The sequence below is a fragment of the Scyliorhinus canicula genome, chromosome 7 (assembly GCF_902713615.1).
Source record: "Scyliorhinus canicula chromosome 7, sScyCan1.1, whole genome shotgun sequence".
Taxonomy (NCBI): Eukaryota; Metazoa; Chordata; class Chondrichthyes; order Carcharhiniformes; family Scyliorhinidae; genus Scyliorhinus; species Scyliorhinus canicula.
In genome coordinates, this window is record NC_052152.1 from 170,436,810 (window position 1) to 170,508,898 (window position 72,089).

General features: G+C 46.0%; 1 protein-coding gene across 2 annotated transcripts; it reads left to right on the forward strand.

Moving 5' to 3' along the window:
* Positions 1–4,182: 4,182 nt before the first annotated feature.
* On the forward strand, positions 4,183–41,930 carry si:dkey-7k24.5 (somatomedin-B and thrombospondin type-1 domain-containing protein). 2 transcript variants are annotated; one of them, XM_038803259.1, is made up of 5 exons: positions 4,183–5,223; positions 9,413–9,607; positions 17,004–17,082; positions 28,943–29,119; positions 41,237–41,930. In XM_038803259.1, exons 1-5 carry the CDS (start codon positions 5,001–5,003, stop codon positions 41,355–41,357), a joined length of 795 nt encoding a protein of 264 aa, XP_038659187.1. In that variant the 5' UTR covers positions 4,183–5,000; the 3' UTR covers positions 41,358–41,930. The 2 variants fall into 2 exon arrangements, with proteins under 2 accessions (XP_038659187.1, XP_038659188.1); XM_038803260.1 differs by having other exon boundaries at positions 4,208–5,223; positions 41,240–41,930.
* Positions 41,931–72,089: the final 30,159 nt, after the last annotated feature.

Consider the following 72,089-nt stretch of genomic DNA (forward strand, 5'->3'; position numbering starts at 1 on the left):
GGATGTGGCCCTTGAGGCTAAAGGGATCAAGGGGTATGGAGAGACAGTGGGAGTGGGATTCTGAACTTGCATGATCAGCCGTGAAATATTGAATGGTGGTGCAGACTCAAAGGGCCGAATGGCCCACTCCTGCACCTATTTTCTATGTTTCTATAAAAGCCAAGAGATAATTATGGTCAAAATAAAATCTGAATAGCGTCTTAGACTATTGTATGTCGTATCGGGCTCTGTAATAAAAAGGATATTGAAGCTTTAGAAATTATATAACACTAATTTGTTAGAATGCTGCTTCGTGTGAGCGAACACAAACATGAAGACTGACTGAAAAATGACTTTTATGTTTTAGAACACAGACTGTGGGGGTGATATGACAGTGTTTAAACTTAGGAAAGAGTGGTATGAGGCAGATAGAAATAAATTGCTTCCAATAGTTGAACAGTTAAGGACAAGGGGCCATGGTTTAAATGAAAGAAAATTAGGCAGCACGGTGGCGCAGAGGGTAGCTCTGCTGCCTCACAGAGCCGAGGACCCTGGTTCAATCCTGGCCCTGGGTCACTGTCCATGGGGAGTTTGCACATTCTCCCTGTGTCTGCATGGGTCTCACCCCCACAACCTTACTATGTGTAGGATAGGTGGATTGGTCATGCTAAATTGCCCCTTAATTGGAAAAAAATGTTTTAAAAAAATAAGTTCAATGAAAGAAAATTAGAACAAGAGAAAGTTGTGAAGCTATGAAATTGAATTTCAGGTAAATGGTTGAGGCAAAAACTGTGGCAACCTGAAAGATTAGGTTGGATTAGGTGAATGAAGTAGTATGGGAACAGGGTGCATAAGTGTAATTAGAATTATTGGCTTCCACAAGGTAAGCACCTAAACAGGCAGGTCAGGTCACATTATCTGTCGCCTTGTTGGGTTTTTTATGTATTCCACTTGGCACTGTTCAATATGAAGAAGAAACTCTCAATTATCATGTATTAAAACTATCAAATTAAATGTTTTTTTAAAAAATGTCTGCATGTTGATTTGCATCCATCAGGCCTATATTTTATTCTATTCCTTTTTAGGATTATGGGTGTCACTGGCCAGGGCAGCTTTTATTGTTGTGCATCCCTCATTGACCTTGGAAAGGCAATGAATACTAGGCCACTTCAGAGGGCAGTTAAGAAGCAAATGTATTGATGTGTTTCTGGGGTCTTATGTAAGCCAGACCATGTACGAATAGCTAAAGGACATCAGTTAACTAGACGGTGTTTAATGACAATCCAGTAGTGTTGTGGTCATCATTACTGACTTCAGCTTGTTATCCCCTCTAGATTTTACTTACTTCATAGATTTTAAATTTCCCAGCTGCTACATTGAAAAGTGAAGTCATGTCTCTGGATAATTAATCAATGTTTTTGAATTATGACTGGTAGCATAGTGGTTGCTAGACCCACAATCTGGACTGAACCCTCTGATAGCATGAGCTCAAATCCCTCCAGTGCAGCGAGTGGAATTTAAATCCAATTAATTAATAGTTCTGGAATAAAAGCTACTACCGGTAATTTAGCTGCTGAATGATGACCTGAATCTGTGTCATGGAAATGGTGAATCAACTATTATTCCAGCACGGAAGTTGTGGAAATCTATTATTTACACTGAACAATCATTTTCTGGGTCCCTTGAGTCATTCCACCAAGACCAAAGTTCATTATCAAAGCTCTGCCTCCCAATAAACTCCATGGCAATCACAAATTTCCTGGACTTATTCAATTTTTTTCACTGAAAAATAATGGTGCAGGTGTATATCCGTTCGGATGAAAGGTCAGTGACCTGAAACTTTAACGCTGTTTCTCTCCACTGATGCTACCTCACCTGATTTTATTACAACCTTTTTTGTTCTTATTTCAGATTTCCAGACCTACAGTATTTTGCTGCTGTAATGGTGCAGGTGACCTGGTATTGATGTGATTTATGACCCTCGCGTGACTCTCATCCTAAGAGAACAACAGCGGGTCCCCTAAAGCTGCAGAGCTCCATCTCTGGAATTTTAGAATAGAGGTAAACATGTATGAAATAATCGGGATTACGGAGACGTGCTGCAGGGTGACCAGGAATGGGAACTGAATATCCAGGGGTATTCTGCAGTCACCTGTTCTTGATTTGCATGAGCAATCTAGGTGGGGAGCAGAGGGAGGACCCATGTTACATGAAGCATCATTGTCAGAGACTACAGTGAACTTATTCCTATCTCCCTCAGAGGAGAACGTGAAGAGAGACACTGCTGAGGCAGCTCTGCATGTGCAGAATGTGCCTCATCATCCAGGAATTAACTGGTCCCAGTGTAAAATGCCACAGGAACACCTGAGGGCACAATCCACCTCCAACAAAGCCTTGTCAATGAGAACGAAAGTGGCAACAACCCTAATTTTCTACCGTTCTAGTTGCTTCCAACGAGGCACCGGAGACACTAAATAAGCTACATCCGACACCGAGGGGTGCCTTTCTCTGCCTTTATTGTACGTGGCTGATCTTGTCCCTGCTGTCTCACCGAAGAAGACCAAGAGGTCCTCATCCATCAAACTGGTGCTCCCTTTCTTCATCTCTTCCTGACTGTGACAAAGCTGTGGAAAAAATGAGACTGGGAATTATTTTTTTTCACAGCACTTTAACCCAAATTAACTTTTTCAAATAATTTTTATGTTGACCATGAGAACAGGAAACCCACTTGCCTCCCTGTACCAAACCTCACTAACTTAAAGCATCAGGTTGTAGCCTTACATATCAACAGGTCTGTGGATGAGGTGACCATTAACTATGCCACAAGCGAGGTACCAGATTCCTCATTACCCCCGCAGTGCCCCAGTCAATTGACTTTCCAGGAAATGTTGGATTAATGCCCTGAGATCGAGAGTGATTCCACATTGTGGTGATACGCATCACTATAAATACACAAGGGGTTAATGTGAATACACTAAGACTAAATAAACACTAGAGGGAGGACGAGAGACATCATGACACACAGACATTCAACCAATAGGTCAGTAAGATAGGACACGTCCAATGGGCAGTCAAGACACCCAGAGGTGACACTACCACAAGGGGGCTACCCACATAAAAGGACAGGGCACACATGCGCTTTCTCTTTCCATAGGCAACAATCAGAGATACAGGGGCAGATCAGGAAGCATCACACCCACCACATGGATTAGAGCAGACTGGTTAGTTAGATTGAGTGACTATAGTAAGATTAGCAGGAGAGCCAAACTCAAGTAGAATTGTTAACTGTTCAAAAAATGTGTTAAACCTATCTCCAAGTCTGAACCTTCCTTTGTCAGATCATACATCAAGGAAGCATCTTCTGCTGCATGAAGAAGCATAACACAACACACATGACCTATGTTATATGTTGGGCAATTCTGGAGGATTCTGGGCCATTCTGTCCTGTTGTGGCATAAAGTTTACTTGTCCCGGAGGAACAGTGTATCTTCTATCCGAGCCATTAATGAAAGGCAAAACGGTGACATAGAGATCATAACTGCAATTCTTGCATCATGTGGTAAAATAATGCAATAAGGAGCAAAGGTGAGTATTTACACACTTTTAAAGGGAGGCAAAACATCTTGGGGCTACCCTTTTCACCAAACTATTAAATATTTCAGCAGTTTCCACAGCATTCCCGCACCATCCTGACTTGTTTGTGCCTTCATTGTGGAGGCGTCAAAATCTCGGACCTCCCTCACACACAGCACGCTGGAAATAGCTACAGTACCGGGCCTCCTCACCACCTTCACAAGGCCAATTGGGGATGAGTAATAAATGCTGGCTGATGTCGGTGATGCTCACACCCAGGAATGAATTTTTAATTTGAACAAGGGGTAAAATTCCAAACGAAATTACTTTCAAAAGGAATGTTTGTCTGCCGCCCGTGGTTTTGTTAACGAGACTTGCATTTGTCGAATGCAAAAGTTAAACCTTTAGACCATTTTTTGTGTCCTGCAATAAAATGCTTCTGCTGCAAAAGCTCACGGCGGCAGTTGCTAAAGTGACCCGCCTCACTTTCCCACGTGAACACAATGGTTTCTGTGCAAATGAGGGTGAAGGTTTCGTGGGCAAAACACGATATATAGTCGTGTGAAATCTGCCAACCAGCCAGGTCGGCTGAGACTGTGCCAAACTCCAAAGACTCTTTCGGATCTACATTGAGAAAGAGATGTTCTTATTGACACTTGTTGGGCACAAGTATCCCTGCATCCAGTCTCAGAAATGCAGTTTATCTCCTCATGCGTTCAGCATCATCCTGCAGTGGCCGGAGTTCTTCCACCGGGAGCGTTGGACGTTAAGAATGCACCTGAACTAGAGCAACAAAGTTGGATGAAATAGTGCCAAAATCACCAGACAGATCTCGCCCCAAATCGCTGTGGATTCCGGGTGGATTGACAGCGGGATCTGAAGCACCTCTGGCTCATTAAGGGAAATCTAATTCTCAATTTTAAAAAAAGGCAAAAATCCCCACGATTTTAGAGCCAAAGGTCAATGAATAATTGTGTATTTAGTGCCTAGATGGTGTGCAACATAAACACATAACACATGAAACTCGCGGATTGAATTTAATCGGGGCGTTTTGAGAATTTTTTATTTAAAAAGAGCGGCGCCGTTTATCGGAGGCCTGAATCTGGCTGGGAATTAAACGGGTGATGTTTCTGCCATTCACAATACGCCGAGCAGTGATTCTCCGGAAAGCGGCCGTGTTATTCAGATTGTGTCGGTTTCAGTCTGAAACACACCAGATTGATGTGACCAAAGTGGAGGCTAAAGGTCACCGAGACTGAAACTGACGAGCTCGGCGCTGGCCGATCTGATTGGGAATTGAAAGCGGCCGTGGAGTTGACAGTGGTCTCCGGGCTGCCGATTTATTGCCCAAGTTGGAGCGGGGGAAGGAGTCTGCTCCGCCGGGAGTGCAAAAAACCAACAGGAGTGTAGGAGGGAGGGAGATCCGCTGATGACTGGGAGCGATTGAAATGGGGCTGAGAGCCGTGCTTTGGGTGCTGGGCTGGGGGCTCCTGCTGCTGGCGGCGCCTGCTCAAGGTGGCTGTGTGGACCTGGGGAGCTGCTGCGAGGGCAGGGAGCCTGAGTGCCGCAGCACCGGCTGGCGGCCCGATCGCTCCTACGGAACCTGTTACTGCGACCAGGCTTGTCGACAGACCCTGGACTGCTGCCATGATTACACACTCGCCTGCCCAGGTAAGCCAACTGACTGAGCTCGATCGAGAGAAGAAAAACTTACCTCCGCCCCCCTCTACAATTTTGAAATCTATAATGCATTTTTCTGCCCAGGGCTGGGAGGTACACCTTCAACTAGTCTGAACATTTTCACAGGTCGGGACGGTTACAGTAAAGCTGGCCCGTGGATTGAGAAAAAAACCTGTAAAGTGTTTATGAAAAATAGCGCAGATAAGTGTGGGCAGCGCCTAACATTGAACCCCCAAATCAATGGGAATATTGACATTGACCCAGATTGGAAGGCCGGTGTTTAAAACATGTAGAACGATTTTCTCTCAGTCTGATAACAGCGTTTTCTGGGTCAGCCCGAGGGAGCAGAGCGGCGCGTTGTTAAATATATAATAAATATCCCAGGAAAGAAACAGGAAGCTCCCGGCAAATTGTACACACAACCCTCCTTATTCACCTAAAAGTGGAGCCGAGGTGTATAAGAGAAAATGATCGACAGGCAGCAAACTACAAATTGATCATTTACAACCCGACGGAATAAAGCAGGAACCTATCAATCTGATGAAATTCCCAATGGAATTTCGATGACTTTTTATTGGGACGAATTGTCGAAAAGCCTTCAGCAGTTGGCTGTTCCACAGTCGGACTATTTATTGTAAGAAGTCTTACAACACCAGGTTAAAGTCCAACAGGTTTGTTTCAAACACGAGCTTTCGGAGCACGGCTCCTTCTTCAGGCTCCTCCATTCACCTGAAGAAGGAGCCGTGCTCCGAAAGCTCGTGTTTGAAACAAACCTGTTGGACTTTAACCTGGTGTTGTAAGACTTCTTACTGTGCTCACCCCAGTCCAACGCCGGCATCTCCACATCAGGACTATTTATTGGGTTGGGGAGCGCGATCTGTGAGTTTTTCTGGTAAGTCACATGGGAACGGATGGCACCACATTGAAGAATCGTTACTCAGGCAAAAAAGAAAACAAATACTATGAAGTCATTGAAACTTATTTGGCAAGCTGTCTGACAGTAGCTGAGGGCAGATTTGACTGCTAGGTTAGTTACAATGTTGGTAAGATATGAGGGCGTAGGATAAAATATCAGCGGGATTTCAGTTAGGAGATAACCTGTTGGAGATATACACACATTGCAGGGCCTCACAGCTCCTTGGCTGATATTAGAGCTACCCACTTGCCTTTGTTTCGGAAAGAGGAAAACAGGAATGGACGGGAAGCTGAATATAAAAATACAGAGATCTTAAGGGATAAGAGGGACGAAGGAGTGAGGATGAGAATAGATCAATGGTTAGCAAAAATGGAATCCAAACTCGAAGAAAAAAGTAAGGATGTAAGGGTGAGGACCAGTTGGGACCAGACAGGGGGCAGGAGTACATGGTTGACGTACTAAGTGAGTATTGTGCATCTCTCCTCACTCCAGAGAAGGGAGTTCTGCCAATGTAAAAGTACAGGCAGGGGGCAGTAATTATATTCATAGAATCATACAGCACAAAAGATGTCCATTCGGCCCGTCTGCCTATCTTATCTCTTTCAAAAGCAGCCATGCTCAGACCCACATCCCTCATTAGTGTCTGTAACACTGCACCCAGTCCCTCATCCTCAAGCATTTGTCCAACTCTGTGTTCAAATTATTAACGGAATCAGCTTCCACCACCTTTTATGGTGGAGCGTTCCAGACCCTAACAACTCTCCGAGTGAAATAATTCTCATTTCTCCTTCAGTTTTTTTAAAACCGGTAATTTAGAATTTGTAACCTCCAGTTATTAATCCATTCACCAGAGGGAATTATTTTTTTCCCTCTCTGCTTTATCAAAATCTTTCATCTTGACAATGTTCCTTCGGTCACCGCTTATCTTCCTCTATCCCAGTGAAAATATTCTGAGCTTTTCCAAGCTCTCTTCACAACTGAAGCCCATCATCCCAGGTAATTTTTTGCGTCAATCTTTCTTACATTTCTTTGAAGCGTGGTGTTCAGGAGTGTTCACAATATTGTGGCTGAGGCCTGACCAGTGATTGATAAAGTTCTAACACTATCTCTGCTATTTTTCTCCATTCCACTATTTATAACTACGTTTAATCAACTTGCACTGCCACCTTTAAAGATTTGTTTGTTGGCTTGTCTACAAATTTAGGTATTAGATGAGATAAAATATATAGTGGAAGTACTTAAGAGGTTAGCAGTCTTAAACTACTTCACTGGAGTGTCAGTTTTTGTACTTGTGTCCTGGAGTGAGAGTAGGACCTGAACCCTCAATGTTCTGGCTCAGTGGTGAGGTAGCATAAAATTGGAAAACCACAAGAATTAGGAGTAGGAATAAGAAATTCAGCCCATCGAGTCTGCTTCAATAAGATCATGCCTGATTGAATTGTAGCCTAAATTCCACTTTCCTGTCAGTCCCTCATAACACTTAATTCCCTTACCATCAAGAAAATGTATTCAATTACCCAACCTGTACTGTTTTCTGTGGAAGGGAATTCCAAAGACCAATGGCTGCCCGAGAGAAGAAATTCCATCTCACCTCCATTTTAAGTGGGAGGCCCGGAACTTGTAAACTATGCCCCCTAGTTCTAAATTCCCCTATGAGGGAAACAGCCTCTCAACAACTACCCTGTCAAGCCACCTTAGAATCTTCAATTTTCATGTTTCAAAGGAAACATGTTTCACTTAATCATCTCTCATTCCTCTAAACTGCAATAGCTGTTGGTCCAACATGCTCAACCTTTCCTTATGAGACAAATCCTTTCAGCCCAGTGAACCTTCTCTAAATGCTTCCAATTCATGTGATATTCCTCTCTAGGTAAGGAGACAGAAATTGTACACAGTGCTCTAGATGTGGTCTCACCAATGCCCTGTACAGTTGTAGCAGAACTTCTCTACTTTTATAATCCAGCCCTCTTGCATTAGAAGGCAACATTCCATTTTCCTTCCTAACTATTTGCTATACCTGTTTGCTTTTTGCGATTCATGTAGAAGAACACCCAGATCATTCTGAATCGTAACTTTCTGCCCTCTCTCTCAATTTAAAAATTTTTCTATTCTTCCAACCATTATATTTTCCCACATTATACTCCACCTGCCAAATTTGTGCTGACAGATTTAATCTATCTATTTCCCTTACAGACTCTTTGGGTGGGATTTTTCGGATCCCCCCCCGGTGGCAGAGACGGCTTGCCATCGGCCACCAGTGGGATCTTTTGGTCCTGCTGATGTCTACGGTGCTTTATTTGTCTTGCCCGTCCCACCACTGGGGAACCCGCCGCAGGGGATCACCGTTGACAAGATTTTTTATCAATTACAACATAAAGACACCACACAGCTCCAGTAACCTATCTATATAACACTTACTGAATTCCCCCTTAGCTGTTCCAATTCAATACAAAATCCAATAAACCAAAAACCCTTAACAAGGGCATGGCCCAGCACACTGTATTCTCACTTGAATGGGACTGGTCCTTTTCCTAAAATCCTGATCCAGTTCCAACCAGCAGATTCAAACTCCTTCCGGAAAGCAACTATATCTTTAAAGTTACCAAGGCAGTTGGCCACACCTAATGCGCTTCTTACTGGAGCGACTTTTAAAATGAAAACAGAGAAAAACAGGGGAAACTCCTCTTTCTTCTTCTGCAGTTCAAAGCAGTCAAACTGAAACGGAAACCTAAAAAAACCCCTCTCACCTGACAGCCACAGCCCAATGTGCTACAAGTCACATGATAAAGACTAAACCTTTCTTAAAGGGTCACTCAGATGGCAGATCCCAATGGCAGAAAAGGCCAGAAAATCTCACCCTTTGTATCCACCTCACAACTTGTTTCCTACCTATCTTTTTATAAACCACTCTAAGATTCCCAATGTGAAATCTGAGCATTTCCAGCATATATGTTTTCAATCCCAATGTGGACGTTATGCAAAGAGTTGCTCTCAAATGATGGAATTTGAAATGTGTGTTTTTGTAAACCGTCACAATTGCCACTATCCATTTTTGGAAGCATGGCCTACTTTGGTGATGAAGTCAAATATTCTTGCTGCCTGTAAGTAAATGCCCAAATATGAATACAAAAACATGAACACAAATTCATTTTCAAGATGAAAATCATTGGGAAAATACGCTCTTGGGTTATTTTTAAGGTAGTCCTTGTGTTTCTTTTACACATCATATAATTTACCATTTTAATGTCTCTATTGGTTTATTAGCTATTTCTTGCAAAGTGACTGAATGGAGTTTCTGGAGCGGCTGCGCAGAACAATGCAAAAATACTTACCGTGTTCGTCAACGATACATCACACAAGAGCCACAGAATGGTGGTAAACCATGTCCTCCATTGGAAGAACGGGCAGGCTGTGTGGAATATCACCGTGACCGGGACAGCATGTGTAGACAGTCCTTGGGTACGTGTATTACATCTATTGGTAGGGCCTGTTTGCAGTACTGGTTGTCAATGAAGAATATTGACTCTGTATAAACACTTAGCTTTCAGCGATAGCTTAAATTTATTTGACTAAAGGGACCTAACCTTCTAGACTGAGGATAATTATGTTTGACTGAGCAAATCTTTGATAATTCTGTGATGTGATATTGAATTTATCCAAAAATAGTTAGTGTTGGTGTAAAATGTCTAATCAGCTATTTAATATGTTGAGATCTAAAAATTTTACAGGAAACAATTTCTACAGCAGAATTATTAGGCCAAAAGACAGGTTATTTTGGTAACAGTATTTTAAATGTTGAAGAAGATTAGCATATCATATTCAGTCATATATAAAAATACAGTCGGGGCCGGCATCGTGGTGCAGTGGTTAGCACTACTGCCTCATGGCGCTGAGGACACAGATTCAATCCCGGCCCTGGGTCACTGTCCATATATAGTTGCACATTCTCCCTGTGTCTGCGTGGGTCTCACCCCCACAACCCAAAGATGTGCAGGGTAAGTGGATTGGCTGCATATTGTCTATGGTTGTAAAGTATGATGGGAAGACACTGGGCGGGATTCTCTTGTCGCTGACGCCAAAATTGCATTCGGCAATCGGCCAGAGAATCCACGTTTCTGCCGAAATCAGGGGCAGCGCCGCTTTTGCGATGCTCCGCACCTTTGAGGAGTACGCCACACCCCGTCGGGACGGCCTCAGCACGTCACCTGAGGCCCTCCTCCTGATGCTCTGCCCCTGATTGTCCGGGTTCCCGATGGCGTGGATCACTCATGGTATTTTGTTTTGTGGACCTTGCGTGGTGGCTGTGTCCAGTGCTGCCACAGTCGGGGGGGGGGGGGGGGGGGGAGCCATGCCGTTGTCTGGGGGGGGCTTCTGCGAAGGCTGGGGGGGACTGTTTGGGGGGCGTGGTCTGGGGGTGGCGAGGGGGTTTATTGAGGGACATTATTTGGCAGGCCAGGTCTGTGCGCGGCCGGCACCATGTTGCATGGCGTGGCCGCCATAGGCCGCCGCTGTGCACATGCGCGGCCACGGATCTGGCCATTCTCCAGCCGTTTTTGGCATGGGAGCCAGGAGCTTTACCCAACGGGGCTGCAAGCCAATGATCCTGGAATCGGTGCAGCTATTGCGCCATTTTGTCTGGCGTAAAACGCCACTGATCCCATGCCTGCATCAGCACTTAGTCTGCAAATCGGAGAATCCAGCCCACTGACCTTACAATGGACTGATAACAATCTCCTATTACAATGCAACCTGACCTAACTCTGTAAAAATAATTTGTGATGAATTATGTTCATTAGTAGTTGGTGGTTTGTTAGCTTTGCTGCAGGCTGGTGGGTGAATAATGAATAAACCTCAGTTGAGGACAGGAGGCAAAATCAATTGTAGGATGTTTAATTTCAAGGCTGTAGTTAATTACCACTGGTCTAACTCTAGAAGTAATGATTGTTAACATGGGAGTTTACCCTCTGATCTTTCTTGTGCTGTATTATATGGATGCTTGGAACATTCTGATTTTTAAACTATCCAGTCCCTAGATGGATAGGGAATGAATAACTCCTGCAAATTGAACAAGATCAGAATATATAATGCTTCAGCTTTGATTTTGGGTGTGAATATACCGTAAGTAGCCATGTAAAAGTGGAAATTTGTGAGACCAATTTTTTTTTTGCCAGAAAGTTAAGGGTCAAACTTTACACAAGTAATATTTTTGTGGGGTTTGCAAAATGCTTGATTTGGGCCCACACTGCATCCTGTATATGATTGGCTATCTAGATGAGTGCATTGATTGTCCAGCTGTCCTGGCTTGTTGCTACGGCACGGGTGGGTGTATCTTTGTCAAGTCTGCTGTGTTGCAGTCTGACAAGTTGCACTGTTTAATTCTGAGTGCCAGTGCGGTAAAGTGAAATCGAAAGATTGTTCGCTTGCAGTTGTACCGCCTCAGGGAGTGCTATGATTTGGGCTGTTCACGATGGCAACATTAATGGGACATCAGTTCAAGGATCTCCTGGCGGATCAAGCAGATCAACAGCAGGATTTTCCTGAACAGTGTCTCTCACTGCTGCCTTTTCACAGTAAGTGTGTGAAGAGGTCTTGTTGGGGGGGGGGGGGGGGAGGGGGGGGGTGGTTGCTGGAGAGGAATGATAGACTTCGATCCTTGAGAAAACCAAGGTTGATTTTTGCATGAGGTATATTAAAGAGTATGGAATTTTAAGCTAAAAGTAATGGGTTGACCATCACATGAGTTCAACTTTAACACGTTGTGTGCATTTAGTAGCAATAAAGGATAGAGAAAACATCTATTTATACAGAACTTTTCATGTCTTTTACAACATTGCATTGTGTTGCATAACAAACAGATTTCTTTCAAGTATGGTCATTTTTGATATGTTAGAAATAGAGTGTTACAAATAGAACACCACCAAATTTCTACGCTCTCGACGGATTCAAGCCATATCTAGCACAAAGGAATATGGCTGTGGTTTTCAAAGGCTAATCATCTCAGCCCATAACATTGCTGCATGAGTTCCTAGGCCCAACCACCTTTAGTAGCTTCATCAACAACTTTCTGTTAATAATATGATCAAAAGTGGGGATGTTCGCTGATGATTGATAAGATTAAAAGAAAAAGGAGTCGGAGTGGGCCATTTGGCTCATTGAGTCAGCTCCACCTTTCAATAAGAGCATGGCTGATTTGATCGTAACCTTAATTCCACTTTCCTGCCTGCCTTGACTTGTAGATCCAAAATCAGTCTAACTAAACCTTGAATATATTCAATGACACTGCCTCCACTGCTCTCCATGAAGAAAATTGCAAAGTCTAATGAGCCCTGAGAGAAGAAATTCTTCCTGATCTTCATCTCAAATGGGAGATCTCTTATTTGTAAAATGTACCCCGCTGGTTCTAGATCCCCCATGATGGGAAACATCCTCTCAGCATTTACCCTGTCAAGCCTCCTCAATAGTATTATATATTTCAATAAAATCACCACTCATTTTTCTAAACTCAAATGGGTATAGGCCAAACCTACTCAACCTTTCCTTGTAAGATAACCCCTTCATTCAGGAATCACCTAGTCAACCTTCTCTAAACTATTTCCAATGTAAGTATATAACCTCTTTAAGTCAGGGGACCAAAATGTACATAGTACTCTTGGTATTGTTATGTCAATGCCCTGAACAATTGTAGCAACACTTCCCTATTTTTCTACTCCATCCCTTTTGCAATAAAGGCCAACATTCCATTTGTCTTCCTATTTACTTGGTGTAGTGTATGCTAACATTTTATGATTTGTGTACAAAGACACCCAGGTCCCTCTGTACTGCAGCATTCTGCAGCCTCTCCCATTTAAGCAATGTCCTACTTTTTCATTCTTCCTGCCAAAGTGCATAACCTCACATTTTCCCACATGATACTCTCTCCATCCACCATTTTTTTTTGCCGACTCACTTAACCCATCTACATACCGTTGCAGAATCTTTGTGTTCTCCTCACTGTTTACTTTCCTACCAATTTTATATCATCCTCAAATTTGGCTACAATACAGTCAATTCCTTCATCAAAATAATAGATTGTCAATAATTGAGGCTCCAACATTGATCCCTGCGACACTCCAGCCAACTTGCATATTTGCCAACCTGAAAATTACCTATTTATCCCAACACTCTGTTTCCTTTTGGTGATACAATTCTCAATCAATGCAAATATAGCACCTCAACCATGAACTCTTTCTTGTGCGGCTATATGCCAGCTTATCTTTTTGTAGTAACATTTTATGTGGAACCTTATTGAATGCCTTTTAGAAATCAAAATATAGGACATCGACCAGTATCCCTTTATCTACCCTCAAAAAATGTAATAAATTTGTTAAATAGGATCTCCATTTCACAAAACCTTATTAATTCTGCCTGATTGTATTATACTTTTCTAAATGTCCTGCTACTAACTCCTTGATAGTGGATTTTAGATGACAGATCAATGACAGATGTTAGGCTAACTGGTCTATAGTTTCCTCCTTTCTGTTTCCTTCCATTCTTGCTGTTTTCTTGTTTATGTAATTATGGAAGATTTTACTCTCTGTTTTTATATCTCTTGCTAGTTTTCTCTTGTACTTGAATTCTCCCCCTTTTTCTAATCATCCTTGGCTGGTTTCTAAAGTTCTCCCAATCTTCTGGGCCACTACCAATTTTTGCAGCATTTGTTTTTCAATTTGAAACCACCCTTAACTTCCTTAGTTAGGAACAGATAGTGGGTGCATCTAAGCGAGAGCATGGCGAGGCCGTTAGATCGTGGGAGATGCCAAAAGTGAGAATTGCGGCAGGCGCCAAAATGTTTGCGATCTAACTAGTCCACCCCCATTGGCAAAATCAGGATCCTGCTGTAGTGTGGCAAGAGCCAATAATCACCACTTAAGGCCAACCTCTATACAATTGACTAACAGCCTCCCATGATCTAACCACCCCAGCAAGGTCATGTGGGTGATGATTAGTACTTCTTTTTAAAAGCGTGAAGCTGGGGGAAGGGCTGTTGTGGGCACCTGAGGAGGTGAATAGCCCACCTTCGCTTTCGCGCAATGAGTCCGTGGACACTCGGTTTGCTGCACAAGTGCTCAGAGGGGGACCAGCCTTGGGAAGGGGGGTTTTGAGTGGAGATGGAGGGGTGGGGAGTATGGGGGGGATGGGGAGTATGGGGAGATAGGGAGTATGGGGAGATGGAATGTATTGGGGTGGGGTGGCGTGCGTGGCATTGCTGGACATGGATGGGCTGGGGATGGAAAGGTGCTGGGCGGGGGCAGTGCCAGGCACGTTCTTGGGGGGAGGGGCCCGGTATCAACCTACCTGTGTGGCCCAGTGGAGATCTTTGATCTTATTACGGCACTGGGTGTCAGCCCTTCTGGGGTCCCTCTCCGAGCTCTTGGCTACTGCCACGTCCTCCCAGGTGGACTTCCCTGAAACTTTGCACATTGTTTCTATTGAATAATTTTCTAATGCTCTCTTGAACCTTCCTCCACCGCACTTCCAGGCAATGCATTCCAGATCCGAACCACTCGCTGTGTGAAAACATTTCTTCTCTTCTTCTCACGTCATATTTGAGATTTTTGCAAGTCACTTAGAACCTATGCTCTCTCATTCTTGATCCTTTTACAAGTGGAAACAGTTTCTACCTCAAGGGACTGTGCAGTGGGACCTGGGTGTCCTTGTGCACCAGTCGCTGAAGGTAAGCATGCAGGCGCAGCAGGCGGTAAAGAAGCTAAAGGTATATTGGCCTTCATTGCGAGAGGTTTCGAGTACAGGAGCAGGGATGTGTTGTTGCAATTATACAGGGCCTTGGTGAGGCCACACCTAGAATATTGTGTACAGTTTTGGTCTCCTTTCCTGAGGAAGGCTGTTCTTGCTCTTGAGATTTTAGCGAAGGTTTGCCAGACTGATTTCAGGGATGGCGGGACTGTCATGTGAGGAGAGATTGACTAGGTTAGGATTGTTCTCGCTGGAGTTCAGAAGAATGAGGGGGGATCCCATAGAGACTTATAAAATTCTAACAGGACTCGACAGGGTAGATGCAGGGAAGATGTTCCCGATGGTGGGTGTGTCCAGAACCAGGGGTCACAGCCTGAGGATTCAGGGTAAACCATTTTGGATAGAGATGAGGAGACATTTCTTCACACAAAGAGTGGTGAGCCTTTGGAATTCATTACCACAGGAAGTAGTTGATGCTAAAACAGTGAATATATTCAAGAGGCGGCTAGATATAGCACTTGGGGCAAATGGGATCAAAAGTTATTGGGAGAAAGCAGGATTAGGCTCTTGAGTTGGATGATCAGCCATGATCGTGATAACTGGCAGAGCAGACTCGAAGGGCCAAAAGGCCTCCTCCTGCTCCTATCTTCTATGTATACCTATGTAAGTCTACCTTTGTCTGTAAGGTGCCTGCACTTTTATAATTGAACCTATTTTCCACCTGTTATAATTTGCAAATAACATGCTTTATCATGCTTAAAGATCTGGACATCTCCATACCTAAGATCTACACTGTAGTTTTCCTCCAAACAGACTATATACAGCACAAAAATAGGCCATTTGGTTCATCCATTGTACCTACCTCAGCTCCGCCTTTCAGCATATCTTTCTATTCTATTTTCTCTCATGCACACGCCTAATTTCATGTTGAGCGTATCCAAAAAATTTTCGTCAATCACTTGCTGGAACGTTCCACCTTCTGGCCACTCTCCAAGTAAAGACATTTTTCCTAATTTCATTCTGGGACTTATTAGTTACTATCTTGTGTTTATAGTTTTTAGATTTCCTCAATCGGAATTTGAGTTCAATCCTAAGTTAATTGGGGATTTAAATGTTTTGATTATTTAACCAACAGCTTCATAGGAGTTTCCCTCTCACCTGAAAACCAGCCCAAGTGATTTGAAGCTTTTCACCTGACATATCAGACGAAAGGCCTCTGTTGATTTCAACTAACAGTTCAGTGCAGTTGACCTGCGATGCTTTTCTGAAAGGGTTGCCCAGAGGCACAGCTGACTAATGCGGATTTTCACATCATGTTTGTCTCGTCAGGCATATGTATTATAAAGTCCATAGAAGAGTCCATAGAACAGTACAGCACAGAACAGGCCCTTCGGCCCTCGATGTTGTGCCGAGCAATGATCACCTTACTCAAACCCACGTATCCACCCTATACCCGTAACCCAACAACCCCCCCCCCCCCCCTTAACTTTACTTATTTAGGACACTACGGGCAATTTAGCATGGCCAATCCACCTAACCCGCACATCTTTGGACTGTGGGAGGAAACCGGAGCACCCGGAGGAAACCCACGCACACACGGGGAGGACGTGCAGACGCCACACAGACAGTGTACACAGAAAGTATAATACATAAATCTCTATTTTTCAGATTCCTACCCTTATAAGATAGTGCATCCTTTAGTTACAATGAGCACCAGCATGAGATTTTCTACATCATGAGAAAAAGAAAATTTGCACATTAAACCCATTGCAGCCTTATAGAATTGATCAGTGAACAGTCTTTTCATTAACGCTTTATTTAAAATGCAGCATCACTCCCAGTGTAGATTTTCTGCTTTTGCAAATGCATTTGCAAAAATCAAGAATTTTGGTTAACGTTTAGATTGCCACCTCATTAAAAAAAAATCCCATAGGTAAATAAATGCACGTTTACGAATAATTTATGACTTTTTATGACTTTCATGTTACACATTTCATGTTTTATTAGTGGAAATCTTTTTTGCGTTGTTAGGAAGTACAATCCTTTGTTGTTTGTAACCTTGTTGGACATCTGCCTAGTGTTGTCACTCATGATTTACATCTTTGTGTTTTAATGTGTACAGTTCCTGCATTAATTACCACAGGGGGATATGGAAAAGCTCGAAGAAAACGAGATGTATTAATTGAATCTGAGGCGCCAGGGTAAGTAAAAGGTCACAGATATGTCTGCCACAGTGTGCTGAGACAAATTAAGCTCTGCCTAATTGCACTTTAAATCTAAACCAAGAAATTGGAGAGAATGTTCGCAAAATAATATTTTTTCACTCAAACCTGGTTCACCATTATTTAAATGAAACATTCATGATCTAGTTGTTGGTGAGAGTTCAAAATGAAATGAGTTTGTAAACTTTAGTTCAAGGCAGGAAGGAAGGAAGGATGTCTGCCTTGGTTAATCCCTGTTGTACTAGGGCTGCTAGGAATGCTTGGCATAGATCGAATGGAAAAATTAAAAAATGCTTCATTGTCCATTACAATGCCCACACCTCAAACTACACTTGCAAAACTGAAGAAAATAATTCTATTTGCGGGGATATGATATGTGATTGTTCTAATGTGTAATATGTACAGAAAACGTATTTGTTTTGAACAAGGAGTATATAAACCACAATTTATGGAAAAATTATCAAGATATCAACAATTAAGGCTACGTTAAGCACTAAAGTGACAAGATAAACTCAGTGACCATGCTTTTTCTGTAGGGGCTGTGCTATATGTAGGTTGGAAAATTAGCTCTATCTTTGACACAAGCCCCCTGTTGAGGATGTAGTAACACTGAAATTACCCTAATATTTCTAAAGGAGAGACAGATAATTTGATTTAATAACCCCAGAGCAGAGTTTGCTACAAATTAGAAGAAAAATGAAAATGCGGAAGTTAAATTTTGCATTGCTGTAGAAGCAGCATCTTTTAGATTCAGAAAGTTCCTTTATGGCTAAGTAGCAGCACATCATCGGAGCTTAATCAGCAGTTGTTCCCGACTGATCTAAAAGCACAACCATGAAGAAGAGGTACCATGGAGACCTTAAATGTAAATTCTGTGAAATGGATATAATGATGTTTTGTAGCATTTATGCGATGTGCCTTATGTAAATTGTCATCTGATTATAGTTGTTTTTAAATATGATTCTCCAAATTCTCCAAACTTCACCATTTATATCCGAACAGAATTAGGCCATTTTAAAAGAAGCATTCTACTTAGGGAATTAGAGTTGTGTTAGACAAATGACTAAATATTGAAACAAATTTCATTTTGCAAAGCCACTGTTGCAGTAAACTGAATGCTAATCAGGAAATGTTATCAGGGCCACAGAGTGGAAGCAGAAGTAAAATATTATTAAAGTTTGGAATGTGAAAGTAGATTGATACATTCATCTCAAGGAGTTGTGCTTAAAAAGAACATGTAAATGATGGGGCTGCAGCATTGTAGCCTAATTCTTTGAACTCCAATCCCTTTGTCTGAAGCTAATAACTCTATTTACCCTTGCCCAAGACAATCAGCTTCCATATGTTTGTTGAAGATCCTCAGCTCTACTTTGCTACCACTTCATTTAATTTCATGCTCATCTTTGTACTGTCCAATATCAAGTTATGGATGAATTGCAACTTGCTTCAGTTGAATGCGGTCATCATTCAGGAAAATCATTACAAGCTCCATTCCCTATCTCCATTCTTGGCATCTCTATTAGGTTGACAGACCATATATAACGTTGACCTGTTTGATCTTGTGGTGACCCTTATTCTGCTTTGTAATATCAATCTCTGTGTCCTTTTCATCAAGACAGCATATTTCCAAATTCACAGCATTGCTTGTCGCCACTTAATTCTTCCAATACTTAAAGTTTTACCTATAATTTTGTCACCTCCAGATTTGATCATTCCAATGCTTTCCTCACTGGTCTTCTTTTGACCACTATCTATAAATTCCACCTTGTCAGAAACAGTTACCCATACATCATCCTACATTGTGCCTTGCCATCACGTTTTTGCTGACATGCCATGTCTGCATGTCTCTCCATTGCTAATGCAGTAAAATTAGTACATCATTCTCATCCCCAAATCCCTCCAATGGTTTGCTGCACACCATCTCTACAACCCTCTCCAGACTTGCTTCCCTTCAGGCAGGCTTTTGTTCTCTAATACTCACTCTTGCCCCTCCTTCCTCCTTCTCTCTTGATTTCAGCATTCCTTGGAATATCATCTCAAACACATCTTTTCATCCATATATTCATCCTAACCACTTTCCGCTCGTACCGTATGTCATTTAGTCTCACCGAAATTGCAAATTACCTATAGCTGAATTGGACATCTGAATTCTCCCTCGGTGTACCTGAACAGGCACCGGAGTGTGTTGAAGATAATCTTCTGCAGCAATACGTTTCCAGTCCATTGAGAGGGTAGGCACTATTTGATCTGGTTCTGGGAAATGAGTTGTCCCAAGTGTATCAGATATCAGTGGGCGAGCATTTAGGGGACAGTAAGCATTGTGTCATAATGTTTAGTTTGGCCATGAAAAAGAACAAGGAGCAATCCAGAGCAGAGATAATTAATTGGGGAAAAGCCAACTTCCATGGGATGAGAATGTATCTTGGATTGAGTGAGTTGGAATCAAGTGTTAGCAGAGACGGTGGCTGGTCAATGGGCTACCTTCAAAGAGATAGCATTGCAGGCCAGGCCAAGGTATATTCTCTTGAAAGGGAAAGATAGGGCAAATAAAGCTAGATTTATTTGTGTTTATAGTTTTTAGATTTCTTCAATCGGAATTTAAGTTCAATCTTAAGTTAATTGGGGATTTAAATGTTTTGATTATTTAACCGACAGCTTCACAGGAGTTCCCCTCTCAACTGCAAACCAGCCCAAGTGATTTGAAGCTTTTCATCTGACATATCAGCAGAAACAACCTCTATTGAGTACAATTAACAGTTGAGGGCAATTGACCAGCGATGCTTCTCTGAAAGGGTTGCCTAGAGGCACAGCTGACTGATGAGGTACTTCTGAAGCTGTATAAGGCTCTGATCAGACCCCATTTGGAGTATGGTGAGCAGTTTTGGGCCCCGTATCTAAGGAAGGATGTGCTGGCCTTGGAAAGGGTCCAGAGGAGGTTCACAAGAATGATCCCTGGAATGAAGAGTTTGTTGTTATCCCTGGATAACGAGAGAGATGCAGGTGAAGATGAAAAAGAAGAAGAACACATACGACAGATGTCAGGTAGAAAATACAATGGGGAATCAGGCTGAATATAGACCGACCAAAGTCGGACCTGGTACGGGGAGGCCCGTACCAGCCTCCCCGGACAGGCACCGGAATGTGGCGACTAGGGGCTTTTCACAGTAACTTCATTGAAGTCTACTCGTGACAATAAGCGATTTTCATTTCATTTCATTTTCATTTTCAAGTGAAAACACTAATAAGAAAAGCAAGGAGGGAGACAGAAAAGAGACTAGACGACAACATTAAAATGAATCCTAAGGTCTTCTTTCTGCATGTAAATAATAATAACAGAGAAGGTTGATAAGGTCAATGTTTTTGATGTGGTTGATATGATCATAGTTGATGTTATAACTGGGTGGGAAGATCCGAAAATGGAACCCTGGCTCAAAAGACTGTAGCATTTACTTTGCTTTTAAAGTGTTGAGGAACAGAGTCAAATGACTGCTAATTAGTTTTAACAACAAGAAAAAACAATTATTAAATATGAAATGTTGGATTATGATACAGTTTACTCCTCCTAAGTTTTCAAATTTACACGGATTTTAAGATTAACACTGGTTACAAAATATATCTGAAACTACAAGTCTCAAAAGCACACAGTCCCTTTAAACACACAGACTGGCTGTGGTCAAATATACTCTCCACTTTGAACCCAAATGACTGTCTTTGGATTTCTCCTCAAAATCCCCTAGATGATTGTTACATGACGGTTCCACAGTCCACTCCCAAAAAACATCTTGTTCCACCCGAATGCTTTCCATCAGTAATTCGCATTTGAAAATCCAGTCTAGGTTTTCCAAATTACTGTTTCAGACAAAGCTTCCACTCCACTTTTAACAATCAATCCAGTATCCAGGTTTAAAAAAAAATAATTTTTATTCAAATTTTCACAAAATATCAATAACAAAATACAAAAAAGTGAAGAAACAACCCCTCCCCCCCCCCATATATACAAAAAAGAAATAAACTAGCACGCATCATCAACATTGAACAAATATACACGCCCCTTCAAAACAAGGCGAAGAGACGAACTAACCCCCCCCCCCCCCCCCCCCCCCCCCGCCAACCCGGGTTGCTGCTGCTGCTGGCCTTTTTCTACCGCTCTGCCAGGAAATCTAGGAATGGTTGCCACCTCCTGAAGAACCCCTGCACTGATCCCCTTAGGGCAAATTTCACCCTCTCCAATTTAATAAACCCCGCTATATTGGTGATCCAGGACTCCACGCTTGGGGGCCTCGCATCCTTCCACTGAAGAAGAATCCTCCGCCGGGCTACCAGTGACGCAAAGGCCAGAATACCGGCCTCTTTCACCTCCTGCACTCCCGGCTCCTCTGCAACCCCAAATATTGCGAGCCCCCAGCCCGGCCTAACCCTGGATCCCACCCCCTCGACACCGTCCTCGCTACGCCCTTCCAAAAGTCATCCAATGCTGGGCATGCCCAGAATATATGGGTATGATTTGCTGGGCTCCCTGAGCATCTAACACACCAGCCCTCACTCCCAAAAAACCAGCTCATCCTTGTCCCAGTCATGTGTGCCCTATGCAGCACCTTAAACTGTATGAGGCTGAGCCTCTCGCAAGAAGAGGAGGATTTCACCCTTCCTAGGGCATCCGCCCACGTCCCCTCCTCAATCTCCTCACCCAGCTCTTCCTCCCACTTACCCTTCAGCTCCCCCACCGAGGCCTCCTCCTCCTCCTGCATCACTTGGTACATTGCCGAGATCCTCCCCACTCCAACCCACACCCCCGAGAGCACCCTATCCTGGACCCCGCGCGGCGGCAACAGTGGGAACTGCCGCCTGACAAACGCCCTTACCTGCATGTACCTGAGGGTGTTCCCCGGGGGGAGTGCCCGAACTTCTCCTCCAACCCACCCAGGCTCGCGAACTTCCCCTCCACAAACAGGTCCCCCATCCTCCTTACCTGCCCTGTGCCAACTCAGGAACCCACCGTCTATTCTCTCCGGGACAAACCGGTGGTTCCGCCGTACTGGGGACCACACCGAGGCCCCAACTTCTCCCCTGTATCGTCTCCAATGCCCCCAAATTTTGAGGGTAGCTGCGACCACCAGGCTCGTGGTATACCTCATTGGAGGAAGCGGCAGTGGCACCGTCACCAGGGCCTCCAGGCTCGTGCCCACACAGGATGCCATCTCCAGCCACTTCCATGCTGCCCCCTCCCCCTCCATCACCCACTTGCGCACCATCGCCACGTTGGCGGCCCAGTAATACCCACAGAGGTTGGGCAGCGTCAGCCTCCCCCCCATCCCTACTTCGCTCCAGGAACACCCTCTTCACCCTCGGGGTCCCCTGCGCCCACACAAACCCCGTAATGCTCCTATTAACCCGCCTGAAGAAGGCCTTCGGGATAAGGATGGGGAGGCACTGGACCAGGAACAGACATTTTGGGAGCACCGTCATCTTGACTGACTGCACCCTACCCGCCAAGGACAGCGGCAGCGCGTCCCACCTCTTAAACTCCTCCTCCATTTGCTCCACCAGCCTCGTAAAGTTAAGCCTATGCAAGGCCCCCCAGCTCCTAGCCACCTGGACCCCCAAGTATCTAAAACTCCTCTCCGCCTTTTTCAGCGGGAGCTCACCAATCCCCCTCTCCTGGTCCCCTGGGTGAACAACGAACAGCTCGCTCTTCCCCATGTTGAGCTTGTACCCTGAGAAATCCCCAAACTCCCTGAGAATCCTCATCACCTCCGGCATTCCCCCCACTGGGTTCGCCACTTACAACAACAAGCCATCCGCATAGAGCGACACTCGGTGCTCCTCCCCACCTCGCACCAGCCCCCTCCAGTTCCTCGACTCCTTCAACGCCATGGCCAGGGGTTCAATCATCAGCGCAAAGAGCAGGGGGGACAGGGGACACCCCTGCCTCATCCCTCGGTGTAGCCGAAAATACTCCGACCTCCTCCTATTCATGGCCACACTCGCCACCAGGGCCTCATATAGCAACCTCACCCACCTGACGAACCCCTCCCCAAACCCGAACCTTTTCAGCACCTCCCACAAGTACCCCCATTCCACCCTATCAAAGGCCTTCTCCGCTTACATCGCCGCCACTATCTCCGCCTCCCCTTCTACCGCCGGCATCATTATGACATCCAGGAGCCTCCGTACATTATTATTCAACTGCCTCCCTTTCATGAACCCCGTCTGATCCTTGTGAATAACCTGCGGCACACAGTCCTCTATCCTCGTGGCTAAAATCTTCGCCAACAACTTGGCGACTACATTTAAGAGTGACATCGGCCTGTATGAACCACACTGCAGGGGATCCTTGTCCCGCTTCAGGATCAAGGAAATCAGCGCCCGAGACATCGTCGGGGGCAAAGCCCCTCCTTCCCTTGCCTCGTTAAAGGTCCTAACCAACAGAGGGCGCAGCAGGTCTGCATACTTCTTATAGAATTCGACCGGGAACCCATCCGGCCCCGGTGCCTTCCCCGGCTGCATGCTCCCTATCCCTTTGACCAACTCCTCCAACCTAACCGGCGCCGCCAATCCCACCACCTGCTCCTCCTTCACCCTTGGGAATCTCAGCCGGTCCAGGAAGCGACCCATCCCTCCTTCCTCCAGTGGGGGCTTGGACCGACACAGTTCCTCGTAGAAGTCCCTGAAAACCCCATTGATGCCTACCCCACTTCGCACCACGTTCCGTCCCCTATCCTTAACTCCCCCGATCTCCCTGGCTGCATCTCGCTTCTGAAGCTGGTGCGCCAGCATCTGGCTCGCCTTTTCCCCATATTCATACACCGCCCCCTGTGCCTTCCTCCACTGCGCCTCCGCCTTCCTGGTAGTCAACAGGTCGAACTCGACCTGGAGGCTGTGCCGCTCCCTAAGCAGTCCCTCCTCCGGAACCTCCGCGTACCTCCTGTCCACCCTCACCATCTCCCCCACCAACCTCTCCCTCTCTCTCTGCTCTTTCCTCTCCCTGTGGGCCCGAATGGAGATCAACTCTCCCCTAACAACCGCCTTCAGCGCCTCCCAGACTGTCCCCACTCAGACCTCCCCATTGTCATTGGCCTCCAGGTACCTCTCAATACATCCTCGGACCCGCCCGCTCACCTCCTCGCCCACCAGCAACCCCACCTCTAAGCGCCAAAGCAGGCGCTGGTCCCTCTCTTCCCCCAGCTATAGGTCTACCCAATGCGGAGCATGATCGGAAATGGCTATCGCCGAGTACTCAGTATCTTCCACTCTCGTAATCATCGCCCTACTCATAACAAAGAAATCAATCCGGCAATAGGCCTTATGAACGTGGGAGAAGAATGAAAATTCCCTGGCCCCCGGCCTCGCAAAGCTCCATGGGTCAACCCCTCCCATCTGGTCCATAAACCCCCTCAGCACCTTAGCCGCCGCCGGCCTCCTACCCGTCGTGGATCTGGATCGATCCAGTGCCGGATCCAGCACCATGTTAAAATCCCCCCCCCCCCCCCCCCCCCCCCCCCCCCCGATTACTTTGCATCCAGCCCCGAATGAAATACCTGGCGTACCCACCCCTTCCTCAATCCTGCCTGATCTGCCACCTTAAGGTGCGTCTCCTGAAGCATAACCACATCCGCCTTCAGCCCCTTCAGGTGCGCAAACACGCGGGCCCGTTTGACCGGCCCATTCAGTCCCCTTACATTCCAGGTTATCAGCCGGATCAGGGGACTACCCGCCCCCTTCCCCCGCCAACTAGCCATAACCCCTCCTCGGCCAGCCACGTGCCCGCGCCCCCCGCTCGGCCCGTTCCCCACGGCGGCAGACCCCCGTCCTGACCTCCTCTACCTGCTCCAGCTCCCTCTTGGCCATTTCAGCAGCAACCCGGTTTCCCCCCACCCCGCCGGCCCCCCTCCCCCAGCTAGGAGCCCCCCTAGCTGCATTGCCCCCCCCCCCCATTGCACTCCCGTAAATCAGCCGACTCCTGCTGACCCCGGCCACTCCCGCCACTCCTTCGACCCCTCCCAGTGTGGGGCTTCCCCTCCCACCCTTTACCCACCAGCAGGCTCTCAGTATCCAGGTTTTACACTCCACCCTTCAGGATTTCTTTGTCTTGACTGCTGTACAAACTGTTCACAATTGCTTTAACTCTTGATTGCCAGACTCTAATGGCATCATATTTTTGATTTACCTACTTAGGTAGAGCGACTTTTCACAAATTCATTCACGACTTTTTGTAGTTTTCTGCGGTCTTGGGTAGAGCAGGCTCTGCCCAAGACAGCAGGAAACTACAAAAGGTTGTGAATGTAGCCCAGTCCATCATGTGAACCAGCCTCCCATCCATTGACTCAATCTATAATTCCCGCTGCCTCAGAAAGGCAGACAGCATAATTAAGGATCCCACGCACCCCGGACATACACTCTTCCACCTCCTTCCGTCAGGAAAAAGATACCAAAGTTTGAGATTACGCACCAACCGACTCAAGAACAGCTTCTTTCCTACTGTCATCAGACTTTTGAATGGACCTAAAAGTTGATCTTTTCTCTACACCTTGCTATAACTGTAACATTATATTCTGCAGTCTCTCCTTCCTTCCTTATGTACGGTATGCATTGTTTGTACAGCATACAAGAAACAATACTTTTCACTGTATACTAATACATGTGACAATAATAAATCAAATCAAATCAATTACCTCTGAAGTCTGATTTTCCGTTTTAATTATGGTTACTGAAAATGTTTCTTTAACGCAGAACACGTTGTTTGCTTTTACCTTGAATTCTCCTGAACAATAGCTTGGTCTTTGTTTTCTTAATTCAGTCTTCTTCAGACATTCTTTCTGTCCCAATTCCCAGAGGAAGCCCACGCAGACACAGGGAGAATGTGCAGACTCCGCACAGACAGTGACCCAAGCCGGGAATCGAACCTGGGACCCTGGCGCTGTGAACCAACAGTGCTAACTACTCTGTAACCGTGCTGCCCGATCACAAAGAGTGATAGAGCAGTTACTAAAGCACATAGTTTCTTAAGGGGCGGTTTTGCGCCCGCGTTTGCCATCAGAGCCAGGAAACAAGATTCTTGCCGGCAAGATTTCATTTTTTCGATTTTTCTCGCGCCTCACAGGTGACGTAATGGTGTTCCCGCTTTTTCTCATTTAAATACATTTAATGAATCTGGATATTATTTAAGGGCATAGCCATCATGTGAGCCGCCCCTCACTGAATACTCAAAACTCGCGCAGCTTTATGAAGACGGGATCCCACCGGGGGGGGGGGGGGGGGGGGGGGGGGGTTGGGGGGGGGGGCAGGGTAATTATGGTCTCCAGGGGAGAGGGACATGCCTGGCACAAGTTGGCACTACCAGATTGGTACTGCCAGTTTGGCACTACCCGGTTGGAATTGTCAACCAGACAGTACCAATGCCAGCCTGAGCCAACCTGGCAGTGCCGGCCTGTGTCAAACTGTGCTGGGAGCAGTGCCAGGGTCGGGCCCCCTGAGGAGCCCAACTTGTGGGGGGTATTCTCGTTATGTGTGGTGGGGTGGGAGGGAGAGCATCGTGGTCTTTGAAGGGAGCAACTTGGTAGTGAGGGGGAGGACCTCACAGAAAGGGGGGCGGACCTCTCTTGAGGGGGAGGGATAGGGCCTGGCAATGAGGGGGGACCTGGCACTGAGGAGGCACCTGGCAATACTGCCTCGATGGTTGTTGGGGGACGGGCGGGAGGGCCTCCATAATTGTGCAGTTAGGGGGTGGGGGGGGGGTGGGAGAATCCCTGATAATTGTGCCGTGGGTTTGGAAAGCCCACCGTAAATGTGCCGGGGGGGGGGGGCACATAATTGTGTAGTTGTGGGTTGGGCCCTTTGATATCTTCATGGTGGGTGGGCAGAGGTAACTGGTGGGAGTTTAACCTTTGTTCTGATTGGGACGCCCTTTATAGATGGTGCCCTGATCCGTATGGCAGCACGGTAGCATGGTGGTTAGCATAAATGCTTCACAGCTCCAGGGTCCCAGGTTCAGTTCCCGGCTGGGTCACTGTCTGTGCGGAGTCTGCACGTCCTCCCCGTGTGTGCGTGGGTTTCCTCCGGGTGCTCCAGTTTCCTCCCACAGTCCAAAGATGTGCGGGTTAGGTGGCCCTTAGTGTCCGAAAAAAATAAGGTTAATTTGGGGGGGGTTACTGGTATAGGGTGGATACGTTGGCTTCAGTAGGGTGATCATTGCTCGGCACAACATAGAGGGCCGAAGGGCCTGTTCTGTGCTGTACTGTTCTATGTTCTATGGAACTGGCCTTGCTTCTTCTATCAGGCCTCGCCCGCCAGACTGACATTATAAACCAATGTTTTTCTGTCAGAGTTGCTCAAGAATCTATGTCCGCAGTGCATTAACCTGGTCTCTGGATTACTAGTCCAATGACATTACCACTATGTCAATGTCTCCTCCCCATTACTTATACTTCAGGATGCTCTGATTAACTTTAAAATTCACAGCTGAAGTAAATTTGCAATACTGGGTTAAGTGGAAGCTGAACGGGAGTCATACTGAGGAGTCTACCATTGCCTTTCTGAGCTACATCTAAATCTAACTGACCTCTAAGAAATCACCTTCATTATCCCGTGATCTCTGTATATTTAACATATATTTTTAAAAAAGCATCAAATTTTCCCATTGATAAATTACAATAATTTTGTGCATGAATCTCTTTTTCGACTGGGACCATTATATAAAAGTTTTGCAGCTGGCCTGTATGTGCTGCAACTAGCTGTGTGCACAAAATGGTTTGCGGAAAAAAAGAAAGCCGGCCTTTTAATGCTTGATTCATCTGACCTGGTCGGTCTAAATTTCTGCATTTTCCTCATTGGATCATGTTCCCACAATGAGTATGATGGGTACTTGAGCTGTGATCTGGGGGAGTGGTGGTGTTGTGGTACTGTCACTGGGCTAGTAATCCAAAGGCCCAGAGTCATGCTCTAGGGTCTTGGGTTCGAATCCCACCACAGCAGATGGTGAAATGTGAATTCGATAAAAATCTGGACTTAATAATCTGATGATGACCATGAAACCATTGCCGATTGTTGTGAATGAAAGCCCATCTGGTTCACTAATGTCCTTCAGGGAAGTAAATCTGCCTTCCTTACCCGGTCTGGCCTATATGTAACACCAAACCCACACAGCAATGTAGTTGGCTCTTAACTGCCCCCCACTGAAATGGCCGAGCATGCCACTCAGTTCAAGGGCAGTTAGGGACGGGCAACAAATGCTGACCCAGCCAGTGACATCCGCATCCCAAGAACAAATTTTTAAAAACCTGTGACCAATAAACTAGCTCATGAAGCAAGGAATCCTTTATTCATGGAGAGTGCCACTCCATTTATCATCGCACCTTCGGCATTGAGGAGGGAGATTACTGTATTAACCACATCTTCTATCTTTGCAAACTTACAAGTGATGTTAACCACAACTCCATCTTAGCAGCTAGCCAGCACCTCAAAACTAAAAACTAGCCAAGAATGCAATGGAGATTAGCTTGTATTGTTGATCATTGTAACAGCTATTTCAGAGGATGATTAATATTTCATAGAATTCTAGAAGTAGGCTAATTCTTCAGTTGGAACTGTGGATTCCACCTAATTCAATTTAGTTCCCCTTTCCCTGTAACTCTTTTATATTCATCCTTTTCAAGTACGGAATTCATTATTTAATTGTTTCAGTCTGTACCTTATTAGCAACGAGGTAAAGCTTTCCATGTACTCGTGCGAAAATATTTCTTCTAACGTCCACTTTTATTTGAGTTTAAAAAGAAATACACTGATCTTTATATTTAATGTGCTTTCCCAAATATTATTTTTCCCTTTTTCTCTTCCTTCGTAGGTATTGTGTAGAGTTTAAAGTGCAGTCATTGACTCCAAATTGCATGGTAGAGAACCGTCCTCACACTAGGTGGATGCAATATCTTCGAGAAGGATTCACTGTTTGTGTAGAATGCCAGCCTCCTGCCCTGAACTCGAAGTTCCAGCGATGTTACGGTGATGGCATAGAAGCTGAAAGGCAAGAAATTATGCTTTTTTCCCCCCCCAAATTTTTTTTAACAAAGTTTGTTTCTTGCATGGTGTTTATGTTTTTGTAATAAGGCTAAAATGTAAATATATTCCAGTCTGTCGTTATTTATTCTTAGCCTAAAACATCAGGGAGCTAAACACAAATTAAGATTTCGAGCATGGAGGTAACCTTGAATATGTGCGATAATGTAAAATGAATGATATAGATTCAGTTGTCTGGCATAAAGGATGGCCAAATCCTGCCCTTTGACCCCCACTAGTTTTGTAGGGTAACGGCTCTAGCCATGATAGACTATCATTTACATCATAGCAAACTCCTCGCTGTTACTGTTCTTCTTTGTTGTAGGGTGTTGGATACCATTTGTTGGTATTTAATGAAGTCTTCGTAGTTTTAAGCAGGCCTGCCTGCCTGGCTCTGTCCCATTTTGAAAAAAATTACCTGCCTTTGAGGGTGCTTCAACTTGGAACCCACATCTTTGTTCCACAGCCTCAGTGGTGACCCACACCTATTGGTGGTTGGGACTGCCGAGCTACCATTCTGGTTGGATTGGCAACTCTGAGAGGCAGACCTCTGTGCTCAATTAAATAATGGCCCGGCAGTAACCTCTTAATTGGTCGCCTTTGATAAAACCCCCTCTGTGGGCCCACCACCCACCCATGTGGGCTTGGGACTTGCTTTGCGTCCCAGCGGCAGAACAACATAACTTTTAGAAAAATCTTGGCTGTGATCTGTTGCATTAGATTACAGTCTGAGGGAGGGGTCAGGGCGGCAAAGGTGAAAGTTTGACTTTTCCACCAGTTGCCATTCCAGATTACTAGTATATTCCCGCGTACAGTGGTGACCACATTTCACAAGTACTTCATTGACTACTTTTGTGACATCTGGTAAATGTGAAAGGTGTGATGCAAAAGGTGTGATATAAATTTGTGTCTTTTTTTAAACCACTCTTTGAACATGGCAACTGTAGGTGTTCATTGCAAATCCAATAGTTATTCCAGGTTTGTGTGTTTGAACACATACTAAATTAAGTTCCTGCATTTCACCAATATTACCAGGTAAATTATTTGTATGTTTTTTTAAGAACCCCACTGATGTTAAATACGAGGGCATTTCCAAAAGGGTAACTTGGAACACCTATTCTTAGTGGTGTATATTTTCAATTTGGCATAATGTGAGATAAGATATGCAAACCAAGGAGGAACAGTCAAGTCTTATTGTGATCAATTAATAAAGAATATTTGTTAACTTAAAATAAAAAACACAACAAGAAAGACTATTAAACACTACAGCAGTACACATAACTACAATAATGGCAAGACATACACAGTATCTCACAAAGTTCCCAGCTACCTATTTTCTTGAACTCTGAGAAACACCCCTTTTCTCAAACAATACCCATATTATATAAGTCAATGAGCTAAATCTAGCAGATAGATATAACCCACAGGTAATTTTCCAGGTTTGAGAAAGCTGTCTTCACTTCAGTGAAGAAATAGTCTTCTCTGTTAGAGTTTTGTTTTAAACAGCAGCCTTTTGGCAACAAATTGTTTTTTGGAGAGCCAGCTTTCTGCAGCTGGGTGGGGCTATGATGGTAGCTGCTTCTCTCCCTTCTTCTCTAGTTATCTAGTTTTGGAGATATCATTTTTTCCCTGTGCTGTTACCCACCCTGTGGACCAGGTTTTAACATAGTGGTGCATATTATTCCCTTATCTCTCCACTTTGAAGTCACCTCTTCTCAGCACCATAGCTTCCCCTTACACACTTATGTAAACACTACTTCGCACTACTTCAGACAGCAGTACTTATCAGTTTCCATTTCCCTTTTGCTTATTTTATCACAATTTCATTTGGCCCATCAAGCATATACCGACCCTCTGAAAGAGCACCCTACATAGACCTACTCCCCTGCCTATCCCTGTAAACCCATAACCCCACCTAACCTTTGGACACTAAGGGACAATTTAGCATGGCTAATCTACTTAACCCGCACACCTTTGGACTGTGGGACGAAACCGGAACATCTGGAAGAGACCCACGCAGACACAGGGAGAAAGTGCAAACTCCACATAGTCACCCAAGGTTGGAATTGAACCCAGGTCCCTGGCGCTGTGAGGCAGCAGTGCTAAATACATCTCATTTTTAAATTTTGATTTCCCTCAATTTTTTTGAAAAAATATTTTAAATTGGATTTTTAACATTTTATATCAAAGGTTACAGAGTAAGACAAAACCAACACCTGTATCAACACAAATTACAACAACGGTAGTTTTGAATATCATACATAGAGAATGTATCTTACAGGGTGCGTTTATTAAGTCCAAAAGCTGGTTGAGAAAGATACAAAAGAAACAATTGATAGAAAGAGTGGCAGCTGATTGTCAGCTGGACCATACAAGTGCCCGAGGTATGCCCCCCGGGTCAGGTGGACCTCTGAGAGGGAGCTTTTATCTTGTTATGGGCGGGGTGTAGGATTCCTGTTTGGCAGCCTCCTTTCTGGTGGTCTGCCAATACCACTGTGCGGCCTTGCTCCCCATCTTGGTTGCCTCCTGGCACTGGGCTGTGTGTGTATGTGTATGTGTGAGGGGGGGGGGGGGGGGGGGGGAGGGGAGAGGAGGGGGGTGCCCACTGGGTGCGTTCGCCACTGTGGTTGTTTTTGCCCATTTCTCTTTGCCCCATCTGGTTCCTTCCGTGTACTTGCCCTATGTTTCCTGTGGTGTCTCCCCCCCCCCCCCCCCCCCCCCCCCCCCCCCCCCCCCACTCTCCTATCCTCCCCACTCCCTTCCTGCTCTCCCATCTCTCTTTCCCCATCCTTGTTTCATGTTCTGCTCTGGTGTCTCACCCCCCCCCCCCCCACCCCCCTCCCAACCCCAGCCCTCCTGTCTAACCCGCTCTGCCCTCCTGCTCTCCCCTCCTTCCTGCCCCCCCCCTTCCTTTTCCTCTCCTTGATTCGCGCTCTGCTCTGGTGTCTTCCTGCCCCCCCTTCCCGTTCCCTACTTTATTGGTTGCTGGTTACAAACAGGTCTTGGAACAAGTTGGTGAATAGCCTCCACGTCTTGAGGAAGCCTTCCTCCAATCCTCTAATGGCGTATTGTTTCTCTAGCTTGAGAAATTCGAAATTCCGCCAGGTGGGGCAGCCAGCCTGCAGCCTTGGGTGATGCTGCCCATCACCAGCTGAGTAGGCATCTCTGGCGGGCTATCAGGGTGGCAAAGTCCTGGGTGTCTGCCCATTTCCCCACGAAGAGCTCTGGCTGCTCTTCATTTTGGAAGGTCGAATTTGAATGCTGAATACTGGGTTAAAGACAGGATTGTTGGAAGTGTGCAGGAATAGAGTGATCTTGGGGTCCATGTACATAGATCCCTCAAAGTTGCCACCCAGGTTGATAGGGTTGTTAAGAAGGCTTATGGTGTATTCGCTTTCATTAACAGGCGGATTGAGTTGAAGAGCAGCGAGGTTTTGCTGAAACTTTAGAGAACCCTAGTTGGACCACACTTGGAATATTGTGTCCAGTTCTGGTTGCCGCATTAGAGGAATGATGTAGATGCTTTGGAGAGGGTACAGAGGAGATTTAGCAGGATGCTGCCTGGACTGAAGGACATGTCTTACGAAGAAAGGTTGAGGGAGCTAGGGCTTTCTCACTGGAGCGAAGAAGACAGAGAGGTGACTTGATAGAGGAGTACAAGGTGATGAGAGGCATGGATAGAGTGGATAGCCGAGGCTGTCACGAGGGGACATAATTTTAAGGTGATTGAAGGAAGGTATAGGGGAGATGTCAGAGGTAGATTCTTTACACAGAGAGTGGTGGGTGTGTGGATTGCACTGCCAGCAGAGATGATAGAGTCAGAGTCATTCGGGACATTTAAGCGACTCTTAGACAGGCACATAGACAGCAGTAAATTGAAGGCATGTAGGTTAGGTTGATCTAAGATTAGGATAAATGGTTGGCACACCATTGTGGGCTGAAGGGCCTGTACTGTGCTGTACTGTTCTATGTTCTATACCCCAAAGACCGCTATGAGTGGGCAAGGGTTCCACCCTTACCCCTACCACCTTGAATATGGCCTTGAAGAAGGACATCCAATACCCGATAAGTCTGGGGCAAGATCAGAACATGAGGTGTGGTTTGCTGGGCCTCCTGGCACCGTTCACACTTGTCTCCCACCTCTGGGAAGAACCCATTCATTCTTGTCCTTGTTGGGTGTGCCCTGTGCACCACCTTTAGTTGCGTTAGGCTCAGCCCTGCGCATGTGGAGGTGAAGTTTGCCCTGTGCAGTGCTTCGCTCCAGAGTCCCCCTCTGACCTCTCTGTCTAGCTCTTCCTCCCATTTCTCCCTTGTCTCATCCAGGGGTACGCCTACCTCCTCCAGTGGTTGTCTCTACATCTCCGCACAGTTCCCGTTTCCTAGTTTACCTGCAGTCAGTAGTCTGTCTGATAGTGAGTGTCCTGACATCTATGGGAATATCGTCGTCTCGTTGGGGAAGAAGATTTTGATTTGATTGTATCTTACTTTGTTCCCTTTCGGGAGCTGAAACTTGTCTGTGAGTGCCTCTTGGGCCGCTACCCTGCCTTCCACGTACATTCCTCCCACTGTCAGAATCCCTTTGTCCTGTATCCACCTTTTGAAGGAGGAGTCCATTGTCGTGGGGGTGAACTTGTGATTTTTGAAGATGGGGGCCATAGTGGACATCTCGGTCAGACCGAAGTGGTGTTGCAGTTGGTTCCAAGTTCTCAGTGTGGCTACAACCACTGGGGGGTAGGTGTGCAGTCATGGCCAGAGGGATGTTCCCATGCAGGAACTCTCCTCCATTCTGCACATTCAGCTTGCCCAATGGTAGTGCTGAAGGTTCTGGAGGGCCAGGCCTCCCATGTTCCTCTTTCTTCGTGTGACCTTCTTCCTAATCCTCCTCCCCCGACCCCCGCACACACACAAAAGCCATGGTCAGTTTGTCAATTGTGGTGAAAAAGGTCTTGGGGATAAAGATCGGGAGGGATCTGAGCAGGAAAAGGAACTTGGGCAGTACGTTCATCTTTTTAAAAAAATATTTTTATTCTCCTCCTTTTTCACATTTTCTGGGCAGTACGTTCATCTTGATTGTCTGCACTCTCCCCGCCAGGGAGAGCGGGAGTGTGCCCCACCTCTGCAGGTACATTTTTGCCTCCTCCACGAGACTCATCATGTTCCATTTGTGGATCCGTGTCAGGTCGTGGGCTATTTGGGTCCCTAGGTATCGGAATTTAGTCTGGGCCAGCTTGAACGGCAGCCTCCCCAGCTTTGCTCCCTTCCCCTGCGGAGTCACGAAGAAGATTTTGCTCTTGCTCAGGTTAAGATTGTAACCTGAGAAGGCTTTGAACTCCCTTCGGAATTCTATTATACCTTCCATGCTGGCCAGGGGGTTCGAGATGTAGAGGAGCAGGTCGTCCACATAGAGTGAGCCTCTATGCTCGTTGTTCTCCTCTTTGAATGCCTCTCCACCCCGTTCGCTGTTCTCAGAGCGACTGCCAGTGGCTCAATTGCAAAGGAAAACAGTAGCAGGGATAAAGGGCAGCCATGCCTTGTGCCCTTGTGCAGCTGGAAGTACCCAGAGCTGGTGGTGTTTGCCCGTACACTCACAATGGGAGCACTGTACAGCAGTTTCACCCATGAGGTGAACCCTGGCCGAAACCCTAACCGCTCCAGTACCGCTATGAGCTACTTCAATTCGACCCTGTCGAAGGCCTTTTCTGTGTCTGGGGAGATGATTACCTCTGATGTTCTCTCCCCGGATGGGGTCATGATCACGTTCAGCTGGTGCCTGATATTCGCTGTTAATTGTCTACCCTTGACAAAGCCCGTCTGATCTTCCGCGATTACCTCTGGCACGCAGCTCTCCAATCATCTCACCAGGGCCTTTATCAGGATCTAGGCGTCAGTGTTTAGAAGTGAGATGAGTCTGTATGACCCGCTCGTTTGAGTCTTTGTCCTTTTAAGGGATCAATGATTCGAGATTTGAGCCAACGTTGGTGACAGGGTTCCCCTCGATGGCGAGTCAATGAACATCTCCCACAGGTATGGAGCCAGTGCTAGCACAAACTATTTTGTAGAAGTCTGCCAGGAATCCGTCTGGCCCCGGTGCCTTCCCCGCCTGCATGGAGTTAATATTCTCCAGTGATATGACTTCCCCGCTTCTAATGGTGCTTCCAGGCTCCTTTTCGTTTCCTCCCCCATGAACGGCATGTCCAATCCATTGAGGAACCGCTTAATCTGATCGCACGTGTACTGCTCTCGGTAGAAAGTCGCGAAGGTTTCATTAATCTCGTCCAGCGCTGCGACTAGTTTCGCCTTCCTGTCATTTACATGCGCTTGGCCTTCCTGTCATTTACATGCGCTATCTCCTTTGTGGCTGTCTGCTTTCTCAGCTGGTGAGCCAACAGGCTGCTGGCCTTGTCTCCATGCTCATAGAATGTCCACCCTGTCTGGCGGAAGCTGGTTCACTGCTTTGCCGGTGGAGAGCAGGTCAAACTCCATTTGCAGCTTTCTCCCCTCCACCAGTAGTTCCACAGTCCGGGCTGTGGAGTATCCCCGATCCACGTCCAGTATGGATCCGACCAACAATTGCCTATCTGCCCTCTCTTTCCTATCTTTGAGCATCCTGTATGCAATAATCTTCCCCCTTATCACCGCCTTCAGTGCCTCCCAGAATGGGGAGGGTGAGACCTCCCCATTCTGGTTGCAGGTTACATATCCATCGATGGTTGTGCTATCCTCTCACAGAATGCCTTATCAGTGAGGAGGGCATTGGGCCTGGCTCTTCAACCTCACGGCCACGTGGTGTGGGGTGTGGTCGGAGATTACTATTGCGGAGTATTCCGTTTCTACCGCTCCTCAAAGCATCTGAGAGAAGAAGGAGAATGACTTCTCCTTTGGGTGTATGAATTCCCATGGGTTCATCTGCTCCATGAAGGCGTACAGCTCTCTCACCATGGCTTACTGTTTTCCTGATTTCGGGTTTATCCATGGATCCTGTACGCAGTTGACGTTTCCCACCTAATGAGTCAGTGGGAGTCTATGTTGGGGATTTCTGCCATGATTTCCTCTATAAAGTCAGTGTCGTCCTGATTGGGGGCATATATGTTCACCAGCATCAGCGGTTTCCCCTTCCAGGACACTGCTCACCATGAAATATTGTCCCCCCCGGGTTCTTAACCATCTTTGCTGTGGTGAATGCTGTCCTCTTAATGAGCAGTGTGGCCACCCCTCCTCGCCCTCGTCCCATAGCACGCCTGGTATGTCTGTTCTACCCAGCTCTCAGCTCTTTCTTACCCTCAGTCGGTCCTCAAGTGTGTCTCTTGGAGCAAGATTACGTTGGCCCTCAGGCTTTTCACATGGACAAATACTTGAAATCTTTTCACTGGGCCGCTAAGTCCCCTGACATTTCAGGTGACTATCCTGATGGGGGCTTCTGTCAGCCTCCCCCACTCCCCCGTGGGGTCAGCCATATTCACCATGTGGACGTGCCCCTGCACTCCGCGGTTTCCCTTTGTTTGGGGCCACCCAAGATGTCCTTTTTCAATATCCTTGTTCCCGATGTCGCCATGTGCGACCTGTTGCAACTAGCGTTCTATCCTCTTCCCCCCCACCCTCCACACACTCCTTTCCCTAATTTCACCCCCCCTCCCCCCCAATTTTTCCCTTCTTCCTGCTCTGGCGTCCACCCCCAGCTCCCTGTCGGGAGCTATGTCGTGGCCTGTGCACTGTGTCACTGGCACAATGGTGTGGCTGCTCCATTCTCTGTCCGCTGAGTTCCTCCCGCCCATCTCTGGCCCGTCTCCTGGAGCAATAGGTCAGAAGGTGAAAGCATTGAGGGAGAACTAGGGAATAGGGCCAGTCTGGCTCTGAGGAAGAGCAGACAGGGAGATGTTGCTGAAAACAGTGGGTCTGGTGGCCTGAAGTGCATATGTTTTAATGCAAGAAGTATTACGGGTAAGGCAGATGAACTTAGAGCTTGGATTAGTACTTGGAACTATGATGTTGTTGCCATTACAGAGACCTGGTTGAGGGAAGTACAGGATTGGCAGCTAAATGTTCCAGGATTTAGATGTTTCAGGCGGGATAGAGGGGGATGTAAAAGGGGTGGCGGAGTTGCGCTACTGGTTAGGGAGAATATCACAGCTGTACTACGGGAGGACACCTCAGAGGGCAGTGAGGCTATATGGGTAGAGATCAGGAATAAAAAGGGTGCAGTCACAATGTTGGGGGTTTACTACAGGCCTCCCAACAGCCAGCAGGAGATAGAGGAGCAGATGGGTAGACAGATTTTGAAAACTAGTAAAAACAACAGGGTTGTTGTGATGGGAGACTTCAACTTCCCCAATATTGACTGGGACTCACTTAGTGCTAGGGGCCTGGACGGGGCAGAGTTTGTAAGGAGCATCCAAGAGGGCTTCTTAAAACAATATGTAGACAGTCCAACTAGTGAAGGGGCTGTATTGGACCTGGTATTGGGGAATGAGCCCAGCCAGGTGGTAGTTTCAGTAGGGGAGCATTTCGGGAACAGTGACCACAATTCAGTAAGTTTTAAAGTGCTGGTGGACAAGGATAAGAGTGGTCCTCGGGTGAATGTGCTAAATTGGGGGAAGACTAATTCTAACAATATTAGGCGGGAACTGAAGAACCTAAATTGGGGGCGGATGTTTAACGGTAAATTAACATCTGATATGTGGGAGGCTTTCAAATGTCAGTTGAAAGAAATTCAGGACCGGCATGTTCCTGTGTGGAAGAAGGATAAATACGGCAAATTTCGGGAACCTTGGCTAACAAGAGATATTGTAGGCCTCGTCAAAAAGAAAAAGGAGGCATTTGTCAGGGCTAGAAGGCTGGGAACAGACGAAGCCTGTGTGGAATATAAGGAAAGTAGGAAGGAACTTAAGAAAGGAGTCAGGAGGGCTAGAAGAGGTCACGAAAAGTCATTGGCAAATAGGGTTAAGGAAAACCCCAAGGCTTTTTACACCTACGTAAAAAGCAAGAGGGTAGTCAGGAAAAGGGTTGGCACACTGAAGGACAGGCAAGGGAATCTATGTGTGGAGCCAGAGGAAATGGGCGAGGTACTAAATGAATACTTTGCATCAGTATTCACCAAAGAGAAGGAATTTGTGGATGTTGAGTCTGGAGAAGGGTGTGTCGATAGCCTGGATCACATTGAGATCCAAAAAGACGAGGTGTTGGGCGTCTTGAAAAATATTACGGTAGATAAGTCCCCAGGGCCTGATGGGATCTACCCCAGAATACTGAAGGAGGCTAGAGAGGAAATTGCTGAGGCCTTGACAGAAATCTTTGGATCCTCACTGTCGTCAGGTAATGTCCCGGAGGACTGGAGAATAGCCAATGTTGTTCCTTTGTTTAAGAAGGGTAGCAAGGATAATGCAGGGAACTGCAGGCCGGTAAGCCTTACGTCAATGGTAGGGAAAATACTGGAGAGAATTCTTCGAGACAGGATCTACTCCCATTTGGAAGCAAATGGACGTATTAGTGAGAGGCAGCATGGTTTTGTGAAGGGGAGGTCGTGTCTCCCTAACTTGATAGAGTTTTTCGAAGAGGTCACAAAGATGATTGATGCAGGTAGGGCAATGGATGTTGTCTCTATGGACTTCAGTAAGTCCATAGATCACTGAAAGATGATCACTGTACAGATCCACAGGTCACTGAAAGGGGCAACACAGGTGGAGAAGGTAGTCAAGAAGGTATATGGCATGCTTGCCTTCATTGGCCGGGGCATTGAATATAAAAATTGGCAAGTCATGTTGCAGCTGTTAGGCCACACTTGGAGTATAATGTTCAATTCTGGTCGCCACACTATCAGAAGGATGTGGAGGCTTTAGAGTGGTAGCAGAACAGATTTACTAGGATGTTGCCTGGAATGGAGGGCATTAGCTATGAGGAGTGGTTGAATAAACTCGGTTTGTTCTCACTGGAACGACGGAGGTTGAGGGGCGACCTGATAGAGGTCTACAAAATTATGAGGGACATAGACACAGTGGATAGTCAGAGGCTTTTCCCCAGGGTAGAGGGGTCAATTATTAGGGCGACTAGGTTTAAGGTGCGAGGGGCAAGGTTTAGAGGAGATGTATAAGACAAGTTTTTTTACACAGAGGGTAGTGGGTGCCTGGAACTCGCTGCCGGAAGAGGTGGTGGAAGCAGGGACGATAGTGACATTTAAGGGGCATCTTGACAAATACATGAATAGGATGGGAATAGAGGGATACGGACCCAGGAAGTGTAGAAGATTTTAGTTTAGACGGGCAGCATGGTCGGCACGGGCTTGGAGGGCCGAATGGCCTGTTCCTGTTCTGTACTTTTCTTTGTTCTTTGTTTTGTTTATTCTCCCCCACTCTGGTACCGTTCTGTCCTCTCCTCCTTCTTCCTGGGACTTACAGTCGTGCGAAAGCTAACTTCATCCCGCACACTTGTTCAGTAACGTCCTGTAGCTGATGTTTCCCCACCCCGTGCTTACGTACAAACCCCTTTGCTTCGCGTTGTGTGGTGAAATAATGTTCTTTATTCTGGTAGGTTACCCACAGTTTGGCTGGGTACGGCTTCTCAAACCATACCTTGCTTTTAAACAAGGCTGTTTTGGCTCATTTGGATTTGGCCTGGCACTTGGCCAGGTCGGCTCCAATGTCCTGATGCACTCGGATCTTATGCTCTTCCCATTTGCAAGACAGCGCGTGATTTGCCCAGTTCAGGATTTGTTCCTTGTCTTAGAATCGGTGGAGCTTGGCGATGATGGCCTGTGGTGCTTCTTCTGTTTTTGGCATAGGCCGGAGTGACCTGCGGGCTCTCTCTACTTCTGGGGGCGTGGGAAACTTTTGCCTCCAACCAGCTTTTCCAGTAATCGTGCCACCTACTCCGTGGGGTTACTGCCCTCGGTGCCCTACGGCCGATCCACAATTCTGGTGACGTGACCGGTTCTCTTCGTCCTCCACCTTCCCCTTGGCCACTCTTTGGGTCACCATCAGGTTTGCTACCTCTGCGTCCAATGAGGCGATCTGGTTGCCATTGAATGTCAAGGGGCGATGGTTAGATTCTCTCTTGTAGGAGATGGTCTTTGCCTGGCAATTGTGTGGCGTGAATGTTACTTGCCACTTGTCAGCCCAAACCTGGATATTGTCCAGTGAGGATGAGGTCAAGTATGTTTTTCCCTCTTGTTGGTTCCCTCACCACCTGCTGCAGTCCCAATCTAGCAGCTATGTCCTTTAGGACCCGGCCAGCTCGATCATGGTGGTACTACCGAGCCACTCTTGGTGATTGACATTGTAGTTCCTCCCCCTCAGTGCTTCCTCCAAGTGATGTTCAACATGGAGATGCACTAATTCATCAGCTGGTGGTGGATTGCGTGGTAATCAGTCGGAGGTTTCCATGCCCATGTTTAACCTGAAGCCATGAGACTTTGATGTTGAGGACTCCCAGGACACCTCCCTCTTTCCCGTGTACCTCTGTGCTGCCACCTCTGCTGGGTCTGTCTTGCTGGTGAGACAGGACATACCCAGGGTATGTGATCGTGGTGTCTGGGACATTGTCTGTAAAGTATGATTTTGTGACGATGTCAGGCTGTTGCTTGTGAGATAGCTCTCCCAGATGTAAGGAGGACTTTGGAGGGTCGACAGGGTTTGCCGTTGTTGTTTCCAGTGCCTCAGTCAATTCTGGGTTATTTGCCCGGGTTCATTCCTTTTTTGTGTTTTTTGACCCGGTTGAATACAACTGAGTGGCCACTTAAGTGTCAACCACATGTTAGGATGGCAGTTTCCTTCCCTAATGGGCATTGGTGAAGCAGATGTGTTTTTTCGACAATTGTTTCCTGGACATAGTTAGACTTTTAATTCCAGATGTTTTATTGAGTTTAAATTCCACATTCTGCCGTAGTGGGATTTGAACCCACGTCCCCAGATCATTACCCTGTGTCTCTGGATTACTAGTTCAGCAACAATACCACAGAGCCACTGCCTTCCCGTAGAGAATGAGACTGATAACTGGAGAAGGTGGTTCATTTGGGATAAAGTATCAAAATTAATTCTGCAGTTCAGAGAAATGGTTATTCATGTGGAATTGTTAAAGTATGTATGTGTCCCTCCAGCAGAAATCAGATCCTACAGTGGCACGCAATTGGGAATCCGCGCTGCAGAGGAACATGGAAATGGATTCGACAGATGGAATCATGTTCTTGTCCTTCAGTCCACAGTTTTTTGTTCATTTGAAGCCAACTCGTCCCATCCAAGGAACACACCCATTCATTAATACTTGCGAAAAACTTGTAATACGGACACCAGTCTTCTGGAATCTAATTCAGATCATGACAAAATAGACATGTTGTCAAAGTTTTTTGTCTTGAACTCATCAGGACAAATTCACAAGACTATCAATTGTAAGGGGAACAACAATTTACACTGCATGAGAAGAGAGTGCTGATTGATTGGCAAGTGGTCTGTCTCTACCAATCGGGGACCACTTGCCAACCAATCGGTGCTCTCTTCTCACTCAGTAAATTTTGTTGTTCCCTCCACAATTGGTTATCTTGCGAATCTGTCCTGAAAAGTGCACAACAGAGCTTTGACGACATGTTTTTTTTCCAGCAATATTCAAGTTCTGTACTGCCAAACGGCTAATTGAAACTGTGTTAAGATTAAATAGGAGATAAATTCTAAAGTTTGTGGAATATTGTGTGCACATAAACACATTGCAGGAAGGGTAAGATGAAGTGTCTGAAAAATGTCTTTCTGTAAACCGTTTTATTTTCCAGCATTTTCAATAAATCATATCCCATCACTATGTGAGAGAATAAAATAGTCATTAACCTTTTGTGAAAAATAATAAATCAAACGAGAGAGGCAGCTTCTAAGCTGAATTTCTCTAAGGCCATTTAAGACTTTTCAAAGTACAAATATCAAGCCAAATGTTATGGAATTAGTTCAACGATTAGTTACAGGAGTTGCCTTGTTAGTCAGAAAGCTTTAGTTATTGATGAGTCAGTGTTTGACTTCCTTTTTAAAAAAATATTTTTATTCCAATAAGATTTCAATAATACAAAAATAACCCCAACACAACCCATCCCAACCAATTTTATACCAAAACTACCCCCCCCCCCCCCTCACCACGCCCCCCCCCCCACCCCTCTGCAACACCTCCAGGTCCCCTCTTCCCACAAAGAAAGCCCTAATAGACTGACCAACACCCTCCCAACACAGACGGTAATCAGCTCCCTAAAAAAGGCAATGAACGGCTGCCACCTTAAGTAAAACCCATCCACCGACTCCCTCATCACATGATTGATCTTCCCACGGTACAGAAATTCCATCAGGTCCCCTAACCAGGCCGAAGCAGGAGACCTCCATTCAAGCAAGACTCGCCTCCAGGCTATTAGCGAGGCGAAGGCTAAAACATCTGCCCTCATCTCCTGCTGCTGCACCGGTGAGCCCAACACTCCAAAAACGACCACCAATGGGTAAGGCTACAGCTTAACAGCCAGAATCCCGAATATTGTTTCAAAAAAGGAGACCCAAAAATGAACAAGCTTTGGGCAGGACCAGAACATGCACCTCTCACACCTGTCCTCTTCCCCTGTGAAGAACTCAGTCATGCGCACCCTGGTCAGGTGCACCATCTTAAATTGTATCAGACTTAACCTTGCACACAAGGATGTGAAGTTAACCCTATGAAGTGCAGCAGCACGGTAGCATTGTGGTTAGCACAATCGCTTCACAGCTCCAGGGTCCCAGGTTCGATTCCGGCTTGGGTCACTGTCTGTGCGGAGTCTGCACGTTCTCCCCGTGTGTGCGTGGGTTTCCTCCAGGTGCTCCGGTTTCCTCCCACAGTCCAAAGATGTGCAGGTTAGGTGGATTGGCCATGATAAATTGCCCTTAGTGTCCAAAATTGCCCTTAGTGTTGGGTGGGGTTACTGGGTTATTGGGATATGGTGGAGGTGTTAACCTTGGGTAGGGTGCTCTTTCCAGGAGTCGGTGCAGACTCGATGGGCCGAATGGCCTCCTTCTGCACTGTAAATTCTATGTATCTTCTATGTATCTAAGTGCCTCACTCCACACTCGCCACTTGAAGACCAAACCCAGCTCGTCCTCTCATTTTCTTTTTACTTCCTCCAGTCATGCCTGCTCCATTGCCAATTACTGTCCACAAATGTTTGAGATTCTTCCCTCTCTGGCTCATCCAAGGATAGAACCCTATCCATAAACGAGGGCACCAGTACCAGGTGAAATGAAGGAAGCTCCTTACATACAAAATGACCCACCTGAAAGTATCTGAACACATTCCCTCTCAGCAACTGGAACTTCTGCATAATCTCATCGAGATTGGCAAACCTACCCTCCAGAAACATATCCCTAAACCTCACAAACCCCTCCCTCTCCCATGTCCTGAACATTGAATCTTCACCAGATGGCACAAACTGGCTCCTGCAAATCTCTGACATAAAAACTCATTCATAATGCTGCCTAAATTGATTCCAAATCCTCAAAGAGGCTCTTACCACTGGGATCGACAAAAGTTTTACCGGAGAGAACGGGGGTGGAGCAGTAGCCAGGACACTCAGACTTGATCCCACGCACAAAGCCTCATCCATCCACCCCATATAGAGTCGATACTTAAACCACCCGCGCCCCGCACCGTCTCAGTGTTTGCCACCCTGTAATAACATAGCAGATTAGCTAGTGCCCCGATTGTCTATCCCTTTTCAGAAATGCCCTGCGAGCCTGAGGGATCTTACTTGTCCAAACAAAAGTAGACATTAACTTAATGACCCCACCAAAGAAAGCCTTAGAAAGAAAGACTGGGAGTCAGTGGAACAGAAACAAAAATCTTGGGCGAATATTAATCTTCACCATCTGTACTCTTCACACTAAGATCAGAAGAAGGGGGGCAGCACGGTGGTGCAGTGGGTTAGCCCTGCTGCCTCACGGCGCCAAGGTCCCAGGTTCGATCCCAGCTCTGGGCACTATCCATACGGAGTTTGCACATTCTCCCCGTGTTTACGTGGGTTTCGCCCCCAAAACCCTAAAGATGTCCAGGGTAGATGGCCATGCTAAATTGCTCCTTAATTGAAAAAAATGAATTGGGTACTTTAAATTTATTTTAAAAAAAGGTCAGCGGAAGGGCATCCCAGCTCTTCAAATCAGCCTTCACCCCATCCACCAGACTGGCCAAGTTACGTTTATGGAGCGAGGCCCAATAATGGCCACCCGAATTCCCAGATACCAAATACTAGTCCTGGCTGGTACGGTTGCCTCCTCAGATCCATCAGAACAAAATCACTCTTGCCCAAGTTTATCTTATGGCCTGAAAAGGAGCAAAACTTTCTGAGCACCTCCATTAGTACCCCCACATTGGAGAGTGGGTCCATGATGTATGTCAGCAAATCATCCACATCTCAGGACACCCTAAGGTCTCTCCCTCCACGCTCTATCCCCCTCCAACTGGTAGATGACATCAGTGCAATGGCTAGCGGCTCAATCACTAATGCAAACATCAACGGACATAATGGGCAACCCTTATAGCACTGTTCAGTTGAAAGTACCCTGAGCTCTGGGCATTAGTACGGACACTTGTAGTGGGGGCCTTTTACAAAAACCTAATCCGCGATATAAATTCTGGCACAAAGCCAAACTGCCCCAAAATCTCAAAGGTAACCCCGCTCAACCCTGCCCAATGCTTTTTCTGTATCCAATAAAATTATGACTTCTGGCTTGTTCACTGAGGAGGGCGATAACGTCACATTCAACAATCTCCTAAAGTTGGCCAACAACTGCTGGCCCTTAAAAAATTCTGCCTGCTCCTCCGAAATCACCCCGGCAGGCAGGACTCCAAATGAGTTGCCAACAGCGTAGCCGACAACTTACCATCAGCACTTAGCAGAAAAATAGCTCAGAACGACCCACACTTTGTGGGATCCTAGTTCTTTTTCAGAATCAAGGAATTCGATGTCTGCGCTGGCGTTGCCGGGAACACCCCCTGGACAGAGAATCATTGAACATATTCCGCAGAAGTGGAACCAACAGACCAGCAAACTGTTTACAAAATTCAATAGTGAATCCATCCGGACCCGGCGCTTTGCCCGTCTGCATCAAACAAATACAATTCATGGTCTCCTCCTGTCTAATCACCGCCTCCAGCTCCTGACTTCTCTCCTGTTCCACCTCCGGAAAGGTCAACCTATCCAAAAATTGTAACATTATTGAACCCTCCTATGGAGGCTCAGGCCTATATAGTCCATGGTAAAAGGCCTCGAACTCAGTGACCTTCTCCAACCCATCACCCGAGTCCCAAACCTGAACTATCTCCCGAGAGACAGCCTGCCGCCTCAGCTGGTGAACTAACAGACGGTCGGCCTTCTCCCCAAACTCGTAGAATGGTCCCCTTGAGTGAAGCAGCTGGCAACAAATTGAAATCCATCTGCAATTTATTTTTCTCTGCCAAATCTCTGGTGTTGGAGCAATAAAGTATTTGTGGTCCACCTCAGAGATGGAATCCACCATTGGCATGGTGGCACAGTGGTTAGCACTACTGCCTTGTGGCGCCCAGATTCAACCCTCACCAACAAGCCCCAAAATAACAATGCACCTTCCCCACTTTACAACAAGCCCACACAAAAATACAGATACAGAAGAACTTAACAATGAACAAACAGCAACGGCCATAGTCCGCAAGCACTTCAGTTCCCCCCCAATCCATGTCCATTAACAGAGTAATTTGCTTCCACTAGCGCATCAAAATAATAGACTCTGTCCTTGCAGGTGACCCGAAGACATGCCAGATACACCTACCCAAATCACACGTTGCTTTTATAGAGCTCAGTCTTGGCCTCATTAAATGCCATACACCACCTTGCCAACTCAGCCCCAATGTCCTGGTGCATTCAGATGGCATAACCCTCCCATCTGCCATCTCGATGGTCTTTTGCCTGCTCCTTGTCCAGGTGCCTATGGAACGCAATTATGATTGCCCATGGTGGCTCCCCAGATCTGGGCTTCTGCCTCAACGATTGATGGGCCCTGCCCAACTCAGGAGTTGTCAGCAAGATCCCCTCCCCACCAACTTTGCAAGCATCTTAGAGATGGCACGGTGGCACAGTGGTTAGCACTGCTGCCTCACAATGCCAGAGACCTGGATTCACTTCCGGCCTCAGGTGACTGTCAGTGTAGAGTTTGCACTTTCTCCCTGTGTTTTCGTGGGTTTCTTCCGGGTGCTCCGGTTTCCTCCTGCAGTCTAACGATGCGCAGGTAGGTGGATTGGCCATGCTAAATTGGCCCTTAGTGTCCAAAATGTTTAGGTGGGGTTACTGGGTTACAGGGATAGGATGAAGGCGTGGGCTTAAGTGGGGTGTTCTTTCCAGGGGTCAATGCAGACTTAATTGGCCAAATAGCCTCCTTCTGCACTGTAAATTCTATGATTCTATGACGTTTGTACCTTCCACAACCACCATCAGCCCAATAATTCTTAAATTCTGCCATCTGGTGCAATTCTCCAGATCATCGACCTGGGCCTTTAACACCCTCCGCTCCTCAGCCTGCAAAACCATCTCTGCCTCCAAAGTGACAATCCAATCACTATGGTCAATGAGCGCCTCCTACACCTTCTTGATTGTTGCTCCCTGTACCTCTAGCTGCTGATCCAACCTGTCTAAGGATGCCTGAATAGGTTTCACGGCTCCCTGAATCGCCTTCTCCAGATCCTCAGTGACTCCTTGTTGCTGCTTCTTAACTTTGTTTGTTAAGAACTCCACCAACCTTTTGGTCATCTACTGAGGGGGTATTGATGCCACAAAGACCTCCGCCATTTCCTCACCTTTGGAGACTCAAGGACCTTCTGAATCCGATGAGCATCACCAGATATCACTCGCAAGAGGGGACTTTATTCTCTCATACTGCAATGATTTCTTCCCAAATTTCACCCGTTATTCAGACAGAAAGGACTAAAAATCCAAATCCCCAGGCAGGAGCCACTGCACGTGTGACTGTTCACCTCATATCCACGACCCGCAAGTCAGTGTTTGACTTAGTTAACACTCTCTGTACAGTCTGACATTCACTGTTCATAAATATTTAATTTGCAAATCTAGTGGACTGCAACATATATCTCTCTGAAGGAACATGGAACATTAATTTTCCTGATTATTGGTGAAAATCTAGCTGTGGCTGGAAAGTAAAACAGTGTCGGCAATAGGTAATTCAATTAATGACCATTCTAGCACAGCTTTCTACCACTTTGAAACAATTTACCTTTCTCATGACTAATTCCTCATGGCCAACGATGTAACAAATCTGTGACTTACTTTGTGGAAATTTAAATTCCAGTGTGAAATATTGAGAGGAATGTTAACAAATGGGATATTTAAGGGGACCATAGAATGCATAATGTCAATTATATATTCCAATTATTGGTTTGGCCTGTGAAATTGAGAATCTGTAGGTGAAATCAGGTTGACTGCCATTTTAAAAATAAACTGGTTAACACTTTTGTTAAGGATGGACAAGTGTGTTCTTACTTTTCAACTCATGTTCAAATCTATTACCAAGACCATCTACTTTTAAGTCTGAATTATTGTCTTGTTTTCATTCCTACTTCACTCACTGTCCATGAATCATAGAATTATAGAATCCCTACAGTACAGAGAAAGGTCATTCGGCCCATCAAGTCTGCACTGACTCTGTGAAAGATCACTCTACCTAGGCCCAATATCCCACCCTTTTCCCATAATCCCACCTAACCGTTTGGAAACATAGCGTGGCCAATCCACCTAGCCTGCACATAGAATCATAGAATCCCTACAGCGCAGAAGGAGGCCATTCGACCCATCGAGTCTGCACCGCGCCTTAAAACGAGCACCCTACCTAGGTCCACCCACCCTATTCTTGCAAACCCACTCGAAATGGCAATTTAGCATATCCAATCCACCTAACCTGCACATCTTTGGGCTGTGGGAGGAAACCGGAACACCCGGAAGAAACCCACGCATACACGGGCAGAACGAGCAAACTCCACACAGACAATCGCTCGAGGTCGGAATTGAACCCGGGTCCCTGGTGCTGTGAGGCAGCAGTGCTAACCACTGTGCCACCGTGCCGCCCTTAAATCTATCACTCATGCCTTTGTCACCTTCAAACTCAATCTCTTCTGAAGTTCACTTGATGTAAATTTGAGCTCATTGAGAATATTGACAACTTTATTTTATCTTGCCCACTTACCACTGCTATTCTTATCATCGCCCATTATACCACATCCTTGGCCACAAATATCTCCATGGTCTCTGTCCTTCTGACTATTGCAACCTATTGAGGCTGTACTTTTCTGTATTCATTTGGTCAAATGTATACATTCTCCCTTACCGCTCTGCAGCATAGCCTTCAGCCATCTTGCTTTAATACTGCCCGCTTTCAAAAGTTTTAATCAATCTCTTTTGCCACCTCTCTAACTCTTTTCTGGCTCTGGTCTCTGGGCTGCTTTGTCACCTGAAAGGTACTGCCATGATTTGAAACATTTAACTTTGAAACATATCAAAACTTTCTGTTGTGAAAATTACAACTGATTTCAGTAACGGTCGCCACTTTAGCCAATTTTAAATCATCCCAACCTTTGCAGGCAAGAAATGTCTAGTTCCCTGCCTCTTTTCAGGAAAAAGCAGTTGAATCAAACTCAGAGGTATTATCTCAGAGTAAATGGACGTACTGGCAGAACAGCACCGAATGGATTTGCAGAGGAGAACAATGCCCTAGTTTTTGTGGTCAGCAGTGAAGCAAGAGCGATTGGCACTGAACTCAATTAAATCTCCCCACAATGATTCAGTGATCACTGTGGCATTGTTTCCCCTATTCCCAAAGGCCGTTTAAACCTGGTGCCAAGTCAAGGGGCTGGTTGATGTGCACCAACAGTGAGAGCAGGCAGGCCACCAAATACATTAGTACTCACAGATAGCAAACCAGGAGGTTTAAAGCACTTAATCGGTAATCGGTGTTGGATTGGCATTTCGTACACACTTACTGTGCCTGTCTCGCCAGACATTCCTGACTTGGGCCAGGTAAGACCCAGGCAGTGCAGCAGGTCCCTGGGTCTGGCACCACAGTCTAAAAGAAACAGAGGTGAGGAGGACACGTCCCCTTTTACACTGTACTAGCTGTCATATGGCATGTGAGTTTAAATGTCCTGTTAGAAACAACAGACCAAGGAGAAGGTAAGTGTCTACGGTAAGTAGATGAAATTTGGGAGTTGGGTTGTCAGACATGGAGGGGCGATTGGACATTAGAGGTTGGGTGGCAGACAAGGGTGGGTGGGAGGTTGGACCAAGGGGGGGGGGGGGGGGTAGTCAGATGTGATGGGATTTGGGTCAAGTCGTAGGGTGTGTCGGGGTTTCTTCAGGTGGGGTGTGGATGAGGTCGGGTCGTGGGTCTGGCTGGATCAGGTCAGCTTGAGGGGAGTGGGTGGGGGGGGGGGGTTTCAAGTCAGGGGAGGGGAGGGGTGGGAAATGCCTTGGGGGTCAGGTGTGGGAAATACCATGGGGGTGGGAGGAACTGGGGAAGTCCCATGTGGCGTTAGGAGTGTGGAAGAAGTCCCATGCGAGAACCAGTCTGGGTATTTAAAATAGTTACGCTAAAGTTAGAAGTGGTTTTATTTCTTCTAACATTTTCAGAGTAACTATTAGTGTAACATAGAAACACAGAAGATAGGAGCAGGAGTAAGCCATTCGGCACTTGGTGCCTGCTCAGACATTTATTATCTCATGGATGTAACCAACTCAGTAACCTGTTCCACTTCCTCCCTGTAACCTTTGATCCCTTTAGCTCCAAGAGCTTTTTCTAACTTATTCTTTTTGAAAATATATAGATACATACATAGAAGATAGGAGCAGGAGGAGGCCTTTTGGCCCTTTGAGCCTGCTCCGCCATTTATCACGATCACGGCTGATCATCCAACTCAATAACCTAATCCTGCTTTCTCCCCATAGCCTTTGATCCCATTCTCCCCAAGTGCTATATACAGCTGCCTCTTGAATGTATACAATGTTTTAGCATCAACTACTTCCTGTGGTAATGAATTCCACAGGCTCACCACTCTTTAGGTGAAGAAATGTCTCCTCATATCTGTCCGAAATGGTTTACCCTGAATCCTCAGGCTGTGAGCCCTGGTTCTGGACACACCCATCATTGGTAACATCTTCCCTGCATCTACCCTGTCTAGTCCTGTTAGAATTTTACAAGTCTATGGGATCCCCCTCATTCTACTGAACTCCAGCGAGAACAATCCCAACCTAGTCAATCTCTTCTCATATGACAGCCCCGCCATCCCTGGAATCAGTCTGGTAAACCTTCTCTGCACTCCCTCGAGGGCAAGAATACCCTTCCTCAGGAAAGGAGACCAAAACTGCACACAATATTCTCAGTGTGGCATTCCCAAGGCCCTGTATAATTGCAGCAAGACATCCCTGTTCCTGTACTCAAATCTTCTCACTATAAAGGCCAACATACCATTTGCCTTCTTTACCACCTGCTGCACCTGCATGCTTACTTTCAGCAACTGGCGTAAAATGACACCCAGACCTCACTGCACATTTCCCTATCGCAATCTATGGCCATTCAGACAATAATCTGCCTCCCTGAATTTGCTTCAAAGTGGATAACCTCACAGTTATCCACATCATACTGTATCTGCCATGCCTTTGGGGCTGGTTTAGCGCAGTGGGCTAAATAGCTGGCTTGTGAAGCAGACCAAGGCCAGCAGCGCGGGTTCAAGCCTCCCTGAACAGGTGCTGGAATGTGGCGACGAGGGGCTTTTCACAGTAACTTCACTGAAGCCTACTTGTGACAATAAGCAAATTTTTTTTTTTATTTGTCGACTCGCTCAACTTGTCCAAATCACACTGATGTGTCTGCATCCTTCTCACAGTTCAGTCTTCCACCCAGCTTTGCGTCGTCTGCAAATTTGTTCTCTCATCTAAATTATTAATAAATACTGTGAACAGCTGGGGTTCTGGCACTGATCTGTGTGGTACCCGTCGAGTCACTGCCTGCACTTGGAAAAAGACTTGTTTATTCCCATTCTTTGGGCGCGATTCTCCGCACTCACGACGGGGCGGAGAATAGCGGGCGGCGTAAATTTTTACGGCCACGCTGGTCCGACACCCTCCCGCTATTCTCCCCCCCCCCCCCCACGCCCGCCTCCCGACACGAATCGCTGCTCGCCGTATCACCCCTGGCCGATGGGCCGATTTCCAAGGCCTTTACGACCGTTTTTATGAACGTAAAACACACCTGGTCTGACCGTTCGTAAAAACGGCCGTAAAGTCCCGATCTGGGGAACCATGGCACCGATTGGCACGGCAGTACCACGGCCGTGCCAAGGGAGCCATGGGCCCGCGATCGGTGGGCACCGATCGCGGGCAGCGGGTACTTACCCCGCGCACTCTTTCTCCCTCCGCCGCCCCACTGTATCCATTCGCGGGGCGGCTGAGGGGCATACCGGCCCGCGCATGCGCGGGTTTCACGCATATGCGTGATGATGTCATCCGCGCATACCTGGGTTGGAGTCGTCTAATCCGCGCATGCGTGGCTGACGTCATCTGATGCGTCAGCCGTTGCTAACTCTGGCTAGCGGGCTTAACGAAATTCGTTAAGCCCGCTATGCCGGAGTTCACGGCCGCGCGATGCTAGCCCCGACCGGGGAGCAGAATCGGTTCCCGGTCGGGGGGGCGGAGGCTGGCGTCAAACCCGCCCGTTTTTGACGCCAGCTTCCCGAGTCTTCGTGACTCGGGAGAATCGCGCCCTTTGTTTCCTGTCTGGTAACCAGTTTTCTGTCAATCTCAATTCACTGTACCCAATCCCATGCACTTTAATTTTACACACTAATCTCTTATGTGGGACCTCGTTAGTGACAGAACCATCCAAAGTTAGCGATTTAAATTATTTTGTCAGATGGTTCTCTGCGCAATTGTCAAGGGGAAGTTAATTCTTCTGGACAATTGCTGGGTACACCCTTACCTGGGAACTTTTGAGAGGGACTCCCCAGCACATCTTTGGGGTACCGTCCCCAAACCCAATGCATTGAGAGCCAGGAAGCTACCTACTTACACATTTAATTAACATTTTCAGATAGGAAAATAAATTATCATTATTGAATTGAGAGAGAAGTCAAATTAAAAATAGGACTTTTATAAAACTAAAAATATATATTTTAGAAATATGTTTAATATTTTTTATCATTACTGGAAAACTTTGCATCCCACAAATATAAAGTTAGCTTCTCAGGACTGATCAGGGCATTTAACTAAGTTAGTAATCTGTTAAAAGTAAAGTTCCATCTCATTCAACAAGGGTTTTAATGGACAGGTGTAAAATATCTAACAGCACTATTTCAAAGAAGAGTTGTCCCTGGTCTGGCCAATATTTATCTCTCAATCAACATCACAAAAAATAGATTATCTGCCCATTGTTACATTGCTGTTTGTGGAGTTTGCAGTGAATACACTTGGCGTAGTTCTCCCAAAAAATGATTAAGTATCACCTCCGGCAGGAAACACTGTGTAATTCCCGTGGGGTGGATTGGATCGAACCCGATCGCAATCCACCCTATTCAGTCATTTTTTGGGAGGCGGCCTGTTTTGCGCTGGAATTGAGAGGGGCGGGTCCGAAAGATGCTGGCAGGTCCAGCTCCTCAGACATTGGGGCGCCCTTTAAGAATGGTGCCCCAAGCTCAAAATAAAGTGACAGGGCCCGCTCCCCTTTCCCCCTCCCCAACACCACGGACATCGCTACTCCCCGCCACTGGGAAAACACCGCAAACCCTTGGCCACAAAGGGGCAAACTCCCCCCACCAGTAAAAGTTTGTGTCACGCCTTTTCTCCCACACCACACAGACATCAGAGGTGAGCCAGCCCCCTCCCCCACCCCCCCACAGTTGCCGGCATCAGTCCCCCCACTTAATCGCCAGCATGAGGCCCCTTCCCAATGTGAACAACACTCCACTATGGGGTCACCAAAGCCCCTGCCTCCTTCAGGCTCCCCTTTGGGCCCTGCCCCCTTGGCTCTGCCCCCTGACAGTTCCAACCTGGCAGTGCCAGGTTGACACTTCCAGGGTGCCACAGCACTCTCCAGCCATGTCCTTGACCACCCAGAGGCTACAAAGGCCTTTGAGCCCCTGGGCTTGGTCATCACATCCATCCAGAGAATTCAACAGTGGCACGTGAAGCTCCTTATTGAGGAAACATTGGACTTTGTCTGAGTTGTAGCAGCTGCTTCTATGGTGGAAAACGACCTCCAGTAAAGGTATATAAATCTCCTGCTCAGGCATAAGAGGTTGAAAAAGAACCACTATGAAAAAACAAGGCATCAGAAAGAGTACCTGATCTTTCTATGAAGCACGGCAGACTTGAAAAAGACCACTATGAAAAAGTCAGACAGAGCACCTGGGCAGCAATTCTCCGGTTGTCGGGATACTCTTTTTCCCCTGCCCTCGGGTTTACCAGCGGCATAGGGTGGCTTCAATGGGAAATCCCATTGACAGAGGCGGGAAGAAAGGTGCGCCACCAAGAAACACGCAGCAGTGGGACGGGAGAACGCCACCCCTGCTCTTTCTAGGAATCACATTGTGGTAGTCACCACTGTTGTATTATATTGTATATATGGGTTTTACGGTAAGGCCCCTGTACTACCGGTACGGGGGTAGATCCCTGCCTGCTGGCTCTGTCCAGTAGGCGGAGTATAAATATGTGTGCTCTCCGTACAGCAGCCATTTCGTCAGCTGCTGTAGGAGGCCACATATCTCTGCATAATAAAGCCTCGATTACATTCCACTCTCATCTTGTCGTAATTGATAGTGCATCACACATCAAAAGATCCACTATGGAAACAATGCGGCCAGACAGACCACCTGCTCAAAAGAAGAACCCCTTCAGAGTTAATGGCCCATGAAGTGCTACAAAAACAAAGCTAACCCTCCTTTGAAAGAGCTTGCAGCTTTCAATCAAGAGGCTTGTAAATGTTAATGGACCGTGAAATGGAATGCAAACAATGCAGTTGAAAACTTTTAGGCATTTCAGCAAGCCCAGAGACTTGTAAAAATTAATGAGGCATCAAATGGAATGTGAAAAAAGCATTTCAAAGCTTTTCAAGGCAACTTCAGCTTGACAGTTCTCTGAAGTAGACATGTGGGAGAGAGTTCAAAGCTTTTCAAAGCAACAGAGACTAGCAATGCAGCCCCATCCCAGGGAGACCCCCAACCTGAACACCCCTAGCCCAAGCCCCCCTAAGCACTACCTACCTTGAAGGATCCCCCTCTGCACCCTGGCAGTGGCTGGTTTGTTTATGGGCACCCTGGAGGTAAGTGTACACATGGTACCCGCCTCCTTGCTCCCCCTCTGAGTCCATGTTGCCTGGCACCATTTTTAAGGACCTGTAGTGATCTGTACCCGGGTGTCTTCCTGCTGGGAGGGGTGGGAGCATACCGGGAGGGCGCTGCATCCTACTTTAGTTTCATTCATGAGATTAAGATGAATGCAACCGTGGTCTGATCAGGCTCTCACCCTTTCTGAGTGAGATCCTAATCATGCCAGCTGGAGCTAGACGGGTGCATCGTGATCTGATTAACGCATAGCGCAAATCCTGTTTCATGCCATCGCCAAATTCATCGACCCAGCAGAATTTATGCCTAGGGCTAATGGGCCTCTATTGACTGCTGGGTTTCCTACATTACAACAACGACAACATTTAAAAAGTATTTCACTGGTTGCAAAGTGCTTTCGAACATTGTGTGGTTATGAAAGGCACTATATAAATGCAATTTTTATGGTTTTTGATTGACACCAGAAATAAGGACATGAGGATTTTTAAATTAAGTTCACGGGATGTTGCTTCCACTGACCAGTTACTCTGTAGAAAGTGGTGCTGAGCCACCATCTTGAACTGTTTTAGTATGTATAGTGAAGATACTCCCACAATATGTTATTGCGGGAGTTACAGTATTTTGACCTAGCAATGAAGAAGGAATAGTGTTCTATTTCCAAGTCAGGATGTGTAACTTGGAGGTGAATTTGAAGAGGTTGGAGTTCCCATTCACCTGCTCTCTGTGTCCTTCTCGCTGATAAAGGTGGGTTTGGAAGGTGCTATTTAAGATCCTTGGAAAGGTGCCACAGTGCATATTGTGGATGGTAGCCATATTGAGCCGCTGGTGGAGGGAGTGATTATTTAGAGTGCCAGTCAAGCAGGATGCTTTGCCTTAGATGTTGTCAGCTTTCGTGGGTATTGTTGGAAAGGCTGAATGGCTTCCTATTTGCCCCTATTTTCAATGTTTGTGAATGACACCTTTCATCACTTTCTGAGATTAGGGCTAAAATGATAGGCTGATAGTTGGTTGGATTGGATTTATCCTGCTTCTTGTAGACAGGACATACATGGACATGCATGGGCAATTTTCCACATATGACTAGAAAAATGAACAGGGAAGGTAGAAGAATGTTTTTCATGCAAAACATTCTGCAAGTATGAAGTGTGTATTATAAGTGCCTATTGAAATTGTGTGAGTTAGAAAATGTGGAAGAGATCATGGAGAAGTATGAAATTGTGAGGGAAGAGCAGGGGAAGGGGATTCAAGAGGGAAGAGCAGGGGAAGGTGAACCGAGTTGATCGTGCTGAGGCATGTTTGTGCCGAAATTTCTCATTCTATGTTTTTAGGACACAAATCCTAAATGTCGATTTGAACATATTGGCATGTGTTTGATTTTACTGCAACTATAATTCTTTTCCGCAGTAAAATTTCAAGCACGCCCAACAATTAAATTCTAAAAAAATCTATCAGAGCCATATTCCTTTTCTGCTTCACTCTAGTAGATTGTCATCTCAGATTCTCTTGATATACTACCGAAAATGAATGTTAACGAATCGACACAGAACTTTGGCTGCTAATGGGGATTGGAAAGTTAATGAATAAAAATGTAAGAGATTGGAGAACAAATAATGTGTTAGATATCTCAAAATGCAAAAAATATTCCTTAATCTACAAACACACATTTTTGAATAGTAGCCTCCTTTGTTACCTATTTTTAATGTGGCGACGTTATCCAAATATTGTGGGTTTGATGGCAATACCAGGTGCTCAGAGCACAGTGCAGTAACAATAATAATTATTCTGCAGTTGAGCTCTGTACCAACTACCCAATTGCTCCAAAACCTAGTTACACAACTTTCCCACAGGGAGTACTCAATTCCTGCCATTGATGAACTGGAATCTATCAGCTACACATTGCAACAATTCAACAGGCATAAACAACATCCTGGGAGATTGTTAGTTATTGCAAATACTGTGGCAACATTGCTGAGGCAGTAATGTGGGATAAGCTGTAAATTGAACCAATGTATCTGATTTATTTGGATGCAATACTACCTCTGGCAGTTTGATGTAAAAGCCATCTGAACTCTCGATCAATCCTTTTGATACTGATAGAATTTAGCTTTCTGAAAAAGATCCAAGCATCATTGTGGAATAAAACTGGTGATGGTTAAAGTGAAATTGGGGCTGGTTTAGCTCACTGGGCTAAATCGCTGGCTTTGAAAGCAGACCAAGCAGGCCAGCAGCACAGTTCGATTCCCGTACCAGCCTCCCCGGACAGGCGCCGGAATGTGGTGACTAGGGGCTTTTCACAGTAACTTCATTGAAGCCTACTCGTGACAATAAGCGATTTTCATTTCGTTAAAGTGAAATTGACGCAGGAATAGGACAAACCGGCCTCTCCAGCCATTTGTGCAGAAATTTGAGTCTGTCTGGTTCTACTGTGGGCCTTAATTGGACATTTCTTTTGTGCTTTTCAAAATGGAGGTAAATACATTTCAGAAATGTGGCATGCTTCCTGCTAGCAAATATTGGGGACATAGCAGGCCAGTTAGCACATTAAGATTAGGGATTGCCTGAACAAACCTCCAGGTCATTCTTCCAAACACTCAGCTAGGATTTTTGCAGGGACTATTTTCCCTTGTTCTCTGACGTGTCTGCCAATTTTCCAGTGGAGGATTGGGACAAGCCACATGGAAGTTCTACTCTATTGAGTATCATCTCCCATTTCAGCATCTAAGCAAACCCTTTGCAAAGTCTCTTGTAATTTCTGCAGTTTTTCTGCATCATGTGATCAGTACAACCTATGGCAAAATGATTCTCCGGGATTATTCATGGATTCATTACTCCACTTGAAGAAACAAGTCCACTAACATCCGATATTGTAGCTGATTGACTGAAGTTTAATTCTGCTCAATATTGGAAATAGGAGATCAGTGAAAAACACTGACAAATGGCTTGAATGATCATTGGTTAGCTGTTTATACCCCTGCTACATTGATTATCCACTAAAGTTGTGGCAGTAGATTGAGAAAAACACAATGGGGATTATAGGCGTAAATCTGGAATCTATCTATATTATGTCTCTTTTATTCCCCAAAATTGAGAGTACCCAATTCTTTTTTGCCAATTAAGGGGCAATTTAGCATGGCCAATCCACCTACCTTGCACATGTTTTTGGGTTTGTGGGGGTGAGACCCACGCAGACACGGGGAGAACGTGCAAACTCCACATGTGCAGTGACCCAGGCCGGGATCGAACCTGGGTCCTCAGCACCGTGAGGCAGTAGTGCTATCCATTGCGCCACTGTGCCACCCTCCTATGTTATGTCTATTATTGTAGAATTTCCAAATGTCCATTGTAACTTCAGTAGAAATTCAGGTGTAATAAAAAATCTGTGCCAGGGCCTCACTATATATTTATTAATGACTTAAATGAACACAATAAGAGCCTTATGACAAAAGAATTGGGGATGTAGTAAGCAACAGAGATATGAGTATAAAATAATAAAAAGACATTGATAGGATAGGTGAATAGGAGAAATAGATGTATTTCAAATGTACATATATTTTAGACCAAAATAAAAGAGAGATATGGGGCGGGATTCTCCGACCCCCCGCCGGGTCGGAGAATCCGGTGGGCGGCATGAATCCCGCCCCCCGCTGGCTGCCGAATTCTCCGGCGCTGGAGATTTGGCGGGGGCAGGAATAGCATGGCGCCGGTCGGCGGCCGCTCACAGCGGCCCCCCCCGGCGATTCTCCGACCTGCGATGGGCCGAAGTCCCACTCGTTCTATGCAGGTCGCGCCGGCGTAAATTGGACTGGGTCCCTTACCGGCGGGACCTGGTGGCGAGGGTTGGCTCCGGGGCCCTGGGGGAGGCACGAGGCGAACTGGCCCTTGGGGGTGCCCCCACGGTGGCCTGGCTCGCGGTCAGGGCCCACCGATCTGCGGGCGGGCCTGCGACATGGGGACACTCTATTCCTACGCGCCGGTCGTGTAAGCCTCCGCGATGGCCGGCGCGAAGGTGAACCCCCCCTGCGCGCATGTGCAGGGATGACGTCAGCAGCCGTTGACGCTCCCGTGCATGCGAGAACCCGCGCTGCCTGGCGGAGTTGCTTCAGCCCCAGCTGGCACGGCGCCAAAGGCCTTCCATGACGGCCAGCGGGGTGCAAACCACTCCGCCGCCGGCCTAGCCCCTGAAGGTGCAGAAGATTCCGCACCTTTGTGGCAGCCTGACGCCGGAGTGGTTCACGCCACTCCGTCCCACCAGGACCCCCCGCCCCGCCGGGTACGGGAGAATCCTGCCCATGATCATTATTTGAATGGTGAAAGGCTACGAACAGTGGATGCCCAAAGAGATTTAGATATTCATTTGCACAGGCCACTAAATCATAATAGTCAGGTCCAAAAAGTAATCAAAAAGGCTAATGGAAACTTAGCCTTTATAACTAGAGGGTAGAATATAAAGGAGGGGAGTTCTTGCTACATTTGTGTAAAGTCTTAATTAGACTGTGTCTGGAGGACGATATACATTTCTGAGCACTGCACCTTATTAAAGATACATTGGACTTTGAAGGAATGCAGTACTGATTCGCCAGAATGTTACCAGGGCTCTGAGAGTTAGATTCTGAGGAAAATTAAATAAATTAGCCTTATGGTCCCTGGAGTAGAAAAGACTAAGGGGTAGTTGACTGAAGTGAGTTGATATGGTAGACAACATTTTTACTACTGGTGGGCTGTCCAGGACAAACAGACAATCAGAACCAAGCCATTCAGGAGAGGTATTAGCAAACACTTCTTCAGGAAAAGGATGGAAGATTTGCAGAACTCTCTCCAGAGAAAGTAATAGGTGCTAGTTCAATTAGTAATTTTAAATCTGAGATTGATAGACTTTTGCTCGACAATTTGGGCGCGAACTAATGGTCACGCTGCGCCGGAAAAGCAGCTCGCCTTGGCGCAGCATTGCCGATAGAAGCCAGGGGACACCGCTCCCGGGATCTACCCGGCTCGCAACACCTCACAAGATCTCGCAGGACGTTTGAGCAAATCTGCATATTAAAGTGAATCAGCTAGTCTCACTTTAATCTGCAGATTCTTGAGGTACCCGAGGCGTTGGATCTATCCTCTTCGCCTTAGAGACCTCGTGCGAGCGCCGTTCAGCACTGGTCCCCACAAATGGGGGCCAGACCAAACGGCATTCATGGTGGTCTCCTCGGGGATCAGAAGCCCCCAGGGTGCATACCCCTTTGGCAGGACGGTACCCTGGCACTGCTGATGCTTTCCATGCAACCTGGCACTGTCACCCTGGCAGTGCCACCTTGGTGCAGCCTGCCACTGCCTAGATCCCAAGTGGCACTGCCAGCTGACAGGGTGCCAAGCTGGCATTTTGTGTGTGATGGTGATCAGGCCGGGTGTGCCCTGCATGGGAGTGGGGGTGGGAACTCTCCCATAGTGCATTGGGACTTGGGGGGGCAGTTGCATTTGGGGCCTCAGAGATCGGGATGCCATTTTTATTTATTTATAATTTATTTACCCAATTCATTTTTTTTCAATTAAGGGGCAATTTTAGCGTGGCCAATCCACCTATCCTGCACATCTTTTGGGTTCTGGGGGCGAAACCCACGCAAACACGGGGAGAATGTGCAAACTCCAAACGGATAGTGACCAGAGCTGGGATTGAACCTGGGACCTCGGTGCCGTAAGGCAGCAGTGCTAACCACTACGCCACTTTACTGCCTTTGGGACACCATTTTTAAATGGTGTCTCAATCTCTTCTCAGTGTACGAACCGGGGTTATGTGTGGCCTTGGCTGCGCATTCCCCATTGAGGCTCCTTATTTGACACGAGTGCCGTTTTGTAGCTTTGTGTTTCTCGCAGCTTCAAGTTTCGGAAAACACAAGGCTAAACACACTATTGGACTTTAGTCATGTGAGAGTACCTTTAAGAAATGAATGTTTATCAAATAGTTGTAGTGGATGTACCTTTAAGAAAGGGGTCTTTATGAATTAGCTGCAGTGATGTCAGAGTGTGGGTGGAGCTGGGCTGTCTGTCTGCTTTTACTTTAGTTTTTGAGCTGGCAGCTACAGTGTGTGTTTAGTTTAGTTTTCAGAGTTGGAGCTGCATCCAGCCAAACAAGGTGTAATTTTGATCTCTCTCTGTGTGAAAAGACTGTCTTCAGAGCACTTGCTAATTTAAAAGTGATAACTGCTCTCAGTAGAGAATTTAAACCTGATGTTTTTTTAAAGAGGGTATTTGGTTGTGCTCCCCATAACCAAAATCTATTATAGGTTATGGGACAGGTGAACTCCATGATACACTTTGGGGTTCTCTAAACCCTGGCCATAACAAATTGGAGGCTCGCCTGGGATAAAAGTCTATCTTTCATGATTGGATTGGCTTAGTGAACTTAAAGACAGTGAGGGGTGAGCATATTTGTGGTTGCTTTTCAGGTGTGGTATATCAGTTTAAGCAGGGAGTGTGTTGTGGACAATGGCTCTTTCAGAGGCTCGGAGGTTTTTGGGGGTGGAGAAGGTCACACACAGTACCTTATGAACAGAGACTAAGAAAAGGCTTTTAGACTAACATTGCAGTTAGCGTTATCTGATAGCACATGACAAGAAAAGGTACTTAAGGCGCTAGCTGAGCATTTAAAATTGTCTGAGATGCAGTCTGCCTCATTAGAAATGGCAGAAATCCAGTTACAAATCAAGCAACTTGAACACGAAAAATAATTAAAGCAGCTTGAATATGAAATGAGAGGGAGTGTGGGTCGTATAGGCCCATATCACTTTTAAACGTGGACAAAAAGATATTGGTGAAGCTACTGGCAGGTAGGCTATAGGAGTGCCTCCTGAAGGTGATAGGTGAAGATTAGACGGGATTGAGAGGGAGGCAGCTCCTTTCGAACATTAGGAGGGTATTAAACATGGTTATGGTACCAGCGGAGGGGAAGGCAACAGAGGTGGTTGTGACATTGGACGCTGAGAAAGCATTTGACCGGGTAGAATGGGGGTACTTGATAGCAGTTCTAGAATTGGACCCAAATTTGTGGACTGGGTAAAGCTATTATATAAGGAGCTGAGGGCCAGTGTCCGCACAAATAACATCAGCTCAGAATACTTACCACCATGGGACTAGGCAGGGATGTCCTATGTCCCCCCTGCTGTTTGCCCTCGCGATTGAGCCATTGGCCATCGCATTAAGATGTTTGGGGGTCTGGAAAGGGATAGTGCGGGGGTAAAGAGTATAGGGTGTCCTTATATGCCGATGACTTGTTATTATACATGTCGGAACTAAGTGTGTCAATAGGGGAAATACTGGAGCTGCTTCGGGTGTTGGATCTTTCTCAGGGTACAAATTAAATATCGACAAGAGTGAATATTTTGTGGTGTCTCGGCCAGGGATGGAGGCAGGGGTGGGGGGCTGCCATTCCGTAAGGCAGAGACTCACTTTAGATACCTGGGGGTGCAGGTTGCTCGGAATTGGGGGTGGGGGGGGGCTCCATAGGTACAACATTTCTAGTTTGGTGGGGAGGGTGAAAGCTAATCTGGCAAGGTGGGATGGTCTCCCTCTGTCACTGGTGGGTCAGGTACAGGCGATTAAAATGAATGTGCTGCTGCGATTCCTGTTTATTTTTCAATGCCTGACGATTTTCCTGCCAAAGGCAATTTTTAGGGAGATTGAAGGGATGATTACCTCATTCATATGGTGATGTAAGGTGGCCAGAATTAAAAAGTTGCTTCTTCAGAGAGGAAGGCAGGCAGGGGGTTTAGGCCATCCGAACCTGATGTATTCTTACTGGGCGCTGAATGTGGAGAAGGTACGGAGCTGGGTCAGAGGGGTTGACTCCCAATGGGTCAGAATAGAGGAGACTTTGGATAGGGGGTCAGGATTGAAGGAGCTAGCGACAGCACCGCTCCTGACGGCCCCGGGAAGATACACAGGGAATCCGGTGGTAATAGTTTTGTTGAGAATTTGGAGGCAGTTTCGGCAGCACTTTGGGTTGGGGGCAAGGTCAAGGGAAATGCCGATTCGGGGAAACCATAGATTTGAGCCAGGGAGGTGGGATGGAAATTTTCGGAGATAGGAGGAGAAAGGAATTAGGACGCTAAAAGATTTATTTCTTGGGGGTTGTTTTGCGGGAATGAAGGAGCTGGGAGTGATGTATGGGCTGGAGGAGGGGGAAATATTTAGATACATGCAGGTTCGAGACTTTGCCAGAAAGGAAATACAGAGCTTCCCAGTAGAGCCGGCTTCCACATTGCTGGAGGAGGTACTGACGACAGGGGGACTTGGAGAAAGGGGTAGTATCAGCGTTATACGGGGCTATTTTGGAGGAGGAGAAGGCACCGCTAGTAGGGATCAAGGCAAAGTGGAGGAAGAGTTAGGAGAGGATATGGAGGAGGGGTTCTGGAGTGAGGTGCTCCGGAGAGTGGATGCCTCCACCCCATACGCGAGGTTGGGGCTGATACAGCTGAAGGTGGTATGCAGAGCGTACCTCACAAGGGCGAGGATGATCGGGCTCTTTGAAAGGGTAGAACATGTGTGTGAACGTTGTTGGGGGGGGGGGGGGGGGGGCGCAAACCACGTTCATATGTTTTGGTCCTGTCCAAAGTTGGAAGATTACTGGAAGGAGGTTTTTAGGGTAATCTCTAAAGTGGTGCACGTGAAACTGCACCCGAGCCCTCGGGAGGCCATATTCGGGGTGTCGGACCAGCCGTGGTTGAAAACGGGCGCGTTGTAGCCTTCGCCTCGTTCATCGCCCGAAGGCAGATCCTGTTAGGGTAGAGATCAACCTCTCCACCCTGTGCCCTGGCGTGGCGGGGGGACCTGCTGGAATTCGTAATGCTGGTTTAGCTCACAAGGCTAAATCGCTGGCTTATAAAGCAGACCAAGCAGGCCAGCAGCAAGGTTCGATTCCCGGACCAGCCTCCCCGGACAGGCGCCGGAATGTGGCGACTAGGGGCTTTTCACAGTAACTTCATTGAAGCCTACTCGTGACAATAAGCGATTTTCATTTCATTCATTTCATTTTCATTTCATTTCATTCAAAAGGTCAAATTTGAACTGAGGGGAAGGATGGAGGGGTTCTACAATTCATGGGCGTTATTCATCATGTACTTTCGAGAATTGGGTCACATTGAACATTAGGGGATTGGGGGCTGGGAGGGTTGGGGGAGGGGGACTGAATGTGTTAATGTGTTAATGTGTTAATTATGGTTGATTATAGGTGATTCCTGATTCCTTTTTGTCATTTGTTTATGTTAACATGCGGGCCAATGTTTGGGGTTTGGTGGGAGAATGGGATTGTTGTTATTGATCTGGGTATTGACATTACATTCGTTACTGATTATTGTTTATTGTTGGCCGTAAATTTGGGAGAAAATGTGAAAAGGGAGGAGAATAAAAATATTTTAAAAAAAGAATACGAAATGAGAGAAAAAGGTAGAATAGCCCTAGCAGAACAAAAAGAAAAAGAGAGAGGGAGGAAAGAGAAAAAGAGGGAGAAAGGGAGATACAAATCAGGGAAAATGAAAAAGAAAGAAACAATGAAAGTGAAAGGGAGGAAAGGGAAAAAGAGAGAGAATTTGAACTTCAGAAAATGGCCGTGAAACATGACAGTCAGTTAAAATTGCCGTAAATAAAGAGAAATGTACAGTTGGAGGATAGTGATGAGAATAAAGAGAAAGAACGTCACAGTTGAAGGCTTGGTGGGGATCTATTTAAATATGTCCAAGCATTGCCAAGCTTTGATGAGAAGGAGGTAGAAGCCTTTTTCATTTCATTTGAGAAGGTGGCTGAACAAATGAAATGGCCACCGGACATGTGGGTATTACTGATTCAAACAAAGCTGGTAGGTAGGGCTAGTGAAGTGTTTGCGTCACTACCAGAGGAGGCACGAGGAGGTGAAAAAATCCATCTCAGGTGCATATGAATTAGTGCCTGAAGCCTACAGACAAACGTTTAGAAATTTAAGGAAAGAACCTGGTCAAACATACATGGAGTTTGAAAGGATCAAACAGAGTAACTTTGATAGGTGGATAAGGGCTTTGAAAATGCACCAAACGTATGAAGCTCTCAGAGAAATTATACTTTTGGAGGAGTAAAAAAGAATTCAATTCCTGATGTAGTGAGAATTCATGTGGAAGAGCAGAGGGTTAAAACTGTAAGGTTAATAGCAGAAGTGGCAGATGATTATTATTTAAACGATAAAATATTAAAGCATGCCGCTGTTCAGAGAGACTTGGGTGTGCTAGTGCATGAGTCACAGAAGGTTGGTTTACAAGTGCAACAGGTGATTAAGAAGGCAAATGGAATTTTGTCCTTCATTGCTAGAGGGATGGAGTTTAAGACTAGGGAGGTTATGTTGCAATTGTATAAGGTGTTAGTGCGGCCACACCTGGAGTATTGTGTTCAGTTTTGGTCTCCTTACTTGAGAAAGGACGTACTGGCGCTGGAGGGTGTGCAGAGGAGATTCACTAGGTTAATCCCAGAGCTGAAGGGGTTGGATTATGAGGAGAGGTTGAGTAGACTGGGACTGTACTCGTTGGAATTTAGAAGGATGAGGGGGAATCTTATAGAAACATTTAAAATTATGAAGGGAATAGATAGGATAGATGCGGGCAGGTTGTTTCCACTGGCGGGTGACAGCAGAACTAGGGGGCATAGCCTCAAAATAAGGGGAAGTAGATTTAGGACTGAGTTTAGGAGGAACTTCTTCACCCAAAGGGTTGTGAATCTATGGAATTCCTTGCCCAGTGAAGCAGTTGTGGCTCCCTCATTACATGTTTTTAAGGTAAAGATAGATAGTTTTTTGAAGAATAAAGGGATTAAGGGTTATGGTGTTCGGGCCGGAAAGTGGAGCTGAGTCCACAAAAGATCAGCCATGATCTAATTGAATGGCGGAGCAGGCTCGAGGGGCCAGATGGCCTACTCCTGCTCCTAGTTCTTATGTTCTTATGTTCTTATGTTCTTATGATTATGAATTAGTTCATAAATCAAAGCTTGGGTTCCGACATCAGTTTCAGCCTGTGAGGGATAGAAACTGGGGAAAAGAGATATACTCAAGTGGTAGAGGTAAAGGAGATCTGATGGGAGATAATAAGGAGAGTGTATCTCAGATAAGAAAAGAAACCCAGGAGGGTGGAAGAGAAATGAAAAGTTTCAAATGTTTTCACTGTAATAAAGTAGGTCATGTAAAGTCACAGTGTTGATGGTTGAAGAAAAGCACGGGAAAAGCTGATGTGGTAAAACAGGGTAAGACAGTGTGTTAAAGTGGTAAAGGAAAGGCCAAGTGAAGCGAAGGAGGTGCAAAAGATTGTACAGCCTGATCAAGAGGTGATTGATAAGAAGGTGCCAAATCTCTTCAAAGAATTTACTTGTGTGGGTAAAGTTTTCTGATGTGTACCAGAAGGAGCAGGTAAAGAAGTCACAACTTTAAGAGATACGGGAGCTAGTCAATCTTTGATGGTAAGAGATGAGGAGTTATGTAGTTTGGGAAGAATATTGCCAGAAAAGGTGGTAATATGTGGAATTCAGGGTGAGAAGAGTAGTGTTCCATTATATAAGGTAAGGTTGGAAGGTCCAGTGAAGAGTGGTGTCGTGGTAGTAGGAGTAATAGAGAAACTATCTTGTCCAGAAATACAGTTTATTTTGAATAATGATATAGCTGGATCGCACATGGGAGTGATGCCTACTGTGGTTGATAAGCCAGTGGAATATCAGACAACTGAAGTGTTGAAGGTCGAATATCCTGATATTTTTCCAGATTGTGTAGTAACAAGGTCGCAGGTTAAGACAAGAGGAGAAATCAAAGAGTGAAGATAAAGTTGAAGTTCAATTATCAGAAGCAATTTTTGATCAGTGGTTGGAAAAGAACAAGAACAGGTCAAGGATGAGATGGATATCTTTAGTTCAGGAAAATTGGCGGAATTACAACAGAAAGACAAAGAAATAAAACGGATATATCAGAAAACATACATGGAAGAGGAATCTGAGTGTGTACCAGAATGTCATTACCGTAAAAGTGATGTCTTGATGAGAAAATGCAGGCAGATGAAAAGTGGGCAGAAGTTCATCAGGTGGTATTGCCGATAGGGTATAGAAAGGAGGTGTTGCGAGTAGCAAATGAGGTATTAGTGGGAGGTCATTTGGGAGGAAGGAAAATTCAAGCTAAAATCCAGAAACATTTTATTGGCCTGGATTACATAAAGATGTAGTTAAATTTTGTCGATCATGTCACACGTGTCAAGAGATAGGGAAACCTCAAGAAGTGATAAAACCAGCACCCTTAATACCCATTCCAGCATTTGAGGAACCTTTTACGAGGATCTTAATTGATTGTGTAGGACCGCTTCCTAAAACAAAAAGTGGGAATCAATATCTTTTGATACAAAGTAATAAAGTAATTAACTAATCAGAGATGGCTGGGCAGGTGATGTGCTGTAGCTGTATGATGTGGGAGCTGGCTGTTCCCCTTGTGAATGGCAATGACCACATCTGCAGCAAGTGTTGGTTGCTGGAAGAACTCCGGCTCAGAGTTGATGATCTGGAATCTGAGCTTCAAACACTGCGGCACATCTGGGAGGGGGAGAGTTACCTGGACACTTTGTTTCAGGAGGCAGTCACACCTGGGAGATTAAGTAATTCACATTCAGTAAGTGATCAGGGACTTCAGAGTGTGACTGTAAGTGAGGCAGGCAGGGGGAACCTGAGTTCAGGAGTGCAGGAGCCTCAGCCCTTGACCTTGTCCAACAGGTATGAGACTCTTGCTCCCTGTATGGATGAGGAAAAGGGCTCTGGACAGGATGAGCCAGCTGACCACGGTACCATGGTGCAGAAGACCATTCAAGAGGGGGGAGTAAAAAGACAAGTAGTTGTTATAGGGGATTCTATAATTAGGGGGACAGATAGTATCCTATGCAAGCCGGATCGGGAGTCTCGCATGGTGTGTTGCCTGCCCGGTGCCAGGGTGCGGGACATCTCTGACCGGCTTGAAAGGATATTGGAGCGGGAGGGGGAGGATCCAGTTGTTGTGGTCCACGTTGGGACTAACAACATAGGTAAAACTAGGGTGGAGGACCTGTTCGGGGACTATCAAGCACTAGGAAGAAAATTGAAATACAGGTCCTCAAGGGTCATAATCTCCGGATTACTGCCCGAGCCACGTGCCAATTGGCATAGGGATAAGAAAATTAGGGAAGTAAACACGTGGCTAAGGGATTGGTGTGGGAAAGAGGGATTCCACTTCATGGGACATTGGCATCAGTTTTGGAATCGGGGGGATCTGTACCGTTGGAACGGTCTCCACCTGAACCGATCTGGAACCAGTGTTCTAGCGAAGAGGATAAATAGGGTGGTCAGTAGGACTTTAAACTTCTGAGTTGGGGGGAAGGGAAAGTGAAAGCGACAGGGAGCATGGAGTTAAATGGCAAGATACGCAGGAGGATAACATGTAGGCAGGTGGATTTAAGCTTGAGGCAGACTAGGAATGCAACAAAAAGGAAGGATAACTTTGGATATCTTAGGACTTCCAATATCTGTAATGATAAGAAAGTTAGCATTAAGGCACTTTACCTGAATGCTCGTAGCATTTGTAACAAAGTAGACGAACTAATGGCACAGATCATCGTGAATGATTATGATGTGGTAGGCATCACAGAGACATGGCTGCAGGGGGTTCAGGACTGGCAGTTAAACATCCAAGGATATACAACCTATCGAAAAGACAGGGAGGTGGGCCGAGGGGGTGGGGTTGCCTTGTTAGTTAAGAACAAAATTAAATCTATGGCACTAAACGACATAGGGTCGGATGATGTGGAGTCTTTGTGGGTAGAATTGAGGAACCACAAAGGCAAAAAAACCATAATGGGAGTTATGTACAGACCTCCTAACAGTGGTCAGGACCAGGGGCGCAACATGTACCGGGAAATAGAAAAGGCATGTCAGAAAGGCAAGGTCACGGTGATCATGGGGGACTTCAATATGCAGGTGGATTGGGTAAATAACGTAGCCAGTGGATCCAAAGAAAAGGAATTCATGGAATGCTTACAAGATGGCTTTTTGGAACAGCTTGTCATGGAGCCCACAAGGGAGCAGGCTATTCTGGACCTAGTGCTATGTAATGAACCAGACTTTATAAAAGATCTTAAAGTAAGGGAACACTTAGGAAGCAGCGATCATAATATGGTTGAGTTTAGTCTGCAGTTTGAAAGAGAGAAGGCAAAATCGGATGTAATGGTGTTACAGTTAAATAAAGGTAATTACGAGGGCATGAGAGAGGAACTGGCGAAAATCGACTGGAAGCAGACCCTAGTGGGGAAGACAGTAGAGCAAAAATGGCAGGAGTTTATATGCATAATTGAGGACACTGTACAGAGGTTCATCCCCAAGAAAAGAAAGATTATCCGGGGAGGGATTAGACAGCCATGGCTGACAAAGGAGGTCAGGAAATGTATCAAAGAAAAAGAGAGATCCTATAAAGTGGCTAAAAGCACTGGGAAATCAGAAGATTGGGAAGGCTACAAAAACAAACAGAGGTTAACAAAGAGACAAATAAGGAAGGAGAGGATCAAATATGAAGGCAGGCTAGCCAGTAATATAAGAAATGATAGTAAAAGTTTCTTTCAATACATAAGAAACAAACGACAGGCCAAAGTAGACATTGGGCCAATTCAAACTGATTCTGGAAGGCTAGTGATGGGAGACGAGGAAATGGCTGGAGAACTTAATAAGTACTTTGCGTCTGTCTTCACAGTGGAAGACATGAGTAATATCCCAAAAATTATAAAGGGTCAGGGGGCTGAGTTGAGTATGGTTGCCATTACAAAAGAGATGGTGCTAAAAAAGCTAAAAGGTCTTAAAATTGACAAATCTCCTGGCCCCGATGGGCTACATCCTAGAGTTCTGAGGGAGGTGGCTGAAGAAATAGCGGAAGCGTTGGTTGAGATCTTTCAAAAATCACTGGAGTCAGGGAAAGTCCCGGACGATTGGAAGATCGCTGTTGTAACCCCCTTGTTCAAGAAAGGATCAAGACAAAAGATGGAAAATTATAGGCCAATTAGCCTAACCTCGGTTGTTGGTAAAATTCTAGAATCGATCGTTAAGGATGAGATTTCTAAATTCTTGGAAGAGCAGGGTCGGATTAGAACAAGTCAACATGGATTTAGTAAGGGGAGGTCGTGCCTGACGAACCTGTTAGAATTCTTTGAGGAGGTGACAAGTAGGTTAGACCAGGGAAACCCAGTGGATGTGGTCTATCTGGTTTTCCAAAAGGCCTTTGATAAGGTGCCACACAGGAGGCTGCTGAGTAAGGTGAGGGCCCATGGTGTTCGAGGTGAGCTACTGGCATGGGTTGAGGATTGGCTGTCTGACAGAAGGCAGAGAGTTGGGATAAAAGGTTCTTTTTCGGAATGGCAGCCGGTGACCAGCGGTGTCCCACAGGGTTCAGTGTTAGGGCCGCAGCTGTTCACCATATATATTAATGATCTGGATGAAGGGACTGGGGGCATTCTAGCGAAGTTTGCCGATGATACGAAGTTAGGTGGTCAGGCAGGTAGTGCTGAGGAAGTGGGGAGGCTGCAGAAGGATCTAGACAGTTTGGGAGAGTGGTGCAGGAAATGACTGATGCAATTCAACGTGAGAAAATGTGAGGTCTTGCACTTTGGAAAAAAGAATCCAAGCATAGACTACTTTCTAAACGGTGAGAAAATTCATAATGCCAAAGTACAAAGGGATCTGGGAGTGCTAGTCGAGGATTCCCTAAAGGTAAACAGGCAGGTTGAATCCGTGATTAAGAAAGCGAAAGCAATGTTGTCATTTATCTCAAGAGGGTTGGAATATAAAAGCAGCGATGTGCTACTGAGCCTTTATAAGGCTCTGGTTAGGCCCCATTTGGAGTACTGTGTCCAGTTTTGGGCCCCACATCTCAGGAAGGACATACTGGCACTGGAGCGTGTCCAACGGAGATTCACACGGATGATCCCTGGAATGGCGGGTCTAACATATGAGGAACGGCTGAGGATCCTGGGATTGTATTCATTGGAGTTTAGAAGGTTAAGGGGAGATCTAATAGAAACTTACAAGATAATACATGGCTTAGAAAGGGTGGACGCAAAGAAACTGTTTCCGTTAGGCGAGGAGACGAGGACCCGTGGGCACAGCCTTAGAATTAGAGGGGGTAAATTCAGAACAGAAATGCGGAGACATTTCTTCAGCCAGAGAGTGGTGGGCCTGTGGAATTCATTGCCGCGGAGTGCAGTGGAGGCCGGGACGCTAAATGGCTTCAAGGCAGAGATAGATAAATTCTTGATGTCGCGAGGAATTAAGGGCTACGGGGAGAATGCTGGTAGGTGGACTTGAAATGCCCATCAGCCATGATTGAATGGCGGAGTGGACTTGATGGGCCGAATGGCCTTACTTTCACTCCTATGTCTTATGGTCTTATGGACTATAATGGATGTGTCTACTAGGTTTCCAGAGGCCATTCCAGTACGTAATATTACAGCTAAAAAGATTGTGGAGGAGTTACTTATATTTGTTAGTAGATGTGGGCTACCCAGAAAGATACAATCTGATCAAGGATCAAATTTTACCGCAAGGTTATTCAAATAAGTTTTGGATAGCTTAGGAATAAAACAATTTAAATCAAATGCGTACCATTCAGAATCCCAGGGAGCATTAGAAAGGTGGCATCAGACATTAAAGACAATATTGAGGGCTTATTGTCACGATTATCCAGAGGATTGGGAAAAAGGAATTCCATTCATACTGTTTACAATTAGGGATGCACCTAATGAGTCAACCAAATTCAGTCCTATTGAACTAATTTTTGGTCATGAGGTAAGAGGACCACTTAAATTGATTCAGGAAAAATTGTTGAGTGAGCAGTCAGGACTTACATTATTGGATTACATGTCAAATTTTAGGGAACGATTAAATAGAGCAGGTGAATTGGCTAGACAACATTTAAAAGTTGCACAAAATGTGATGAAACGGGTCGCGAACAAGAAATCCAAAGTTCATAGTTTTGCCAGTGGAGATAGAGTTTTAGTGTTGTTCCCAGTGATAGGTGAGCCTTTAAAAGCAAGGTTTTGTGGACCTTATCAAAGTGAAAGGAAATTAAGTGAGGTGAATTATGTGGTAAGAACGTCAGATGGAAGGAAAACTCACCGAGGGTGTCAGGTGAATATGTTTAAAAGGTACTTTGAAAGGGAAGGAGAGCAAAAGGAGGATGTTTTAATGATTCTAACTCAAAGTGAAGAACTGAATCCAGATGACTTTGAATTTGACATCCCTGAAATTAAATTGGAAAATGAGGATGTTCTTAAAAATTGGGATAAATTATGGAGTTACATTCCAGAGGAAAAACGAACTGACCTGAAAGAGTTATTGATATCACACGGGCAAGTTTGTGGAGATAAGTTGGGAAACACTAAAATGGCTATACATGATGTAGATGTGGGAAATGCTGTTCCAATTAAACAACATCCATATAAACTTAACTCTTTAAAATTGGCACAGGTGAACAAGAAAATTGAAAGTATGCTTAAAACAGTCATAATTGAAGTGGGTTGCAGCCAATGGAGCTCACCCATAGTGATGGTACCAAAACCAGA

What these genes read in the sequence shown, in the direction of transcription:
- si:dkey-7k24.5 (XM_038803259.1), top strand. Translation starts at nt 5,001, where the DNA reads ATGGGGCTGAGAGCCGTGCTTTGGGTGCTGGGCTGGGGGCTCCTGCTG. An exon ending in CATGTGTAGACAGTCCTTGG is followed by an intron (nt 9,608 to 17,003) that starts GTACGTGTATTA and finishes TAATGTGTACAG; the next exon opens with TTCCTGCATTAATTACCACA. An exon ending in GATGGCATAGAAGCTGAAAG is followed by an intron (nt 29,120 to 41,236) that starts GCAAGAAATTAT and finishes GTGTCCCTCCAG; the next exon opens with CAGAAATCAGATCCTACAGT.